General features: G+C 31.8%; 1 protein-coding gene across 2 annotated transcripts; it reads left to right on the top strand.

Moving 5' to 3' along the window:
- The first annotated feature begins 18,084 nt into the window (after nucleotides 1–18,084).
- LOC127716332 (kinesin-like protein KIF3A) lies at nucleotides 18,085–48,760 on the top strand. Of its 2 annotated transcripts, XM_052222499.1 has the most exons (19): nucleotides 18,085–18,209; nucleotides 19,817–19,906; nucleotides 20,703–20,871; nucleotides 23,539–23,683; nucleotides 24,467–24,551; nucleotides 25,032–25,137; nucleotides 25,686–25,825; nucleotides 28,359–28,556; nucleotides 30,770–30,944; nucleotides 31,819–31,923; nucleotides 32,989–33,154; nucleotides 33,888–34,068; nucleotides 37,688–37,798; nucleotides 38,042–38,167; nucleotides 38,857–38,976; nucleotides 39,563–39,702; nucleotides 41,725–41,753; nucleotides 44,707–46,427; nucleotides 47,016–48,760. In XM_052222499.1, exons 1-17 carry the CDS (start codon nucleotides 18,204–18,206, stop codon nucleotides 41,729–41,731), a joined length of 2,070 nt encoding a protein of 689 aa, XP_052078459.1. In that variant the 5' UTR covers nucleotides 18,085–18,203; the 3' UTR covers nucleotides 41,732–41,753; nucleotides 44,707–46,427; nucleotides 47,016–48,760. The 2 variants fall into 2 exon arrangements, with proteins under 2 accessions (XP_052078459.1, XP_052078458.1); XM_052222498.1 differs by lacking the exon at nucleotides 41,725–41,753.
- The last annotated feature ends 10,802 nt before the right edge of the window (nucleotides 48,761–59,562 follow it).

Genomic DNA, 59,562 nt, shown 5'->3' with positions numbered 1-59,562 from the left:
GTCATTATCTCATTTTTATATTTTGAAAAGATATCCAATTGACTATGTTGACCTAAAAATTGGATGAAAATATTGGAACTATAAAATATTTAAATATGTTTATATTAAGGGAGCTACGGGCTAGGATGAAATTTGAAAAAAATAGGCAGGATGAGACACTGGCAAAAAAAAAGTCAGGATGACAATTTAGGTAAAAGAAAGTCAGGATGAACTTAAAAAAAAGGCAGGACCGAATAGAATAAAAAGGTAGGACAGAGATTACAACTATAAAAAAATGCAGGACAAAATTTTTCATCCTAACCCCCCACCCCCCTCAAATTTGTTTGATGTGATTTGTAAACTGATGTTTGTTTTTAAGTCATCTTTTGTGTTGGGACCCATATATTTCCTATAGTTTGTTTTACCCATCTTCTCAGATCCGTAACAGCTATATTGTTGATCACTCATAAGAAGCCCGACGTAATTTTATTTCATATGTAAAATAATATTATATATCAAGTAATTTAAAATGGAATCAAGTATTGTCAATTCTACTGAAAACTAAACATATATTTACAAGAGTTATTCACTGTATTTTTTTACGCTTTTTATATCATAAAGATAATATGATAAGTCCACTTACAGTTAGAATTTAAGTACACGCCAGGCTATAACGTATACGTATGAAGAAGATAAATAAAGGTACCAAGTAAACGCCAGGCTATAACGTATGAAGAAGATAAATATAGGTACCAAGTAAACGCCAGGCTATAATGTATGAAGAAGATAAATATAGGTACCAAGTAAACAAAGATAAATATAGGTACCAAGTAAACGCCTGGCTATAACGTATGAAGAAGATAAATAAAGGTACCAAGTAAACGCCAGGCTATAACGTATGAAGAAGATAAATAAAGGTACCAAGTAAACAAAGATAAATATAGGTACCAAGTAAACGCTAGGCTATAACGTATGAAGAAGATAAATATAGGTACCAAGTAAACGACAGGCTATAACGTATGAAGAAGATAAATATAGGTACCAAGTAAACGCCAGGCTATAACGTATGAAGAAGATAAATAAAGGTACCAAGTAAACAAAGATAAATATAGGTACCAAGTAAACGCCTGGCTATAACGTATGAAGAAGATAAATATAGGTGCCAAGTAAACGCCAGGCTATAATGTATGAAGAAGATAAATATAGGCACCAAGTAAACGCCAGGCTAGAACGTATGAAGAAGATAAATAAAGGTACCAAGTAAACGCCAGGCTATAATGTATGAAGAAGATAAATATAGGTACCAAGTAAACGAAGATAAATATAGGTACCAAGTAAACGCCAGGCTATAACGTATGAAGAAGATAAATAAAGGTACCAAGTAAACAAAGATAAATATAGGTACCAAATAAACGCCTGGCTATAACGTATGAAGAAGATAAATATAGGTGCCAAGTAAACGCCAGGCTATAACGTATGAAGAAGATAAATATAGGTACCAAGTAAACGCCAGGCTATAACGTATGAAGAAGATAAATATAGGTACCAAGTAAACGCCAGGTACCAAGTAAACGACAGGCTATAACGTATGAAGAAGATAAATATAGGTACCAAGTAAACGCCAGGCTATAACGTATGAAGAAGATAAATATAGGTACCAAGTAAACGCCAGGTACCAAGTAAACGACAGGCTATAACGTATGAAGAAGATAAATATAGGTACCAAGTAAACGCCAGGCTATAACGTATGAAGAAGATAAATATAGGTACCAAGTAAACGCCAGGTACCAAGTAAACGACAGGCTATAACGTATGAAGAAGATAAATATAGGTACCAAGTAAACGCCAGGCTATAACGTATGAAGAAGATAAATATAGGTACCAAGTAAACGCCATGGTACCAAGTAAACGCCAGGCTATAACGTATGAAGAAGATAAATATAGGTACCAAGTAAACGCCAGGCTATAACGTATGAAGAAGATAAATATAGGTGCCAAGTAAACGCCAGGCTATAATGTATGAAGAAGATAAATATAGGCACCAAGTAAACGCCAGGCTAGAACGTATGAAGAAGATTAATATAGGTACCAAGTAAACGCCAGGCTAGAACGTATGAAGAAGTTAAATATAGGTACCAAGTAAACGCCAGGCTATAATGTATGAAGAAGATAAATATAGGTACCAAGTAAACAAAGATAAATATAGGTACCAAGTAAACGACAGGCTATAACGTATGAAGAAGATAAATAAAGGTACCAAGTAAACAAGGATAAATATAGGTACCAAGTAAACGCCTGGCTATAATGTATGAAGAAGATAAATATAGGTACCAAGTAAACAAAGATAAATATAGGTACCAAGTAAACGCCTGGCTATAACGTATGAAGAAGATAAATATAGGTGCCAAGTAAACGCCAGGCTATAATGTATGAAGAAGATAAATATAGGTACCAAGTAAACGCCAGGCTATAACGTATGAAGAAGATAAATATAGGTGCCAAGTAAACGCCAGGCTATAACGTATGAAGAAGTTAAATATAGGTACCAAGTAAACGCCAGGCTATAACGTATGAAGAAGTTAAATATAGGTACCAAGTAAACGCCAGGCTATAACGTATGAAGAGAGATAAATATAGGTACCAAGTAAACGCCAGGTACCAAGTAAACGCCAGGCTATAACGTATGAAGAAGATAAATATAGGCACCAAGTAAACGCCAGGCTATAATGTATGAAGAAGATAAATATAGGTACCAAGTAAACGCCAGGTACCAAGTAAACGACAGGCTATAACGTATGAAGAAGATAAATATAGGTGCCAAGTAAACGCCAGGCTATAATGTATGAAGAAGATAAATATAGGTACCAAGTAAACGCCAGGTACCAAGTAAACGCCAGGCTATAACGTATGAAGAAGATAAATATAGGTGCCAAGTAAACGCCAGGCTATAATGTATGAAGAAGATAAATATAGGTACCAAGTAAACGCCAGGCTATAACGTATGAAGAAGATAAATATAGGTGCCAAGTAAACGCCAGGCTATAACGTATGAAGAAGTTAAATATAGGTACCAAGTAAACGCCAGGCTATAACGTATGAAGAAGTTAAATATAGGTACCAAGTAAACGACAGGCTATAACGTATGAAGAGAGATAAATATAGGTACCAAGTAAACGCCAGGTACCAAGTAAACGCCAGGCTATAACGTATGAAGAAGATAAATATAGGCACCAAGTAAACGCCAGGCTATAACGTATGAAGAGAGATAAATATAGGTACTAAGTAAACGCCAGGCTATAACGTATGAAGAGAGATAAATATAGGTACCAAGTAAACGACAGGCTATAACGTATGAAGAAGATAAATATAGGTACCAAGTAAACGCCAGGCTATAACGTATGAAGAGAGATAAATATAGGTACTAAGTAAACGCCAGGCTATAACGTATGAAGAGAGATAAATATAGGTACCAAGTAAACGCCAGGCTATAACGTATGAAGAGAGATAAATATAGGTACCAAGTAAACGACAGGCTATAACGTATGAAGAGAGATAAATATAGGTACCAAGTAAACGCCAGGCTATAACGTATGAAGAAGATAAATATAGGTACTAAGTAAACGCCAGGCTATAACGTATGAAGAGAGATAAATATAGGTACTAAGTAAACGAAGATATATAATAGTTTGATGTGCATGAGATAACTTTTCCATTTCTTCACTTAAACATACCGTAATTTCAGCATATATTCAAAAACAAAGTCATGGATTATTTAAGAAGTTACTTTTATTGTTATTGAGTAAGGTTAATCATCGAGTGTGAGTGAGAATGTTAAGAAGTATTTAGGTAAATCTTCGAGTATAAATTCTACTTTGACTTAATATTTGAATTCATATTATAGTCCGATTAAAACTCGAGTTCTGGATAAGACGACATTTCGAAGGCTTTCTATAAAAAGTTTCTAAATTGGAATGATTCCAATTTCTACTCTAACAACAACGTTGGTTGACAAGAAAAATCATTTGATATTTGCTATAAAGGGTGGTAGCTCAGATATTGTGTACTCTGGCAAGAAAATGAGTATGGTGACTCTAATTTTTTTTTATTTGTTACGAAAGCATATTTTAAGGGCTATCTTCTCATATTTTACTTTTGAATATTTTGTCGTAAAGTTTTCTTTTATTTGAATTCACACACAAACATTTTCCATGGATAATCGATACAAAACCTGAAAAAAGTTTTACACATACTGTAACTTAAAAAAAAACAACTCGGTAACCCATACTTGTTTATATTTTTAATAAAAATAACATGAAATAAACGGTTTGTTCACGTTTTTCCAACATTTGATATTTCGGTATACAGGTAATTAATTTCTTGTTGGAAAAACGTTATTTTTTTTTATTTTTTTTTTTTTTGGCAATAGGGAGTAATAAAATTTATCTGTAAATAGAGTAACAGTGAATCCAGCTAAAATTAATTTTTGAATGATCTAACAGATTGATAGTTGAAAAAATTAAAAATTGAAAAAAATATATATATTTATTTCATTAAAGAGCGCTAATATACAAAACAGTGATTACATGTAACATACGAAGGGTTATGAATGATAACAAAACAGTATCTCAAAATGTATTTTTCATAAATTTAAAAAGATTGATTAAATAGAAAAAAAAGTTTATATTTTATTACATTCTGAGTATTTTCCTTGATACTCAGAAAGCATTTTACAGGGATACTTTATTGGAGCTTGGACAGTTAAGTAAAATTGTAACAGGCAATCTGAAGAATAAAGAATACTTATATGTTGTTAAAAAAGATTACATGTAACAACGAAACTATTTTACAATCGTATAAAAAAGTATCAACAATATAAGAATTGATAAACAAATACACTAAAAATCCAAAAAGTATGCACAGGAAAAATGCTTTATATTACGGGCTCAAATAAACTACATGTAGGCAAAGTATTACATAAATTCTACTGTTTTAAATCAAGACACCCAACCTACCTTAACAATGGAGTGTGTAACTTCTTATTTCACAAATATGAATACCAAACATTTTATAACATCTATAAAAGGTCTGACAACGACATCATAAACATTCAGTTTTAGATTCAAGTCCGTAACCAGTTCAAGTTTAGTTTATTTGAACGATATTTTTTAATTCTGTGTCGAATGTGTTATTTTTATTGACGATAACTGTCTCGTTTGACGATAGCTTGGGTTCTTAATCAAGTAATCCTTCCTCTAGTTTGCTCATCTTTTTATTTGATTTTTTTTCTTGATTATACCCCTATTATATGTACGAAACCGTCACCATGTTGTTCATTTTGAAGGGATATGTAAAAAAAATTTTGAGTGTAACATGCAGGATAAGTATGCAGATCAATAAAAATGAGAATGGAAACGGAGAATGAAGAGACGAGAATTATTTAGTATATATATTATTTTTTAATCTCAAATGTCAAATGTACTCAGAGAAGTTGCGTTCATACGGTGCCCCTTTTTTTACTATTCCAAAAATTTGCTTGAGGGTGTTAGAACCTCAGTTTTAAATAATTTATAAATTTATCACGGGTGGTGGGGGGGGGGGGGGGGGGTCTCAACCCACAAATTTTGGCACAGACTTCCAGCTGGGGTTTGAAAAACACTCCCATTCATATATTGAATCATGCAAAAAATCCTTACCCGTTCATATATTTCATAAGAAAATCACAACCCATTTATATATATTTGCCCACGTTGGGCGCCAATGTAAAAGCCGGTTTTCCTCAGGCTTTTAGTAATAAATAACTAACTTCAATCTAGGGTTCTGTAACTTTTATTCAGACGAAACGAAGTAACTATATGAATATGTAAATACAGCCCTCACATATCGTGCAAGTGGCACATTTCCATATAAACCATTATATAAACAAACACTACATCTTTGGTAAGGTTTAAATATACCTTATATAAGAAAGTTTCCAATCACAGAATTGTTATTTAAGATATTAATTTCTTCAAGTTGTTAAATTGCAGACAGGTAAATATATAGGTGTTGACCACAAGATGTCTTCCCATAAGATCTAGAACAAAGGAATTGAACCGCCAAAAGTACTGACCAATAGAAGAAATGTACGATAGCGCTCAAATCAACCGTGAAAATAAAGTACTAACTACAGTGAAATCAGACTTAACCAAAACTTAACCAAAACATGAGATGAGAATTCGTCCGTCAATAGTCCATGTCAATAAGTTAAAATAGAATAATGCTAATCCTTAATTACAAAATGTAATTAATAAGATAACAATATAACTTTATTCAAGTATATACTAATATCAAGTATATACTAATATCAACTAATATCATACGAAAAAGAGACAGATGGTTCAAAAGAATGAAAAAATCGGGTAATGGAGGAGATAGAGACAAATTTAAAGAACTTAAGCGTCGAACACAGAGAGAAATTAGGAAAGCTTACTGGAATTACATCGACAGTATAGTTTCACCACCAGACCTAATTAAACCTCAAGAAAGACCAAACTGTATGAAAAGGTTCTGGACCTTTATAAAACACAAAAGGTCAGATGGGAGTAAAATACCACCTCTAAAATCAAATGGAACTTTACATTCAGAGCCAACAGAAAAAGCAGACATACTCAATGGCCAATTTCAGAAAGCCTTTTCAGACAAAACCACCATAACAGAAAAAGAATTTCAAGAACAGTGTAACATTTCCGGAAACTTTGAACAAATCTTGGACATCAATATAACAGAAAATGGTGTGAACAAACTACTAAATAACCTTAATCCAAATAAGGCAGCTGGGCCAGACAATATAACACCAAGAGTCTTAAAGGAACTTGCATTACATATAGCACCAATACTGACAACATTATTCCGCTGCTCATATCAGACAAGCGAAGTACCTTGTATTTGGAAATCTGCAAACGTCTGTCCAGTGTATAAGAAAGGGAAGAAATACGATCCGATAAATTATAGGCCTGTCTCTCTCACTTGCATAGCATGTAAACTAATGGAGCACATCATAACTAGCCATATCATGTCTCATGCAGATACTCACAACATCATGTATCCACTTCAACATGGGTTTCAAAGGGGATTATCATGCGAATCACAACTGATTGAATTTATTGATGATGTAACTAAAAACTTAGATCAGGGGAAACAAACAGATTGTCTCATAATGGACTTCTCCAAGGCATTTGATAAGGTTAGTCATAGCCTTCTCATCCACAAACTGAAGCATTATGGGATAACCGGTAAAACAAATGAGTGGATAAACAACTTCCTCAGTGATAGAATACAGTCAGTAGTTGTAGAGGGTGAAACATCGACCTCCATACCTGTAGAGTCCGGCGTACCACAAGGATCCGTCCTGGGACCTAGCCTATTTTTGTTTTATATAAACGATATGCCCCAGGGGATTCAATCAACTGTACGACTGTTTGCTGATGACACTATTGCTTATCTCACCATCTCATCCAATGCAGATGCCGCAAACTTACAAAAGGACCTTGACCAACTGGCTGTATGGGAAACAACATGGCTTATGAAGTTCCATCCAGACAAATGTAATGTACTCACCATCTCCAAGAAGCGAACTCCATCAAAGTACAAGTACACACTACATGGCCATAACCTCGAACATGTAACATCAGCTAAATACCTGGGATGCACTATTTCATCAGATCTTAAATGGGGGAAACACATAAGCTCCATCTGCTCCAAAGCCAACAACACCATTAGCTTCTTAAAAAGGAATGTTAACATCTCAAACAAGTCAATTAAAGAAAAAGCATACATGTCCCTCGTCAGGCCTACTTTAGAATATGCTAGTGCAGTATGGGATCCATACCAACAAAACGACATCCACAGATTGGACATGGTGCAAAGACGGGCAGCAAGGTATGTTACTAACAGATATCACAACACCTCATCTGTTAGTAGCATGCTTGAACATCTTGAATGGTCTACCCTACAAGAACGAAGGAAACATAGCCGCTTAATAATGATGTATAAGCTACAAAACAACTTTGTCAAAATCGATACATCCAGTAAGCTAATACCGAATGAACGCCCTTCCAGAAATAATAACGAAAAGGCACTTAGAATACCATCGTGTAAAACAACTGTACGGAAGGAGTCGTTCTATCCCAGAACAATCAGAGAGTGGAACACCTTGCCCAACTCTTCTGTCTCCGCCCTGAGTCCTGAATCCTTCAAGGCTCAGCTCCGTCATTAGATTAAATGCCATGTTTTTAATTGCACCTGTATATATATTAAATTGCACCCATTCTCTTTTTGTTTAATAAATTTCAAAAATATTTCATGCGCTCACTCCAAAATGTGGCAGAATAGTCAACCAGTTGACGGTGGCCGCTTACCGGAAGAAGAAGAAGAAGTACTAAGAATATAAAAAAATACAAAATACATAAAATAACAGGCTATCACATCATGACATCTTATTTCAATGAGATGTTAACCACATGGGATCTGTGATTCATATTATGAGATAAAAAGATCATACAACAGTTTTACAGACGTCTTAACAGAAGATGAATACGTATGACCCATATAATTTTCTACCCACTGATATATTACCTCCGTGAAATTTCACTACTTTGATATATTTTACATTCCAAAAAAATTACCCATACCAGTCAGTGGTATGCCTGTGTATACCTTTATATGACATAAATCAGAATTGTCATCACAAATGAGTCATGACAACATCTATATCCGAAATATACTGTCATATACATCTGCATCCATTATAAAGAATATTCCTCCTGGACCTATTAGAGCTAACTAAACCGTATGAGTTTTACTCAATGTTGAAGGAGGTCATTACCATATAGTTGTTTACAACATTGTCATTTGGTCTCTAAGTACTTGATCAACATGATCAAACCACATCTCCTTTTTTTTTATGCAGGTCACACACAGGAGTTGACATGCCAATTAGTTGTGGTTTTATGTCTTATGTGACTAAATATGTGCTAAATACATGTATGTGTGTTGGTGGTAGTGCATCACAGTGTAATGTTAAGCGTCTAGTGTATGGGACTGTCCTATGGATGTCTTATGCCGCCGGCTAGCAATATTTTTTGTGAAAAGAAAGCCGAATGAGTAAGTCTTTCCTGCCAGTACATAGCCTCTGCATTACCAAGACTCCAGCAGTAGCCTACCCGTGGTAGCACACAGAAACTGATTGCATAAATCAGGCGAATCTGTTGGGGATCTCGGAGCAGCAAGGGCCCCAGAAATGCAGTGTGTAGGCCCATTGGTATGTGGACATGCTCTAGCACTCATTAACCTTGCCCCAACTATGGGTCAAATAGTCGGCCAGAATGGGTCGCAGCCAAGTTGCAGCAATTTTCCTAAGAGAAGAAAACTCTAAAATCAAAATCAACGGGTAGATCAGACTTTTTAGCCTTGGAAGGCATCTATCTATTGGAAGGAAAACCATAAACAAATAACCCTGGTCCACCAGGTTGGAGGTTGAGCTAGGGGGTAATCTCCCCTACTCGTCAAGCAGCATCTGATTACAGAAACAAGGATTAGAAACCTTGCCCTATGTGCCTCCGGGCATAAAAAGGACTAGATAGGTAGGTACATATACCTAGAATACTTTACAAAAATTATATATTCAATGACTGAACTTTATCAATTTAAATGCAATTGAAATGCATTTCTGAAACAGCCTTTATCAGACACTCTGGAGTATATTTGTAACTATTCACTTTTTTCCTTTGGAGATAATCAAAACAACAAAAAAAAACAAAAAAACGAGAGCTTTTAAATTTTTCGTTTTTGATTTCATAAACAAAAAATGAAAACACTCTTGATTTCAGTCTTTAATATCTCAAAAGAAAAAACGAATGGACACATAGTCATATATACTTTGACCCTGGAGACCAAAAGTTTTTTGTTTTGTTCATAACAAGTGTATAAAATCTGTGCCATACAATCAATGAAATTTTCAATGATACATGTATATACTTTAAGGTTTTTTTTTTTTTTCCACATTTAAGTAAATTGTACAACAAACAACATTTATTCCATTGATTTTTTTTTATATTGATTTTGTCCAATCCTACCTTCTGTTGATACTATATGTGTATGGCTGTCAAGATTACAAAACACAAAAGTCTTTTTTTTCTCCAAAAGATGTTCAGTTTGTATGAAGTTAAGGATTTCCAATGATGTATAAATCATTATTTTCTTCAGGCAAACACCAAGAATATTGCAACATAGACATGGAAAGTTCACAATGGGGAAATAGAAATCATATTTTTTGTTGTAGAGTTTAGTACTTAACTCACCATCGTTGTCAATTTTTAGATGTAAGTCATAAAGCAGACCCAACTGTATCAATGGTATTCTTTAGAAAGTCACATTCTATGATGTCATAAAAAAGGAAAGAAGGAGATGATTACCACTATGACAAATTATTAAATATAAATTTCTATGAATATAAAGAGATGTTAGGTATAACTCAATGAGACAAATAACCAATGACACACAATCACAAAAGACAACTAGTGTGCATTTCATGATGTAGTGTACCGTTGCAAAAACTCTTGTCAAAGGAGATCTAATTTTTAAGTCTCTATTTTCACCCAGCCTGGGATAGAACTCCTGACCTTCTGCACTTGAGAAGAGAGAGCAACCACCATGAAAATGCTTTCTGAAAGATTATGGGAGCTCACAAGAACCTTTTGTAAAGCCGTGGTCAGTTTTTTATTCAACAGTGACAGAAACACTTTTGGATATCGATCAAGACTTTTCATTTGGTCTTTAAATTTCCAAACAGTAAAAACAAATGACAATTTCTCAATATTCACTATCATATATACTTTTTTAATTATACATATTTATGTGTTCAATAATACAAAATCACAGAAAACACAACTATAATATCCGTACCACTGCCATATACAGTCACACATTGTTTTAAAAAATATTCCATGATTGTGCTAATCTTTAATACCTCGGAATCTTGCCCTCATGTCAATCTGAAAAATAATAATTCATTTTAACAAAAACTTCTAATAGAAATCCAATTGCATGCAACTAATCTGATTAAAAAATGGTGTTTTAAAAATCATTTCATAATTTCAAGATATCAAATTAAATCAAATACTATTTAAAATCAAGAAACTGAAATGAAAACTAGTTGTTTAAGAACAAATTCCTGGGGGCTTGAATTTATCTTGTTTATGTTTTCATGTTTTTGGCGACTTTCAGTTTCCCATTCGTGCATTTTCCCATAATATCCTTACATTCTTACGTCATCGTTCCATGACGTCATTTACGGTATTTTGTACTTTTTACACTTTCTGACGTGATGTAAATCATTCATAAAAAGCATATGACATTGAAGAAAGATTGGAACAGCCCAAACAAATCATGACGTTGCCTATCAGCTGACATATGAATATATTAGAATTTTACCACGGAAGTGTACACAAAGCGTTTGAAGAACGTCATATTAGAATTAGTATTATAGTACACACTGTTCATACAAATGTATATGTTTCCTTGCATCATTGACTGGTTCATAGAGCCCTAACCCCAAGTTTGGTGGAAATTGAAAAACAGGTATTATTATTATTATTATGTTTCAACCACATATAAACTATCCATTTTGCACATCCAATGACATATATACTTTTCTTCATTACAGTACTCTACATCTAAGCATCTGTAATTGGGTAATTCTACTATAGGACATGAACAAGTGTGAAGTAAAGAAAAGTTTGTAATTAAATTCTTACATTTTTTGCAAAGTTCTTCAAAAACCATTTATAAGCAAACATCAAATCAAAGCATGCTTTAGTATTATTATGATTAATCCAGTAGAATTTTCCATCAGATTCCCAACACTAATTTAATCTACTTACTATTGATCTTTTACATTGAAAAAATCTGTATCTAAGTTCATGACATTCCATTGGCACTGTAGGATTGTGTGTTCCTAATTTTAGACATTCCCTGGGTGTCCTTTTATCCTAAAAATTACAAAAAGTTTGACACATTCTCTTATTTTAGGTATTTTTAACAAGATTGATTGATGATTGCTTAACACAGCATCAGTGCAAAAAGGCAATATCGAGGCGTAATTTTTTACAAGTACAATGATGGATAACAAAACCAATTGCAAACATAGTTGAGCTGACACAGCAAAATTCTCGTAAAAATGTAAAAGTAAGAAATTAAAAAAAAAAATATTATGCCAGCACCATTTCCTTTGTTCTTTTTAAAATATCTTATATCACCAGAGCATTAAGCTGCCGGAATTTTTAAATATTTTTTAATGTGAATTTCTGATGTTGTACTGTTACACCATTGTTCAAGGTTAGGGAAGGGTTGAGCACTCACAAACATGTTTAACCCCGCCACATTCTTTATGTGCCTGTCCCAAGTCAGGAGCTTGCATGCAGTTCAGTGGTTGTCGTTGGTTCATGAATGTCTCATTTGTTTTCATAAAATTGTTTTGTTATAAATTAGGCCTTTTGTTTTCTCTATTGAATTGTTTCATATTTTTCATGTCAGGGCCTTTTATAGCCAACTATACGGTATGGGTTTTTCTCATTGTTGAAGGTCATACGGTTGCCTATAATTGCTTACATCCACTTCATTTGAACTTTGGTTGATAGTTTTCTCATAGGCAATTATACCACATCTCCTTATTTTTATATTTAACCTATCTTTTGGAAATGCATACAAAAATATCACCAGTTAAAATCTACCATAATCTATACCTTTTGTACACAATCGCTGTATATGAGACAATCTCTTAGTTCATGTCGTAATCTGTCACATGATTTCTTATATTTACCATCATCATCAGCCATTGAAAATTATCTTCCAATCACCTAATAGAACAAATAAAAGGTAGAGGTTATATTTCACATAAAAGGATCATTTAGGCCAATATGTTGCTTCAATTGCAATTGAAGCACTGAATCAAAATAATTTATTTAATGTGAATCAAAATTTATACTTCATGTTGATTTTATATCTCATATAAAATCTTTACTACTTCATCTGATGAGTTCATCATACAAACTTAATTTATCCAAAACAAATTAATTCAAGGATGAATTTGTTTTATTTATTTGTTGAATTTTTTATTTATTGGCAAGGTTAAATTAGTTTGTGAGATCTCAAACATCTGCTTTTTTAATCTTGAGATCAGTAAATTAACAAAAAGAACACACTATAAACCAGTACAGCAAAATGATCTTACCTTAACTCCAAATAAATAGTTTATTAGATACCAAAAACACTCAAGTCCTTGATGATAAGATATATGTTGTGTATTTGCCTTTTAACATACGAGTTGTCTTCATAGACGGTCATTTAATTATTTGTCCAGACTATTTTTTTATACTTTGCTGAGTTGTCATTAAAGACTGTCAACATAGACAGTCTAAGTTGTCTTCATAAGGTCTGACATGTATGAGTTGTTATCAAAGACTGTCACCATAGACAGTCTAAGTTGTCTTCATATGGTCTGACATGTCTGAGTTTTCATTTAAGACTGCCAACAAAGACAGTCTAAGTTGTCTTCATAAGGTCTGAGTTGTCATCAAAGACTGTCAACATAGACAGTCTAAGTTGTCTTCATAAGGTCAAGACTATCAACATAGACAGTCTAAGTTGTCTTCATAAGATCTGAGTTGTCATTAAAGACTGTCAACATAGACAGTCTAAGTTGTCTTCATATGGTCTGACATGTCTGAGTTGTTATCAAAGACTGTCAACATAGACAGTCTAAGTTGTCTTCATATGGTCTGAATTGTCATTAAAGACTGCCAACATAGACAGTCTAAGTTGTCTTCATATGGTCTGACATGTCTGAGTTGTTATCAAAGACTGTCAACATAGACCGTCTAAGTTGTCTTCATATGGTCTGACATGTCTGAGTTGTTATCAAAGACTGTCAACATAGACAGTCTAAGTTGTCTTCATATGGTCTGACATGTCTGAGTTGTTATCAAAGACTGTCAACATAAACAGTCTAAATTGTCTTCATAAGGTCTGAGTTTTGACCGATATCGATTATTCGTAAACCGGAAAGAAAAGAAAACCGATTAGTTGTGTTTTTAAAAGACAGCAAGGAACACAAATAAAAATAACAATGTACAGAAAAAAAAGGTGTCTTGTTTTATGAATATGCAATTACAAATCATATTGTTGATGTACATTCCCATGGCTATTCGTACATGATCGATATGTTTTTTTGTTTAATGTTCAGTGGCAAATGTTTCATTGCTATTCTATAAGAGTTCATTCTGACAACAAATTTCATCCGTTTTATCGAAGTTTCAACCTCAACAAAGTCTTTATATATTGAACCAATTATCATCGATTGAACAATTTTACTAACAAACTTTAAAACTCAATAATTTTCAATTGTATAATCAATTAACAATTGGACAACTTTCAGTTTTGAAAGTTTTCGATCTATAGATATATATACGTTCGTGTACAGTGTAGATGACTAGAAATCTTCATGCTTGAAAAATATACTATGGTCATGGTATTTCTTAAATACCAAATGGGTAGTATGGTATTATCTATTTTCGTTTCTTATAAGAAAGAGTAGTTCATATACAACGTCAATAATGATTCTATGAAGATTTCTATTATCACAGTAATCTACCTTTGTCGGACTAGCTAATGGGGTATCAGACAAGCTAATGGGGTGTCGGACCAATGGGGCGTCGGACTAATGGGGTGTTGGACCAATGGGGTGTCGGACCAATGGGGTGTCGGACTAGTGGGGCGTCAGAATATCGGAGCCCCTTAAGCACTAGATATCTAGAGGTAAGAAAAATTATGACATAATGATCAGTCAGGGGTACTACTTGTACAAGTAATCTTTATTTACTTGAAGAAGTAAATAAAATAAACTTATATAAGTTAATTATAATGTTTGAATAATCTCCCCTTAATTTTCTCAAAAATTTACTTGTATAAGTAAATTTTTTTTACAATCCCACAAAAATTCTCAAGTTTTGAGATATAAAAACATGCCTTTAACAATTTTTCTCAGGTTAGCTCATAAATTTTTATTAGAGTTCAATGTTTCATCTCATTAATTCAACAAAGAAACTGATGGCGCAAAGATCTTAAGTATTTGCGCAAGGTCTTCAAAAATTGCCCTTTGGGGGCTTGTAAATGAGCAGTGTTCTGAAGATAAGGCCAAGTAAATTTAATTAGTAGATTTTCATCCAAATTTTTGAAAAAAATGGGGTGGGTGGGAGGATTTTATTTTTTATTTTTTATTAGATATGAAACGCTCTTGTGACGTGTTCTTCATATATGCAAGTGTAATAATAAGGTTCTATCATGTATATACATGTATAACGAATCAAACATACAAAGAAATGCAAAAACCAAAATTTGAAACAGGATGTTATTAATGAAACGAAATTATCGACAGTTACCGGTAACGAAAATGAACAAAATCCGGAAATCGTAAATTTTTCAAAATAAAAAAAATTGGGGCGGAACGATTTCAGAGGGGCGGGCGGGGATGAAAATCTATCAATTAATTTTAATTGGCCTAACAGACAAATGAGATTTTCATTGTCCATGAAATTACACTTAAATGATTAGTAAAGACATCTGCAAAGGACAGACAATCAAAAATTCTAATAGAGCAAAGAAGTCCTAAGAATTCAAGAAAAGAAGATAGGATGACTTTTTTACTTGTATAAGTAAAATCAAAGCATCGTCGATGTTGTGATCCAGCCATATTTATAGCTAGTCTGATATTCTTTCTGACCATACGTTTTTCAATATTTTTTTCTTTTCATTTCCAATCTTACTGTAAAATTTCTGACTGAAAAACGACTATGTTATTGCCCAAAGGTAGGGAATGGACAAGAATGGAAAGGGAAATCGTCAAATAAGTAATATATTGATTATAACTGGCTTAATAATTTCCAGAAACAGGCCTTAGAAATGCACTTTCTCAACAACAAAAATTAAAAAAATTATTATTTTTTATCTAAATTGGTGTCATTCTTCATGAAGAAAAATACATTTCCTGTATTCAAATTTAAATGTACGAATACCTAATGATGAGATATTTCCAATTACTGTTAGATAGCAATATAATGGGATATAAATGTAGAACAAACAAATAAATTTTATTGCAGGAAATGCTCAAGTAAGAGTTATGCAATTTTGTATATTATTTCAACAAAATTTCTGATAATTGTAACTAATTAATTAGAACTTGATTATTGACTTATGTCAGATGATAATGACACTCATTTTACAAGTGAAATAAAATTTGCTTGCACTTTTTATACATATTCATTTTAATTGTTTGTCTTTTATTTGAATAAAAAACACATCTGATTAATCATTCAGCTAGCTAGTAAAATTAACAGAATATTTTAGTGTAGTGTAGATTAAAATAAATAATTCATTTGTAGGTTTACTACTGAGGTCAAGAATGTGTGTATTCTATGGCACGGAATCAGGATCATAAATATCGATTTAAGTATATCCTAAAATGATTTTAGTATAAACTAGATTACATTTTAGCATACCCTAAATTGATTTTAGCATATACTTAAATAATTTTAGTATATACAAAAAACATTTTAGGGTATCCTAAAGTCAATTCAGTATATACTAAAATCATTTTAGGGTATCCTAAAGTCAATTCAGTATATACTAAAATCATTTTAGGGTATCCTAAAGTCAATTCAGTATATACTAAAATCATTTTAGGATACCCTAAAATCAAGTTAGCATATACTGAAATATTCAGCTTAAATCGATATTTATGACCATGATTCCGCGCCATAGTATGGAGTTAGGTGTGTAATAAATTGTGTCTATTCAATTATGTAACAGGTCACGAGATATTAACTGTGGTCAATTAAGCCTGGGGTCTTTTCCAATTAATACTTACACCTTTGATTGTAATTATTTGAAAATCTTGACAGTTGATAATCATACTGACTATAACTTTGACTATGGAAAGAATTGGAGTAATACCATTTCAAAAAAGTGTGGGAATCAACTTAGATATATTAATACACATGCACAAGATACTAATATGATACTTTCAAAATTCTTATCAACTGATCCAATTGATGTACAAATACTTTTTCAAATTAGTTCATAAATAGTAAATCATTATAAATTTTGATTTACAAAGGAACTATTTGCAAGTGAATATCTAAAATAAAAGGGTTGTTCGACCAATCTTTTCTTAATTTAAGGGCAAATAACATGTCAAAAGTTGGCAGTTGATGATTAAAACTTAGTAGAAAGTTTCTGCAAGTCATAAAAACACATAATTAGTTTCATAATATGTCTTCAACTTAGTATTCTGCATCATCTCCAAAACCAGAGTGATCGCATAGATCCAGCATGGCTGAATCAAAAATCTGAATGTCTTAGGGACATAATTAAGCCCAATTTTTTTTTACCTATACAAGTAAATAAAATACACTTGTATAAGTATCCTACAAATTTACTTATATAAGTATATTAATATTTACTTCTTCAAGTAAATAAAAATTACTTGTACAAGTAGGACCCCTGACTGATGATAAGCACTTCTCAAGCCAAGGAGAACACTGACATGTATGTTATTATGTGCCCTCTATCGGTCAGTGTCCTCTCGCTGTAGAGATCGATAGTGGGTCGGATTTTTACGACTGGATTATTACAGTTATCTAACGGTAAAAATGTTCAAAGACAAGTGCCTAAGCCCGCTAAGGTCAGGTTGGGTACTGGTATAGAAACATATTCCAACTGATTGTATTTGGACAAAACATGATGAATTGAAAATAACTTGGTCTACAAAATTCGTACCTTTCCATAAATTTGAACTTAAATTAGCAGAATAAGATAACTATGCAATGGTCCCGTTATGAGACATGGGCGCTGACATCTTGTTTATCTGTTTCCGCCACAGTCAGTGTAACCAAAATAATTCCAAGGAATAGAAAACCAGTATAATTAGCTCTTCGGTGTCCTCGATATGTTCATATCGGTATTGGATAATTCCAGAGAAACCCTGATTATCTTGTAATTTCAACCAATCAGAAAGAAGAATAACATTCACATCGAATGTAATCAACATTTTTTACTGACAACTGACAGCTAAAATAACTGTTCTTTTTGTCTTTAATTTAGGAAATATATGTAGGACAAATCACAAGAGAAAAATGCCGGTAATAACTGTAATTAGCTCATCATGCTCATTTAGCTGTGTTTTTTTTCAGTATCGTTATATTTTCTAGGGATGAAACTAATACTTATAGACTATAGTATTTCCTGGGATAAACAGATGAAACAAGATGCATTTCAAAATTGGAAAACTTCATGTATTGTGTCAGATCATAGGCACTTATTGTCTCTGTAAAATATATACACCTTCATGTACCTAAACAGCAGTTTCATGTATTAAGATGAGTTGTAGACGCGTCTTACAATTTTAGATGCCCCATTATAGACCTTATCGCTATTTGGGAATCTGCTACACTTGAACTATTGACGTCATACAAAAATCACTTTTCCTTTGTGGCGTCAGACATTTTCTATTGTGAAGTCAAAGTTTTACGGGAACTTTTGACTATAAACATGATAAATAAATTTGAGATGTTTGTCATTTTTACTTACATGTCAACAAAAGAACAATTTAACTTCAGGAATTCGAAGTGTGAGTCTTGTATGCAAGTTCCTTGTAAAGCTTTATGGCTGACAAAATTTTCAAAAGGTAGATAATTATAATCTATACATGTGTGTTATAAATTTTAAACAATAAAGATATTTATTTTAATTAGGAAAATTTGAAACTACAAAGGTACATTTTGTACTTTGGACAATGCACAAGGCACAGGCATACCTTACGCAGTCCGCGATCAAGTTTGAATAATGACGTCTGCCAGAGTCTATAGACTTTGTTATTTATTAAAGCAGTATTGCTCCATATACAGTAAAGTTTTTGGGTAATACTAAATTAATATCTATAGGTTCTCTGCTTCATATTGAGTTTTTGGGAGTTCTCCGGAAATCGTTGTACAGACACTTGACCCTAGGTTTTGTGACACTTAAACTATTGACATCATTTAATAATCTCTTTTGCATTTTGCATCAGACATTTTCTCTTAGTTATGACATCATTATTTTTGGAACGTCTGTGATGATCAGTAATGGCAGACAAATAGTGTTGAGGTGTATACTTATTGCTATTTAGGAATCTGTAACAATTGACCTGAGAATTTGGAACACTTTCAAGAACTGTATTTGATTTCATACAACCATTGACAATCACTTTTCCTTTATTGTGTCAGACCTTTTCTGTTGCCATGTCAAAACTTTACGGGAATAATGGACAAAGAGCCATAATTATATTTAACACATTCTGTCTGCTGGGTTACTATATAGGAGCAGTAAATGTTACACAACAGCATTATTCTTTTTTTTTTTAAATTACCACAAACAACCAGGGAAAGAATTAATGACTCTTGACACAGTAAGACACTCCTCCACATGTATCAACTGAGCCAAAGCTGTATGGTTAGTACAGTGGTAATTTTCAAAAAAAGAACAGTTAAAAGAAGAAAGACTTAAGAAAGTCATTTATACAATATTTCTAGATACTGATATAACCATTCTAACTAGATCCTTTAAAGTTTGTAACTCATGCCATATTGATATCAGCTTTGTAAATCACGCTTGAGTTTTGGATCTGTATAGTTATAGGAGTGAAGACCATATCTACTAGTGGTCCCTAGTCTGTACTAAAATGTATTATTTGATTAATTTTACTTTTTAGGAGAAGCAAGATGATTGTGTTAGAGTATGTGTAAGGTGTCGACCTTTAAATGACACTGAAGTTAAACAGGGATGTGTAATGTGTGTGAAGGTATGGTATTTGGAGTACTTGTACATTGTTGTATTAAGTGTTTGTTTATTCTTATCTCTATTTACTATGTGACAGTATGTGTGGCCCTTTCAATGTTTATTGTGTACATGTAGTGATTGAAATCTAAAAAAATTTAATAATTCTTAGTCATGATAAACTCATAAACATGTACAATGTACATGACTACTACACATAGAAGTTTATTTAACATGTTTAAAACACTTCTATCACTTAGACATGTTAAAAAATTAAAAAGCAGCTATCTAAATTAAGGACAGTTTTATCTATAGCCTATTCATAACAGATGCTGAGATTAATTAAAAAATGATTTCTGTCAGAAATTAACTAAAGATTTAGAATAGAATAGAATATTTTTAGTTCCCAAATTACAGGGCCCATAAAGGGCATAAAAACCAGTTACAATTGATTGACATAATTGATAATTACAACAATAAACATCACAGTGTACATGTATATTTAATATATTAGCATTGGTCAAGAATCAGAGCCTTCAACCATATAAATTATGAATGCATAATTAGATAATAAAATTACATTATATGCATTCGTTATAAAATTATTTACTAGTATCAATATTCAGACCTGATCTCCTTTATTCAAAACACTTGCCAATATATAACAGCCATATTAAGTTTAAAATTTTTATTAGATATAGTTTGGTGCAAATTATGTTTTGAGAAATCCAATGCATGAAAGATTTTATAATGTGAAAGTAAGAATATTTGGAAAGTTAATAATACCAATATGCATAATATCTAACTACATTTCTATTAAGGTTGATGAAGTGAGAGGATCCATTGAAGTGAACATTCCTAACAGCCACCATGGAGAGCCTCCCAAAAAATTCACATTTGATATGGTGTTTGGTCCAAATTCAAAACAAGTGGACTTGTATAATCAAGCAGCCAGACCTATTGTAGACTTTGTATTGGAGGGATACAATGGTAAAATATTTTAGTTGTAATTATAATGAAAAGTATGGTATGTAGAGTTGGTGTATTAGTTTTTGTCTCCCCTTGACAAATTTGCGGATGCAAGACTAAGGCTGGGTCAACAAAAGTTTTTGATAGGTCACTTAAAGGGAACCACTAATGAAAAGTCAATGATATTTGATATACAATTGTAGTAGCGTTATCTCATTTCCATGGAGATTTGTTGACTCCACCCTGTCATTGACTGAAACATTTGCATAGTTTATAAAAATAAGGAGATGTAGCTTTAACCAAACTTAGACCAAAACTTAGTTGGAAAATTCTCCTTTGAAAGATCAAAACCCCTATTGATTAATGGGTCAGTAGGTCAAAGATCAGTGTAATTGTTTTCTATAGATACCCTGTAATACATGTATACATGTAGGTAAAAGTTTTGTTACAGGACAATACATGTATACATGTATCTTTTGAGCCATACATTTGATTTTTACCTATACTTTTTTGGTGGATAATGTGCCTTGGTCTGAAAAAGACCCCTATTGATTTTTAGATCTTTAGGTTAAAGGTCAGTGTTACAGCAGCAATAAATAGACTTGAAATTTAGGCAAATTTTTTGTTCCCCATCATTTTACATTTATTGTCAGCCAACTTTACACACTTCATTGTACTCTATACACAAAAAGCAGTTTAGTCTTCTACAAATCCAGTAATTTGACAAATCCACTTATGCATCCATGATGCTTCTGTAATTTTTATGCATTAAGTGTTACCCTTGACCATCCTTACGTTCATCTTTCTGTCTTTCCATCCGTCTCATTTTTGTTTCCGCACTCTAATTTAAGTTTGCATCATGCAAATCTTATGAAACTCAAGAACCAAAACTTGCAGACAGAGTCAGAGTTAGAGTTCAAATTTGGACAGCGAGTCACTTACCATTCTAGAGGTATGCCCCTTTATAACTTGGAAAATTGCAATTTTTTTTCATTTTTCACTCTAACTTAAGTTTTTCTCATCTCAATTTTATGAAAATAATACTCAAGGCTAAGAACAAAAACTTGCAGACAGAGTTCGAAATTTGGGCAGTGAGATACTTATGGTTCTAGAGTTATGCTCTTTATAACTTGGAAAATTGAAATTTTTTTCGTTTCCACACTCTTAACTTAAGTTTTTCAAATCCAAATTTTATGAAACTCATACACAATGCTAAGAACGAAAACTAGCAATCAGAGTTCGAATTTGGGCAGTGAGTAACTTACCATTCTAGAGTAATGCCCCTTTATAACTTGGAAAATTGCAAATTTTTAGTTTCTGCACTCTAACGAGTTTTTCACATCCAAATTTTATGAAACTCTAACACAATGCTAAGAACCACAACACGTAGACAGAGTTCAAATTTGGGTTGTGAGTCATTTACTGTTCTAGAGTTATGCCTCTTTTTAACCTTTTTTTGAAAATTGCAAAGCTTGAGCAAGGCCATTTGTATCCTCAGACACATTCTTCTTTTATTTTTATGCCCCCGCCGTAGCGGAGGGGGGCACTAAGTTTTACCTTTGTCTGTCTGTACGTACGTACCTACATCCCAAAATTGGTTTCCATTCTCTAACTTTATTTTGCTTCAACCAAATGTTATGAAACTTATACACAATGCTTATTACCACAAAACACAGATCCAGTTTGAATTTTGGTGGTGGCACTTTTACCGTTCTAGAGTTATGCCGCTTTACAAATGGAAAAATTCAGCATGGAAAAATTGCTGAATTTTTCATTTCCGTTCTCTCACTTTATTTTGCCTCAACTAAATGTTATGAAACTTATACACAATGCTTATTACCACACAACACAGGTCAAGTTTGAATTTTGGTGGCATCACTTTTACCGTTCTAGAGTTATGCCGCTTTACAAATGAAAAAAAATTGCTGTATTTTTTGTTTCCGTTCTCTCACTTTATTTTGCTTCAACCAAATGTTATGAAACTTATACACAATGCTTATTACCACAAAACACAGATCAAGGTCAATTTTGGTGACATCACTTTTACCATTCTAGAGTTATGCCCCTTTACAAATGGAAAAATTGCTGAATATTTCGTTTCCGTTCTCTAACTTTAGTTTGCCTCAACCAAATGTTATGAAACTTGTACACAATGCTTATTACCTCAAAACACAGATCATTTTGAATTTTGGTGGCGTCACTTTTACCTTTCTAGAGTTATGCCCTTTAAAAATAGAAAAATTCCTGAAATATTTGTTTCTGTTTTCTAACTTTAGTTTGCCTCAACCAAATGTTATGAAACTTATGCACAATGCTTATTACCACAAAAATCAGATCAAGTACAAATTTGGGGAGCGTCACTTTTACAGTTCTTGAGTTATATCCCTTTATAACGTTATATGCAAGCGGGGGCATCATCTGTGTCCCATGGACACATTCCCCATTTATTTTTATCTATTTTATTAGATATTCTGCATTACACACCTATAGGTCCTAATCAGCAGGTTCTTAATATAAGTAATAAAGAAAGACTAGTAAACTTTTTTTCAGGGCTGCTGTTTCATTTTTTTATATACTTTTATACAGAAACCAAAGCTTAACTAAAGCTATTTGAATTCACCAAATGTGAAAGCTTAACTTATGCTAATTTAACGCAATAAATGTATAGTTACTGGTGATTTATTTTAGGAACTATATTTGCCTATGGTCAGACTGGTACCGGGAAGACTTTCACTATGGAAGGTGTTAGAGCAGTACCAGAATTAAGAGGAATAATACCTAATTCTTTTGCTCATATATTTGGTAAAATTGCAAAAGCAGAGGGAGACACAAGGTAAGTCAAACAATAAGCAAAGCATTTTTGTATATTTTAGAATTAGCTAATTTGTTGTTTATCGAATGTACTCCATCCTGTAATTTTTATATGATAATTTGATTTGGGCTTAGAATTGTTGAAAATTTAAACCGTTTAAAAATACATGCCAGATCTAATTTTTTCAAGTCAAAATCAATGAATTGAATTATGTGTAAAAGAATGGAAGGGATTGGAAAATCAAGGAAAAGTGTGTCTGCAATAACAAATGTTTGATTTACTTTTAAAAAGTATTGACCAATATGAATGACTGAAAGAAGATGTTAGGTATATTTCAAAGAAACAGCAACCCAATAACCAAAAGAAATAAACGAACAACAGCTGATTTGTAGTTAACAGTCTTCAACAATACGCTGGTGTCTATACAACTTGTCAAGGTCTTACTCACATGTGTGGCAAGGAGAACATGAAACTGAATAACTCGTAATTTTCAAATAAAGACCTATGTAACAACCTAAGTTAATATGTAAGGTGTCATTGTGGATGAAATTTGATGGCTGAAAATTATAACAGAATACACTAAATTTTGTCAGGTGTGTTAAAGACATGAAGATGCTGATACTATCATTAACATCACAAAGTAGTCGAGTGAAAGTGGATAAAACCATTTACAAATTATACATTAGATTATACAGTTAAAACTGTCAGTATTATTTTACACCTGGTTCTCAAAGTATTTATCAAAAAGTTCAGATATTTTCTTGATAAACCCATTGAAATATGTTTACGAAAACTTTATTTCAGATTTTTAGTAAGGGTGTCATATTTGGAAATCTACAATGAAGAGGTCAGAGATCTGCTACATAAAGACCAAAATCAGAGATTGGAAGTGAGTATAAAAGATATCTAGTAAAATTAATTTATAGACAAATATAAAGGAATTATGCTAGATGATATACCCAGCATAATGAAATGTAATAATTATCATAGGTCACAAACCTTGACCAATTTAAATCTTATGATAATAAAACAGTAAAAACATAGATATAGTAAGATGTGGTATGAGTGCCAATGAGACAACTCTCCATCAAAGTAACAATTTATAAAAGTAAACCATTATAGGTCAAGGTACGGCCTTCAACACGAAGCATTGGCTCACACTAATGTTCACTTTAAAAACTCATGCATAATAAATTATTTGATTACAAACAAGAATAAAATCTTGTATTGATTAAACCGTGATACTTGTTTATGCATTTGATAAACCATTTATTTTTTGATATCAGTATTGTCTCCCTATAGTTGAGGTTAGACAGCCTCACAAATACAGTATTTAGTTTGTACTTTTTAACATTTTTATTATTTACAGGTAAAAGAGAGACCAGATGTAGGTGTTTATGTCAAAGATTTATCTGCATTTGCTGTAAATAATGCAGATGACATGGACAGAATAATGACATTGGGAAATAAAAATCGTAAGAATTTATGTTAGATTTACCATTGTCATTGTAATGGAGAGAATAAAGTGAACAATTTTGAATGCCGCCTGATTTTTTACTTTCACACACTGTATTTTTTTCTGTGAAAATAGAGATAATTATTTTTAAAGCTTAAGTTTAAACCCAATATAATTTCAATTGCTTATTCTATTTTATATACACAATTTTTACACCTATCCTTCAATAGTAGGGGCATAATGTTCTGGTTTCTAGGTTGGTTAGTCTGCAATCTAATTAAAATGAGTTCCCTGCACTTGCTCCTCATTTGAGAGAGAACTAATTTTAATTAGATTGGTTAGTCTGTCTATCCTTAATCAACTTCAAATGTTGGTTTAAGATAGTCAGGTTGAAGTTTGGTCACATCTTCTTGTAATTAATGCTCATGATCATTATGATGTGAACTTTTTCAAATTATGCCAAATTATATAATGCATTGAAGGTCTGTTCATTAATGATTTCTCTAATGTGCATTTAGATATACGGTTGTCTTTATTTATACATATTATATAAATGACTATTTCTAGGTTCAGTTGGAGCTACCAATATGAATCTTCACAGTTCTAGATCCCATGCTATATTTTCTGTTACTGTGGAATGCAGTGAGAAAGGTCCTGATGGCAAACATCATGTCAGAGCTGGCAAACTTCACTTAGTTGATTTGGCTGTAAGTTAGTGACAATTTCCTAAATAGAATACACCATTCACATACAATATAGAGTTTTAATTTGCTGAAAGCAATCAACAATAGTAAGTCACATGATTCAAGACTTTGAAGTTTCAATCATATTATACTATGCCCCAGATCACATGATATAGGAATCTTATTACTAGTAAGTATGACTTCTCTGACAAACCTTGTTCATACACAACTTACCCTGATATACATATATACTGTTAAGACATCAGAAGAATTGGTAAAAGGATAATTGTTAACCACACAATGTCAGTGACTTTTAAAACATTAAAGATAATCTTACAAAACCTCATTACTATTTCATACCAGGGCTTCCAAAACGGTCATATATTCCGGACTTGACCGAAACTTTCATAAAAAGACCGGCTGCTCTCAGCCTCAAACGGTCAAATAGAATTGGTGTGCCACAATTTGTTATTCAAGGCATTTTCATGAAACGGTCATTTGAATTTTTACCAACTATCGATCGATAAAAATGTCCGTTTGGGGCTTTGGGCATGTCCGTTTGGGCATTTTAGTTTATAATTGTGGCAATCTATTTCACAAAGATATTTCGGTCATAATTGGGTTTAATAAAACAGAAGCAGCATATTTCAGATACTTTGAAGTGTCTCAGTTAGTCTAATCCTCTGGGTACATAAATGTACGGCTTGGTCTTTAGCTTGTGTACATCAATAAAAAGTAGAAAAAACACGTTTTCTTTTATTTAAATAACAACAAGCTGTCAAACAATTATCCCTTCAATAAGTTATATTGAAGCCATAAATCATTCACTGATTACAGGTTTGTTACCTTTGATGAGGTGTCCTTAGCTTATCTTTATCAATAGAATTAATGATGCATAACAATGTACATAAAGGTAATCCGGTAAACGAGGTCAAACATGTAAGCGTGTATGGAACAACATCCTATTTAATTACGCTTTATAGATATTATTTTAAATGAGCATTCAGTTTTAAAAGTATCCTGATATTTAAAAGTTATTCTTCAAATAAGGATATTTATAAATGAATAAGTATGATATATATTATTTTATTTAACACTGTACATCGTGTTAAATACTGGGGTACTCTCAAGGGGAAAATTTACTAAAATATATAGGAAAAACCAATGGACAAATTTCAGTCAATAAATGATTTAACTAAGTTAAATGGTGCCGTGATCACTTCTAAATTATATCAAGAGAACAATGCCTGCTCCGAATTTATTCAGACAATTTCCGATGTTATAGAGAAAGAGGTGATGTCCGACGTAAAGTTAAGTCCCGCCGTGGGAATTATGATCGACTAAGGTGTAGTCTAGGTATTGACGCTTTAGATCAACTTATGAGGATAAGCTTAGTAGGTGTAGATGTTAAAGACTTTGACCCTGTTCCTGCTATCCGCAAATGGCAATCCGTTCGTAACCGCCATGTTTATCAGAACAATGCATTTAGCAAGCTCATGAATGTAAAATCTTTAATTAGACTAAATGAACTCTAATCTTGTGCTGTGATCTGTGCTTCTTTTCAATGTGCTCATTGTAATATTTATTGCGTGTGTTTGTCAGCATTGTGCTCTTCTGACATTTTATTGTTGTTATATGCTTACATAAAATATCATGTTGTTATTCATTAAATTATTTATCAACAGAGTATGTTTTTATTCATTCCTTATTTTCTAAATCAGGTTGGGAAATTGTACAAAGAAAAATGTTATCACTGTTCAGTAGATTTTTCACGGTTTAAAACAATATCCTTCATCGGGCCTCCTCAATGTTATCTATAAATACCGCATCAGTTGTAAAAGTCACGTGGTCAGGTAATCAATACACAAAAAGAAAAGTATCACGTGTATTGATGATCAAGTTGTACTGCAATTAAAGCCAACATCAACAGTTTCAAATAAGATGGCCTTAATTTACAAAGTGTTAAGTACTCACAGAGAGAAGATAGATTATATAAACAGAAACAAAAACATGAGAACAGTCAGGTACTGAAGCTGATTGATGCAATGATGGTTACTGTATTACGATACACAGAAAAATGACACAATACCGAGGATAATATTTTATTTATTTTTAGAATGAAGAAAACAAAACAGTTATAAATAATTTTATTGCATATAACACTACTAATTATTTAGACACATATATCAATTTATGCATCCTCTCAGTTACATTTAAGTATCCAGCTGATCATTGACCGTCAAAAATATTTCTTTGAAAAATGTCCGGCTGTCGTCAGGAAATTTTGGAAGCCCTGTTTCATACTATAATGCTTGACTGGAGAATATTTAAAGATCATTATAGAATATCAGTCTCTACAGATCTAGAGTATATTAAGTTATGCTTTAATCTTCAGCTATAGTAAAGTGAATCTAGAATTTAATCATTTTTAAACAATATTGCAATAAAAGCCAGTAGCCTTTTTCCACAATGCAACTAATTTGTAATAAATTTAATATATAGGTTTTATTGTGAAAAGAGCTTCAGACAGAAACATTAAGTATATTTTCCATTTCAGGGTTCAGAAAGACAAGCTAAAACTGGTGCTACAGGTCAAAGGTTAAAAGAGGCCACAAAAATCAATCTATCTTTGTCAACCCTTGGTAATGTAATATCCTCATTGGTAGATGGTAAAAGTACACATATACCATACAGAAATTCTAAATTGACCAGACTGCTGCAGGATTCATTAGGAGGAAACTCTAAAACTGCTATGGTATGATCATGATTTTTAACAATTATTTTGTAAATTAGGAAATTGGAGTAATTAAAGTACATATAAACATTTCTGCAAATAGAATTATCTGAAGGTAGGCTAATGACTTTTTAAAGTTATGTCAGTCATATTTAGGTAAACAGAAAAGACTTGTCAATTACTTATAGACACAAGTTCTTATGTATAGCATTTCCTATTGATATTTAATGATAAAAATTAGAACATTTCTTCATTTCTTCATGTTCTTTGAAACTCACAAGACAATTTGGGACAAGAAATTTCAGCTCTCTCCTTCACACCAACTTTGTGTGCTATATCTTTACAATTACAATAAGATAGTCTTGATATTGGAAGTCTTTTTGCCTTTACATGTTAATTTCTGGTAATTTCAATAATTTGTTTGCTTGAATAAATGTAAAAATCACCCTGTTGGTAGCTGCTCTGTGCCAGTTTTATTGTGTGTTTAAGTTTTATGCCATATGGTCTAGATGCGTAACTGATAAGGTATGTGTGTACGTAAAAGTGATTTTACCAAACCACAATTTGTGCATGTATCAAGTCATAAAATTGAGAATTGAAATGGGGAATTTGTCAAAGAGAGAACAACCAAAGAGCAGAAAACAAGGTGTCAGGTTATCTGGACCATGTGTTGTTATTTGTTGTTTGTCTTTGTTTGTACGCCTGTTATTTGACAGAACAGTTGGGTCTGATGTTAACTGTCCAATATTTTTGGTGATTCCCATTATCTTTATATTATTTATATCCATGCTTTTTATTGTATAAGTACTTCAAAAATGTAGAAATAAAATATATACCAATGTAGTGATCTTTATAGTCCATTTCTTTCATTAATTAATTTACCGATATGCTGTAATAACATTTCTTTCCAATATTGATCAATCCTATCTCCCATTTTCATATTTACAAAAGCTGTCTTTCCCATTTCATGATTTTACAAGATTTATATGTATTTGGCAGAATTATATATATGATTATAGAGGTTTGACTTTACTTATATAATCCAAAAATATATGTTTTGTGCTTGAACATCATATCATATTTCTATTTTTATTTATCATATTTTTGTCTCGCCTTGACAGAGTCAAAAAGCGAGACATAGGTATGCTGTTTCCAGAGTTGCGGCAGCGTCAACAATGTATTAGTTTATGATTAGGTCTAGTTTATGGTGAACCACAAGTGGTAGGTCAATGATATTTGGTATGCAGTTGTATAAGCCTTTGCTCATTTCATTTCCATGGAGATTATTTTGCCCTGCCCCTTCAGTCATGGTCTATTGACTTTGAAACTTTTGTTTAGTTTACATGTATTAGTTTGTGATTAGGTCAGTTTATGGGGAACCACTAGTGGTAGGTATATGAAAATTGGTATGCAGTTGTATTAGCATTTGCATATCTCATTTCCATGGAAATTATTTGGCCTCACCCCCTTAGTCATGGTCTATTGACTTTGAAAATTTTGTTTAGTTTTCATGTATTAGTTTATGATTAGGTCAGTTCAAGGGGAAGCATTAATGGTAGGCCAATGTTAATTGGTATTCAGTTGTATAAGCAATAGCACATTTCATTTCCATGGAGATTATTTGGCCCCGCTCCTAGTCATGGTCTATTGACTTTGAAACTTTTGCTTAGTTTACATGTATTAGTTTTTGATTAGATCAGTTTAAGATGAACTGCTAATGTTAAGTCAATGATATTTGGTATGCAAATTAATTGGCATTTGCAAGTATCGTTTCCATGGCGATTATATAGCCCCACCCCTCATCATGGTTCATTGACTTTGAAACTTTTAACTTGTTTACAAGTTAATGTTTATGTTTAGGTTTGTTTAAAGGGAACAACTTATAATAAGTCAATGGTATTTGGTATGCAGTTGTATTAGCATTTCCATGGAGATTGTTTAGCCATGTACCTTCAGTCATGGTTCATCGACTTTGAATATTTGCATAACTTACATGTTAAAGTATTGCTATTTTAATTTCAACATTTGCATAAATATTATCAAAATTACAAAAAGGTGAGACATATCTCTGTGATAACAGTTTACTATTTTTAGGAATGTTGTCACCAAAATTTCTCATGCAAGGATAAAGTCATATAAAAAACAATGCCAAATTGAAAACTCACTCTCTCAGAATAAAAATAACATTGATTAATAAAAATGATTATATACATGTAAAAATGATTTTTTTTCAGATAGCCAACATAGGTCCAGCAGATTATAATTTTGACGAATCTATCAGTTCTTTACGATATGCCAATCGTGCCAAGAATATCAAGAACAAAGCTAAAATTAATGAAGATCCTAAAGATGCTTTACTTAGACAATTTCAGAAAGAAATTGAAGAACTTAGAAAACAGCTTGAAGAAGGTAACATTTTTGTTATTTGATCTGTGTCTGTATCCATAGTTTAGCCTAAAATTGCTTCAGTCTGCTTTATTATTATTGTCCAGAAATGTATATCATATTTTAATTTGATAGGTAACTAATGGTCAACATTAAACTTGTTAAAATTCAACCACTTTTCCTATATTTTTTAGTTTATGTAACAAACAAACCTGTCAACCATGTTCTTTTATTAAGGGTTTTTATTTGGGTCCTGGCTAATGTTTGGCAGATACTGTTTAATCTCCATTTTTGGGGTCAATGCAATCGAAACCCTTACACTACTGGCTTATTATCTGAATCTTCCATGTAGTATCACTTCCCTTGACAGGTAAAAAAAAACATAGTGCATAGTGCAGTGAGGTGAACATTCTTTAGATCCTATATCCAGTCAGTGTCATGTAAATAATTAATGATATGTTAAACTCAAAGTTACATAAGATGTGCATGGCGTATGAATCTATCTGCTATAAATATACATTAAAATACAAATGTACCATTATAAACAAAGGAAGATAACTCCCAATTCAAAATATATAATTTGCTTAAATGTCTTCCATTGCTTAATACAATTCAATGTTTTATTTTAAGTTCACATGGCAAAATGAAAGCAATCTTTACCCTTCAGTGCTGATAAGCATTTGATTCTGACTTTTGATTACCTTTAAGATGCTATATTGTTAGTTAGAAAGATGCAAGCTATTTTTGCAAAACATTTTCAAGTTAAAATTATCCATCACACAATTAAAAAAAATGTATAACATCTGAAAAGCCAAATAGAGCCTAAATTTTGTCAAAAATTGCCTAAATTGTATGAAGATTGTCAAATGGACAAAACACTTATCTTTTTCATTTTTAGGATCAGATTATGAGGGTGGATCAGAGTCTGAGTCTGAGGAGGAAGTTGTAGGTGACGATGGAGTTGTAAGACGTAGGAAGAAACAAAGAAGGAAAAAAAAGGAAGGTATAAGAACATTGAAACTGAGTTTTGATTACAGATGATTCAACAGAATATCTGTTAATGGACTTTCTTCTCCAAAGCTTTTTGATTTAGACAAAACATATGAAATGTAGGAGAGATTAAAGTTTACCAAAATAATTTAATTCCTGAAAAATGTATATTTTACTTACTATTAATATTTGGGAACATTGTTGAAGCACATTTTCATGAAACCCTTATCTTCAGATATGAAACTTTAGTGAGCATTGTTTGAAACAAGATTCAAACCCTTCTTTTAAAATTGTTCAAAAACTTTAACTCCAAATGAATAAAAAAAATTCTTGTTGCTCCTCATTTGCTTCATCATATGATAATTATTTTTTAGATATTTAAAAGAACATGCTGCAATTATGATCATATTTGGTCTATTTGTACATTGAAATTTTAAGTTTTGATATAAAATTTCTGTTTATGTTTAAATTAATGTTTAGATACAGTGATAATAAGCATTAAGGAGCCATGACCTCATTGAGTTATGGGATAAAAAAAAATAAACCCTTTTTAGTGTTTTTGGAAAATACATTGATTCCATTTGATTTTAAAATGGTTTTTGAACAGGAAAATTTATTTTAAGCCCATTGCTTGTTGCTAAAAGTTACTTAATAAATTACCACATTGTTATCTATATATGAATACCATTTCAATTATTAATATGTTCTTGCTTTTTGCATGAGCTCAATAATTTCTACTCTGCAATATGTATCAAAGCTTAACTGTTTTGTAAGAAAAAAATATGGAAGAAACATTGAATTTATGCCATATAAAATCTCAGAGAAATATATATTATTTAAAAGACAAAATAGTCTTTGCACATATTTATCAAATAAAAAAAAATATTCACATAATTTTATATTACTTTAATTTATTAACAAAATTAAATCCTTAAAATAAATGAAATTATGTGCTAAACTGATGTATTTTTAGAACCTATTAATTAAATAAAAATCTATATTATTTTAGTTATTCATTACTGTTTCGGTGATGTACCAAACATCTCATCTTATTCATAAATTTGTAATTTATTTACAGGTGGTAGTAAAGGAAACCATATATCAAAAGAAAAGATGTCAGAAATACAGGCCATTATTGAAAAGGATAGAAAGTTACTGGAACAGAAGAAAGACATGGCTGAGGAAGAGAGAAATAAAGTTAAGAATGAACTAGAATCTAGGGAGTCAGAACTTAAAAAATACCAGTAAGTTTTCATTATCTGTTTGGTAAAGTTGTGAATGTTCTCTCCTTAAAGAGTTTGGGGCATTTTTCTTTTAACTAACCAATATATCTTTAATCTTAATGTACTTATTTTAGATCTCCAGTGATCTCCAGTAAAGCATATACTTATTTTAATATATTGATAATGAAAAACATAAAACAAAACTTTTTGATGGAGTAGTCTATTTGTTGAAATGTTTCCAGTATTTTATCCACCTGCCAAAGTAATCACTGATTAGCAGATACATTGTAAGAAAAATCCCAAAATGATATGTATTAGAAAAATCCCAAAATAAATCTCGAAATAAATACATGTAGTAGGGCTATTCCAGAAAAAAAAACAATATGGGGTGGTTGGAAGACACTTTTTTGATGGCCATTACACATACAATTGCTCTTTATTTACTTTGCATATATAACCGCACAATTTGAACCTCATGACCTGTCCCCACCCATACAAAAATAATTAAAGTGCCTTCCAACCCCCCATATATTTTTTTCTGGAATAGCCCTTAGAAATACCTCAAAAAAAATACATATATTAGGAAAATCACGAAATAAATTCATGTATTATGAAAATCACAAAATAAATACATGTATTAGGAAAATCACAAAATAAAAACAGCCAACTGAATAAATTTGACAAGTTGTAGCATGAAGTATATTCATATCAACTAATTCTGAAATATTATTATAATTTACCATTCCTTATTCAGAGAAGAACAAGAACAACTTCATCAGAAACTTGCAGCAATAGAGAAAAAGTTGATTGTTGGTGGTGAAAATCTGTTAGAAAAAGCTGAAGAGCAAGAAAGATTGTTAGAGGAAAGTGCAAAGGAATTACAGGAGAGGAAAGAAAAGGAAGAGGAACTGAGAACAGCTTTAGAGGAGAAGGAGGTATTACATATAGACAACTTTCACTTTCATACATTTTGCTATACATTTCCAATGTCATAATGATTGTGTTATTGCATCACAATCAGAGAAGTTTGTTTTATAACACCATTTATGTTAATTGAACTCTGGTCAACCAATCAATTCATTAAAAGGAACTCGAAATTGGTTTTATAATTCACACTGTAAAGGCACAGTTTTTATACGACCGCAAAAAAATTTTTGTGGTCGTATATTGGTATGACGTTGGCGTCGTCGTTGTCCGGCGTCGTCCAGCGTCGTCCGAAGACACATTGGTTTTCGCACTCTAACTTTAGTTTAAGTGAATGGATCTTTATGAAATTTTACCACAAGGTTCAATACCACAAAAGGAAGGTTGGGATTGATTTTGGGGGTTATGGTAATAACAGTAAAGGAATTAGGGGCCAAAAAGGGGCCAAAAATAAGCATTTTTGTAACTTCCAGACATAACTTGTGTGTTAGTGTATGGATCTCTCTGACATTGTACCACAAGGTTCCATATCACTAAAGGAATGCTGGGATTGATTTTGGGGGTAAATGCCTCCAAATTTTAGGAATTAGGGGCCAAAAAAGGGGCAAAAAACAAGCATTTTTCTAGTTTCATGACAATAACTTGTGTGTAAGTGTATGGATCTTTCTGAAATTGTACTACAAGGTTCCATATCACAAAGGGAAAGCTGGGTTTGAGTTTGGGGGTAATTGCCCTAAACGTTTAGGAATTTGGGGCCAAAAAGGGGCCAAAAAACACATTTTTTTCTATTTTCCAGACAATAACTTGTGTTCAAGTGTATGGATCTCTCTGAAATTGTACTGCAAGGTACCATACCACAAAGGGAAGGCTGGGATTGAGTTTGGGGGTGATGAATCATAATGGGGGTTCAAAAAATTTTGGGGGGGGATTTATTTTTTTTTCCTTTTTTTTCTTTTTTTCCTTTTTTGTTTCTTTTAAAATTTTCCATTTTAAGTTGGTTATTTCTGATTTATATTTAAAATCAAATAATAATGATATGGTAGGAGATACACACCAAACAGGATGTGTAAATTATTATATAATAAGTATTGTGCAATAGCAAGAAATTTTCAATTGCACAGTATTGCACAATAGCAAGAAATCTTCAATTGCACAGTATTGCGCAATAGCAAGAAATCTTCAATTGCACAGTATTGCGCAATAGCAAGAAATATCCAATAGCACAATATTGCGCAATAGCAAGAAATTGTCAATTGTACAGTATTGCGCAATAGCAAGAAATATTTAATAGCACAGGATTGTGCAAAAGAAGATACTTCCTATAAATTGCTTATTTCTTGACCAATTTCAATGGGGTTTTATTCTTGATTTCATGGGATTCTTTAATATGCTGAATATAACCGTGTATTTAGTTTTTGGATTTTGGGCCCCGTTTTTAAATTAGTCCACATTGAGGTCCAAAGGGTCCAAAATTAAACTTTGTTTGATTTCATCAAAAATTGAATTATTGGGTTCTTTGATATGCCGAATCTAACTGTGTATTTAGATTCTTAAATTTTGGTTCCGTTTTCAAATTGGTCTACATTAAGGTCCAAAGGGTCCAAAATTAAACTTAGTTTGATTTTAACAAAAATTGAATTCTTAGGGTTCTTTGATATGCTGAATCTAAACATGTATTAAGATTTTTGATTATGGGCCCAGTTTTCAAGTTGGTCCAAATCGGGGTCCAAAATTAAACTTTGTTTGATTTCAACAAAAATTGAATATATGGGGTTCTTTGATATGCTGAATCTAACCATGTATTTAGATTTTTGATTTTTGGGCCCCGTTATCAACTTTGTCCACATTGAGGTCAAAAGGGTCCAAAATTAAACTTTGTTTGATTTCATCAAAAATTGAATTATTGGGGTTCTTTGATATGCCGAATCTAACCGTGTATTTAGATTCTTAATTTTTGGTTCCGTTTTCAAATTGGTCTACATTAAGGTCCAAAGGGTCCAAAATTAAACTTAGTTTGATTTTAACAAAAATTGAATTCTTAGGGTTCTTTGATATGCTGAATCTAAACATGTATTTAGATTTTTGATTATGGGCCCAGTTTTCAAGTTGGTCCAAATCGGGGTCCAAAAGTAAACTTTGTTTGATTTCAACAAAAATTGAATATATGGGGTTCTTTGATATGCTGAATCTAACCATGTATTTAGATTTTTGATTTTTGGGCCCCGTTATCAACTTTGTCCACATTGAGGTCAAAAGGGTCCAAAATTAAACTTTGTTTGATTTCATCAAAAATTGAATTCTTGGGGTTCTTTTTGATATGCCGAATCTAACTGTGTATTTAGATTCTTAAATTTTGGTTCCGTTTTCAAATTGGTCTACATTAAGGTCCAAAGGGTCCAAAATTAAACTTAGTTTGATTTTAACAAAAATTGAATTCTTAGGGTTCTTTGATATGCTGAATCTAAACATGTATTAAGATTTTTGATTATGGGCCCAGTTTTCAAGTTGGTCCAAATCGGGGTCCAAAATTAAACTTTGTTTGATTTCAACAAAAATTGAATATATGGGGTTCTTTGATATGCTGAATCTAACCATGTATTTAGATTTTTGATTTTTGGGCCCCGTTATCAACTTTGTCCACATTGAGGTCAAAAGGGTCCAAAATTAAACTTTGTTTGATTTCATCAAAAATTGAATTATTGGGGTTCTTTGATATGCCGAATCTAACCGTGTATTTAGATTCTTAATTTTTGGTTCCGTTTTCAAATTGGTCTACATTAAGGTCCAAAGGGTCCAAAATTAAACTTAGTTTGATTTTAACAAAAATTGAATTCTTAGGGTTCTTTGATATGCTGAATCTAAACATGTATTTAGATTTTTGATTATGGGCCCAGTTTTCAAGTTGGTCCAAATCGGGGTCCAAAATTAAACTTTGTTTGATTTCAACAAAAATTGAATATATGGGGTTCTTTGATATGCTGAATCTAACCATGTATTTAGATTTTTGATTTTTGGGCCCCGTTATCAACTTTGTCCACATTGAGGTCAAAAGGGTCCGAAATTAAACTTTGTTTGATTTCATCAAAAATTGAATTCTTGGGGTTCTTTGATATGCTGAATCTAACCATGTATTTAGATTTTGGATATTGGACCATAATAGGTGAATGTCCAATTTAAAATTTTTAAGTTCTTAGACCACATTCAATCTGTGTTAGAAACCTATGCTGTGTCAAATATTTAATCACAATCCAAATCCAAAGCTGTATCAAGCTTGAATGTTGTGTCCATACTTCCCCCAACTGTTCAGGGTTCGACCTCTGCGGTCGTATCAAGCTGCGCCCTGCGGAGCATTTTATTAATTGATATAATTAAAGATGTATATGAATGGTTTGGTGATGAAGTCAGTCAGACAGTATAGATTCACACCATAACTTATAAAATCAATTAGACATTCAGAACATTAATTTTGTTTGCTGTAAATAAGCATTTTATTAACGGTCCATTAGACTTGGACTCTAATGGAGGTTTCGACTGTACTTAATCTTCATATAGCCAGACTTTACCTGATAATTGTGGTACACATGCCACCTCAAATGTTTGCCATATTAAAGAAAATTATTTGTCTTTTAGCAAGAAAGATTAGACATAGAAGAAAAATACTCCAATTTACAAGAAGAAAAAGCTGGAAAAACAAAAAAGTTAAAGAAAGTTTGGACCATGTTAATGCAAGCAAAATCTGAGGTAAGTAGATCTGGTAGGAAGGCAACATTGATAAAAAAAAATACTATCTTAACACCTCATTCTGAGTATTAAAATATATTTTTAATTCTGACCTCCTTAAAATTGAAATATTGAAATTTATTTTTGTCAGCTATTCAATCAATTCAAGTTCAATACACATGATAATGCATCAAATTTATTCTTCATGTAGCAGTTAATGAATAGATGGATAAAAAAAGATTCATCATACAATTTTACTTTTAGATTGCAGATTTACAGCAAGAACATCAGAGAGAAATGGAAGGTTTGTTAGAGAATGTACGACAACTAAGTCGAGAGTTGAAATTACAGATGGTTGTTATAGACAACTTCATACCTCCAGAATATCAGGTACATGATACTGGAATGTCATAGAAAAAGGGTTATTGGAAGTTTGACAAACAGAAGACTGTATAAAGAAATACATTTTCATAGTTATAAATACAAAAGAAATACATAAATACATTGTAAATACCACATTTAGTACATCCCCTGGGATCCTAGAAAATTGGAAAGTTGGAGCATACATCAAATTGACAAAATTTCTAGAATCAAATTAGAGGCATACCATTCCTGGCATTACTAATTTTACTAGCCTATATAACAATGTTTAGTTCAGGAAATTTCTTTCATCAGAGTGAACAATGCTAAACTTTGATGATAAATCACATCACATTTTCCTAAAGCCCACTTTTTTAGTGCCATATGGTGCACTCTCAGAAAAAAATTGGCATTTTGACACATCATGACAGATTCTGGGCATACCTGAAAATTTCATTTTAAATAGCCTCAATACAATTTACTTTATACTTATACATGTATAAGTATTGTTAACAACAAAAAAAGGTCAGTTATATTCTATTTTAGGAAAATAAATTCTTTAGGATTGCCCTTCAAAAACAAAAGGAGTTAGACTAAGGACATGGACATGGACAATGGTATACAGCTTGACAATTTAGTAATTTAAAGTTTGATAGTATGCTTATATTAGACTTGTAAAAAATTATGTTCACAATAAATCAGCATTATTTCTCTCTTAGGAAATGATAGAACAACATGTCCATTGGAATGATGACATCGGAGAATGGCAGCTTAAATGTGTTGCATACACGGGAAACAACATGATGAAAACACAACAAAAAGATCAGGATAAAAATGAGGTGTGTACTACATATATATAAGGGCTTGCACTTTTTCTGAATCATAGGTAGAAGTTACTTTTCTTTTTGAATCTGACAGGGAGAGTTGTTGAAATTTGAGAGTAAAGTGCTTTTCACTCAACGCACTACAGTGTTTGCTTGCTACTTGTAATATTAAGAAAATTTTACACATATCTCCTTATTTATGTACAACTAGTTGTAGAACACAACCTGACGATTTGCATAAAGGTGGCTAATATGTTAACATTGTTTGTTTGTAGAAAATATTAACTATTTTACTTAAATATGGTATTGTGGGTCAGGGTATACTTTGTGAGTTCAGTCACATGACTAGTTAAGATATAACTCTTCGAAATTTTTTATAGACATTAGTCAATTACACTAATTGAATACTAAAAAAATTAATACAGGCTTCTTATTAGAATTTATACTATATTCGCAAAATTGAGGAAGCAAAATTTTCTTTAATCGTAAGATAACAAAGTATGTTAGTTTATTTTTATTAATCTCAAGGCACCTAATTACAAGTTGCTTCATTATTTTAAACATTCAGAAATGTGTTGATTTCTGATATTTTCTTCAACAGTTAAAAGAGCCAGACTTGTCTAATGTATACCTAGCTTATACTGCTGAAGGGGCAGCTGAAGCCATGAAACCAAAAGCAGGCAAATCTGGAAGACCTAAATCTAGTAAACCAAAATCTGCTAGACCTAAAAGTTCCAAAAAGTAAGTAAGAATAGCTGGAATACAAAATCTTTATGGGTATTGGTGTTTTGGTATTAAAAGTGCTAAAAGGGAATAAATACAATTTATCTTTATGCACTTCGTTGTTTAGACAAAAAGCACAGTAGTAGATATTTTAACTTATGGATACAAAGAAAATCTGGTAGAAGCTTCATGCACATTTTTCTTAAAGTTACTGCAACATGGATGTAGGAAACGAAACAACAAGACTTATCTGAAGTTGGCACTTGGGATTATTCAGAAAATTAATCATTTTGTGTTCAGTTTTTAGCTCACATGGGGCCCTTCGTCGTCCGTCGTCTGTCGTCGTAAACTATTTAAAAAATCTTCTCCTCTGAAACTACTGGGCCAAATACTTTCAAACTTTAACTAAATGTTCCTTAGGGTATCTAGTTTATAAATTGTATACGAAGTTTTAATCCATCGACAAACATGGCCGCCATGGCTAAAAATAGAACATAGGGGTCAAATGCAGTTTTTGGCTTATATCTCAAAAACTAAAGCTTTAAGAGCAAATCTGACATGGGGTAAAATTGTTCAATTGGTCAAGATCTATCAGCCCTGAAATTTTCAGACAAATCGAACAACCCATTGTTGGGTTGCTGCCACCGAATTGGTAGTTTTAACAAAATTTTGCAGTTTTTTGTTATTATCTTGAATATTATTATAGATAGATATAAACTGTAAACAGCAATAATGTTCAGCAAAGTAAGATCTACAGAAAAGTTAAATGACCAAATTTGTCAATTGACCCCTTAAGGAGTTATTGCCCTTTAAAGACAATTTTACGCAATGTGTTCATCAAGTTTGCTAACATTTAAAAATCTTCTCTTCTGAAACTATTGTGCCTAATACTTCTTAACTTTGAATGAATGTTCCTTTAGGAATCTTGTTTATGAATTGTATCCGAAATTTTGATCCATCAACAAACATGGCAGCCATGGCTAAAAATAGAACATAGGGGTGAAATGCAGTTTTTGGCTTATATCTCAGAAACTAAAGCATTTAGAGCAAATTTGACATGGGGTGAAAATGTTCAAAAGGTCAAGATCTATCAGCCCTGAAATTTTCAGACACACCGAACAACCTGTTCTTGGGTTGCTGCCACTAAATTGGTTGTTTTAAGGAAATTTTGCAGTTTTTGGTTATTATCTTGAATATTATTGAAGATAAAGATAAACTGTAAACAGCAAAAATGTTCAGCAAAGTAAGATCTACAAAAAAGTTTTATATGACCAAAATTGTCAATTGACCCCTTAAGGAGTTATTGCCCTTTAAGGACAATTTTACACAAGTTGTTTTATGTTTTTTAACTTTAAAAATCTTCTCAAATGAATCTAGTATAAATTTTGTATTTCATTTCCTTGTACGTCAAGAAACATAGACACTATGGCTAAAATGGAACATATGGGTAAAAAGCAAAAATAATCATTGATGAAAGATTTAAGCAAAAAAAATAACAGGTGAGCGATTCAGGCTCTTGAGAGCCTCTTGTTTTATGCCCCCCACCGTAGCGGAGGGGGCATTAAGTTTTACCCTTGTCCGTCTGTATCTCTCTCCGTCTGTACGTCCCAAAATTTGTTTCCATTCTCTAACTTAAGTATGCCTCAACCAAATGTTATGAAACTTATACACAATGCTTATTACCACAAAACACAGATCAAATTTGAATTTTGGTGGCGTCACTTTTACCGTTCTAGAGTTATGACCCTTTACAAATGGAAAAATTACTGAACTTTTTCGTTTCCGTTCTCTAACTTAAGTTTGCCTCATCCAAATGTTATGAAACTTATACACAATGCTTATTACCATAAAACACAGATCAAGTCTGAATTTTGGTGGTGTCACGTTTACCACTCTAGAGTTATGCCCCTTTACAAATGAAAAAATTGCTGAATTTTTCGTTTTTTTCAAGAAAGAAAATAGTCTTGATTTGTAATTTTTTTGAGAGACAGTTTAGCAAGATTTTCAGTATTACATCACAATGTTTGGTTTTGATTACAGATATTGAAAAAAAAATGTTTTGCTTGAAGGTAAACTTAGTGAGCAGATATATATGACTTACATTTTATTGCTTAGTCTAGAATGTTAAAACATATGCTTTTATGAAGTAGAACAGATTGTTATGCTAAAAATGTATGCAAACCTAATCAGCATTTTCATGTTTATGAGTGAGTTATTCACACACACATATATTTATGTATATACATTACACATACAAATGCATACATATACAGATACACATTTAATAGTATTTATATAGCAATATATTGATAGAATACAAGTTGCCTTGATAAGGTCATAGAAAATAATATTTTATTCACCTCAAAATTCACAAATAATAGTCTAGCTAAGAAGCCTTTATTTTATATTCTGGGCAATTTGTTTAAGTAAACTATATAGCTTTCAATTCCGAATGCAATGCTGTATATAAAAGCATGGTGTGATTGAAATAGCATGTTTCCCATTTACTTTTTATTTATTAATGGTTTTAAAATTGTGTGAATTTTCAGGTCCGAATCAGAGTAGGTATTTTATACACTGAGTGATTTGATTGATTTAAACAATTTGTTTTAATAATCACTTTTTATACTGTCAAAATATGTGGTTCTTTTTGGTAAACATGAGAAAAAAATATTACAAGTTATTATTGTGACTTCAAGATAGAAATATATGTGGTATAATTTTCATCTTTTCATCAAAAACTTAAGAGATATCTACAGGTGACCATACAGTTTCTCTCAGGGACAACAAATCATATAGCAGTGGAAGTTATGAAAGATCAGGATTTAGTAAAAATGTATTAAGTTCAAAGCAGGCAACCAAATGCATTATTTGGGTCATACTTGTCCTTTGGGAAATATTGTGATTGGTTGTTTTAATTTGTAGATTCTGTTTACAATACCTTTAATATTAGTAAGATTTAAGAGATAGCTGTATTGTATTTGAAGCTTTGGGGACGTCCATTGGTAGTTATACTGTCTCAAATTGAGTTTACGGTAAACAGATATTTGCAACAGTAAAACTACCGATGGACATCTGCAAAGCTTCAAATACAATACAGTTAATTAATGCAAAATAAACAAATGATTCAATTTTAGTCATTATTTCGGTGTAAAATTTTCATTTAACAAAAATTCTGTGAAATGATTTTATCTTCTTTGGCACCTAAACTAGGTGACGTTCATAGGTATACTTCAGGTGTCATACGTACGCACAAGGCATTTTCTGGCTTCTTGTTCGCCTCAGAATGTAATAAAATTTGAAAAAAAAGAAGATTTCTACCGAATAAAGGCTTGTATAGTCAGCGGTTTTATTCTCAAAAATTGGACCTGCCAGACAGGGGTGCGGACTGTAGAGTACGATAAGCAAGAAATAAGAGAAAAAACTCGATTTCGCAAGGTGGTTAGTTTACGTTCCGCCATGTTTGTTATTGATATTGTAGAGGGCGCTCTTATCATTTTCAAAACTAATAATTTTACCTAATCCATATTAATATATTATTTTTATTCAATATCAAATTAATACCGATAAGTTTAGACCGTAAACCAGTAGACAATGTTTAAACTACAAAACGTAATCAATGTTCGTTCCATTTTGGTGTTTCATACTGACGCATGTGTTTTGTATTAGCCTTAGATCCTTCAAACATTAATGGGATAGAAATATTAAACATTGTTTTACACAAGGATGGAACTGTTCAACTTTCAAAGTTGTATTCTAATGATATCTATTAAGTACAGATTTTCCGTATACTCTCTCCGTTTTTATTTTCTTTTACACATGCTACTCAAACTTTCGGTTTGAACATACACAAGTTTCTAAACTTTTTTGTGTGTGATTTTTACTTATTTTAACAATCGTGAAGTGTTCTAGAATCATTGACAAGCACTTTCAACTTCTTTTTGATGATGGAAAACGGGTTTTTCCTTGAAAATACAGCAAATGACCGCACAAGATTTGAAATTACTGGATTTTCATTTGACGTTTTCAAACAGTTACAAAAAGTTTTTTTAACGGAAATTTCGTGGCGAGAAGGGGGGTGCGGATTATGTACCAGTGCGAACTATACAAGCCCGATTACAGTAGTTAAAAATGTGAGTTTTTTGCTTATTATTGGAGAAATTCCATGTCAATATATTCCAGAATTCAAAATGTTGGCTTCCCTTAGGTACAGTCAGGTAGATAGATAATTTTACGCTGATTGTCATCCAATCAGAACTTTATATACAAAATAATTGTATTAGAATTATTTATTTACTTTGGTGGGAGATAATGCTATGGATCTACTTTAGATATTTTATTTGTTCAAACTTTAAAATGGAGGAATTTGCTGTGAATGTTTGCTAACATCTGCATAAACTTGTCTGTTTGTGATTTTAAACACAAGTTCAGTTCCAATATTCACACTTTTAACTTATGTTTATTTTCAATTTTTTTAATCTCTTTTTTTCTGCAAAAAAACTTTTATTATTGTGCATTTCTTAAGACTGTTTATTTTATTTATTTTTGAAACTTTGAAACAAAATTTTTACATTCTTCTGCCAGGAGAAAAGTTTTGAAGACAAGACTTATTTATTTTGATCATCTGGTGGCAACGGCTAATAATATTAATTTAAAATTTATATTTTGCAAGAAGATAGCAGGATTATCCAAGTCTTGTATGCAAATGCTTAAGGAGATTGGAGGTATATGTCAATGAGATAGCAATTCTAAGACTCTTTTTTGTTTGAATATCTATAATCATTCATGCTGTTGTAGAGAAATCTTTTAATTAGTAGCCTCTTTAATCTTATCCATCATTAAGATTTCCTTCAGTCGATTATGCAGGCATGCAATTTTAAGAATTTATAGTCCGTACAGTGTGATCCTTATGTTTTAAAAACCATGTACAACTTTAATGATTTGATTTTGAAAAAAAGAATTTTAGTTTTCAACATTACACAAAAGTCATGTGAAGTTCATTATATATTTTTATTTTTACAGGAAAAGAGACCAATCCAATCTTGATGAACTGTTACAGTAACTTTACACCTTAGCTGCAGCCATTGTTGTTAAGTTTATTGCATATTTTGGACAGATTGTTTAATTATTTATCAATCACAGGAGGTCAAACTTTATTGAATCATAGAATAATTTGTATTGGTCTTTTCTTTCTTACATTTTAAAAGAATATGTAATGCCATTGACATTACTGAAGGAGGCAGATCATAGCTTTTCCCGAACTTTTCTTGATGTTGATAAGACAGCAAAATTGACTATATACAAGTATTATTGAAAAAAAATGACAACAAGAGAAATAAAAATTTCCCTTGAAATTTCTTGCACCATAAGCTACAATTGAATTTCATATTTTGTCAAAATTTGAACCTACTAACCTCAATTATTCAATATCACAGTGTTTCAACTGGTATCTCTATGAATAATCTCACATGGTTATGTACAGTTTGTTGGCAGGTAACTTTATTTTAAGTTCAGTAAGGTTGTTTCTTTTTACGTTCAGTATTGCACAAGATGTTGCTATATGTGTTGATCTGAATGAGAAATAGTAATAAAAAAAAAAAAAAAAAATAAGTTTCTTCTTTTCAAATAGTCCATGTGAAAATATTCTTTTGGTTTCAGACATGATATGATTCATAATATGTAGTCTTTTTATCTATTGCATGAAATTTTAAAGTGCTTTGAAAGGTTGTGATTTCTAAATGTGATATGTATATGGGAAACGAATTAGTTAAATTATTCAAGTATGTGCGTTTGTGTGCATGTGTGTGAGTGTATTTGAGAGTAATAATATATTTGCAAAACTTGTAATTCATGTACAATGTTGTCCACATGACTGGGAACTGTAACTTATAAACAGGCCTGGCTTCATTTGTGAATATTGATATAGGTGTGCATGGCATTGTTTACATCAATGGTGTTTAGAAAGGCATGTATTTTGTACACATAATACTTCCAAAGAATCATCTTAAATGACTTGAAGCTCATACAGAATTTCCATCAATTTATGTTTTTAAAATCCCAAATTCACCATGTTCAAGGTATATGCAAGACAGATGACAATGCAAATGAATGTCAAAATTTTATGACGTTGATCAATATTTCTTCTGTGTCATATTTAAAGTATATTTTATAGTTTAACATGGGTTTATTTTAAAATGTTTGACAGTACAGTTAAAGGAAAAATTGTGTTTCTCAATTTTGTCAAGCTTACCTAACCTAGCAGTTGAATTCAAATGTTATGTTTTTGTACAACTGTTCTTGAGTTGGATTCAAAGTGCGAGTACAAATTTTCTTGATTGAATTATAGAACTTATTACAGTGATATGATGGTTGATTTTCTGTAAACCTGCACCCAACATTCACCCTCCTCCATTTTACGATTTATATTGATTGCACTGGTTAGACTTAATTTCTTTGTTTCTGTTAGATTTTTCTTTAAAAAAAAACATATAAGTTTCAGAAGATTAAGCTTGTCAAGTGTTTTAGAATTAAATGTTGTTATGTTCTCTTTATTTCAGCTGTAGAGGCTTTATCTCTTCTCTTCAATCATTGAAGACCTGCTGATAACTAAATCCATCCATTTTTTTTATTGTTAGTATATTTTTTTTTATATTTATTCTTTGTATACATTATTTTTTACATTATGATTTACAAACAAAGTCTTTTTACATGTTATTATTGTAATTCTGTAGATTTATTCTAGAGTGGGTGGCGCATATTCGCCACAAAATTCGTTCATTTCCACCTACATCCGACCTACATTCGAATATTTGAAACTTTTTATGTAGGTTTCAGAAAGTTTACTATATGAAAAAAATGTTTGATAAAGGAATTCTCTTCAAAACATTGGTCAAATGTTTAAAAAAAGAACACAAACTCAAGAGGAAATCAAGTTGTTCTTGTACCATGGGGGACACATTTTCGCCGCAATGTATGATATGACCATCCTCGTTATCCCTGTATATTATAAAAACAATTGTTTGCAATTACATGAATTAGCTTGAGAGATCATTCCTATACGATTTTTCTAACAGATATTTACTTTATGACTGCGCATGCGTGCCATATAAATCTTACATAATTGCCAAAATCGTTCAAAAACACCAGCGTATTTCTTTATATGTGCGAATAACATTGGAAATGGGGTAAAGAGGAATATCAACAGTTCGTCTTACAAACAGCGTTTAGCATCTTTTTAGGCAAGTATTGGGTAAAGGTACACGAAATTTACAGAAAAAATAGAAAAAACGGCGAAAATGTGTCCACGGCGAATATGCGCCACCCACTCTAAGCTTTTTGTTTTTCTTCTGTTTGTATAAGATTTCATCCATATGTTATTTTAGTCTGGTGAGAACAAGGCTGATAACTTTCTATATTAGAAGATGGTTGGAGTTCTAGACTTTCTTTTTTGCTATTTTTTTAACCTTTATGATTAAAAGGGGGACAAATATGCTGTGACACATGCATGAATGAAGTTGAGAGTAGTTTAAAGATTTTCAAATCTCATAAATAGTGTAAAAAGACACAAGTCAAGGCAGCAAACAAAAAGTATGATTGATGATTGATTGATTGATTGGTGTTAAATGCCACTTTCAGCACTATTGTGCTATTTCGTGGCGGTCAATTTTTTTTGGTGTAGAAAGCCAGAGTGCTGAGAGAGAACCTCTGACCCTCGGTAGGAAAATTGACAATCCAAGAATGGAGTCTAGCACACCTGCCACATGCATGATTCAAACTCACAACCTCAGTATTAACAGGCTAATGATACAGTACCTCGACTACTTAGACCAATCGGCCATCAAGGTGATTCCCATATACCAGACTGCAATTATTACTTTATTGACAAAATGCTCTGTAATCTCAGAGTTAAAAAATAAAATCTTTATTTCTTTTGTTATTTACTACAAGTGAAATTTGAATTTATAATAATATTAACTAAAAGTCAAAATTGTGTAGATTTTGCACCTCCTTAAGAAAAACTAAATGTTTGTCTACATCTTGTGCGATTTTTAACATAATTTTATAATTGAAGGCTTTTCATAGTTGGTTTATTCCTTATTTACATATTTTATATAACTTGCAATTTCTTGATATAGATGCCCTTCAAATGAAAGCACTTATACTTATATATTTAATGGTTTTTTTTTGTAAAAGAATCTGTTCTATATTCAGAAACTATATTTCAACGATCCCAGGACTATAAAAATTAATTTTCCATATTATTATTTCAACTAAAGATGAAATATAATTTATAATCAGAGTATAATCATACTACTTTTAAAATACCATTGAATGTTCATTATTTGACCAAAAATAGCATAGCTGCCTCTGTGGGTTCTTTGTTGAATGCTCACTGTGAGTGTGGGAGGTTGTGTGATCAATCTCTACCAGGATTGAGCCGAACACTTTGCATTGGCTGCTTTTCTGCCATGCATAAGGTGAAAGTCTGAATATTGTGTCAGACTAGGATGATGTTTACTTGCTGACTTTTACCTTTTGAGTTAGCATGTCAACCTATCATAAAGTTTGATCAAATCATATCTGATTTACATAGTCTTGAATATGCATATAATATTTGATGCAAAATATTAAGCACCCATCAATCAATCATGGGAATGATAAGTAATAAATAATTGGACTATTTATCAGATAATTGATTCTCAATTGTTTCTTTCTAAGAGGTGTCCCAATTAAAACAAACATATAGGAGTCCTTGTTATTTATTGGATTATATTTTTTTTAATTTCAAACTATGAATGAATGTAAATGTAATTTCCTAATACATTGTATAATGGAATTTAGTGTAAAAAAATATTTGTTCTCAATTAAAAAAAATTGTTGCACCTATTGAATGAATAATTTAAGTGCTGAACTCCAAAATGGCTTATGGTTTCATAGTTGCATTTTAGTTTCAGTAATAGAAAAAAAACTGAAAACAAAATTGTGTTTGAAATCACACAATGTTATTGCTAATTGCAAATCTCATTTTGGATGTAATGATGATTTATATTTTTTATAATAAAGCAGTTGTACTTTATTTTTTGTGTATTTATATAATGGAAATGCATAGTAACTTTGGTTTGTGTCAATGGAGGGTTCATACACCCGATGAATAACCTTTTCAACAAAGAAATGCTGAACAGCTTTGTACATTAGTGCATTAATCCTTTCGAAAGGTGAAAGACTTTTTTTTAACCAATTTTCCATGTCAAATGTCAAGCAGGTTTCATGATTCCATGTTAAATCTCAGCCAACAGGATATTGAATTTATAGACTTAATGATTGATTTCATTTGTGTTGGTTTTAAACATGTAAACTACACCTCTTGTCTCAATTCTTTATCAGCAATCTTTGTAGATATTATAATAAAAATTGGTAAACACGGATGTCTGACCATCAGCATTCATTAACGGGGTTAGACTAGTTTTCACCATAATCAGTTTAAAAACTAAAAGTTCATAGAAAAAATGTACAAGTAAACACATGTACAGCTACAACTATTTTGATTGATAATCTTTCATAAAAATAAGGAGATGTGGTATGATTGCCGATGAGACAACTATCCACCAAAGTTCAAAGATCTAAGCAATTACATGCAACCGTACGGCCTTCAAACAATGAGAAAAACCCATACCGTGTAGTCTGCTATAAAAGGCTTAACAAGAAAAATATGAAACAATCTAAATTGAGATATCTAACAGCCTAATTTATAACAAAACAATTTACGAAAAACAAATATGACAGACATGAACCAACGACAACCACTGAACTACAGGCCCCTGACTTGGGACAGGCACATACAGAATGTGGCAGGGTTTAACATGTTTGTGAGCGCTCAACCCTCCGTCTAAGATGAGACAGTGGTGTAACAGAACAACATAAGAAAAAACTAAAAATTATAGAATGTTTCTTAGTCATTAAAACCAACCTCAAAGATATGAGTCTGCATACTTAAGACTTCATTATAAAAGTAATGGAGATGTGATATGATTGCCAATGAAACAACTAGCCACCAGGATCTCCATGCAGAGCAGGATCTGCGCACCTGAGATCACCCCTGGTTTTTGGTGGGGTTGCTCAGTCTTTAGTTTTCTATTTTGTGTTTTGTATACTGTTGTTTGCCTTTTGGTCGTGTTTCGTGTTTTGCCATGGCATTGTCAGTTTGTTTTTGACTTATGAGTTTGACTATCCCTGCGGTATCTTTCTCCTTTCTCCTTTCAAATGATGTAGATGTAAGAAACAACATTTGTTTATGCCTTCTAACTTCATATTTCCAGACAAATTCATTATCCTTCTTAGCAATTCTGAAAATCATGTTTTGTTGCTTTGGGTGTTATCAAAGACGTCTTAATATTTTGACCTAGAGATATCCCTTAAAATATGAAAACAATGACGTCGTCATTCCAATCAAGGGCCAATAATCAATATTCGAGTTAAGAAGGGGATTTGTGTTACTCTTTAGAAGTGATTGACCTTTGGACTGTATTACATCCCAGATAGTTTCATCCAAGTTGTTTTTAAGGTTCGTATATTTTTTACAATAGACATGTCGTGTTTTGAGTTGATAAGCAAACAGCCACCTGTACCTGGTTATTTTTTTCGCCGGATTAATTTCGTAAAGGAATCGAGAATAATATCATTATTACTTATTTGACTATCAGGATGTGATTCAAATACAATCAAAATATCAAAATCATTGATTTTTTTCCCTAGAAAATCAGTTTTGTTTCTAACACTTTTGATATAGACATTACATACTTGGTGTCTAATGTAATGTTGTATGGTGAAATGGTGCATGGGTGCATGGGTGTATGGTGTCAGTGGTTAGTTTCAACCATTCAAGGACTGTTTGACTTGATAAAATCATCCATATTCCGTATTGCTAGTTGAAAATTATCAGCTGACTTAAAAGACCAGCTAATTACTTTGAAAAACATTTACGTTAGCTGATTTAATTGAATGCTCATAAATAGATATGTTGTTCGTCAATCTTGAAAGTCATGTAGTTTTAATCATATTTATCAAGTTGTCGATGCAAAATATCGCTGTTTTATATTTAGAATAACCGTTCGTTGCTCGTGATCAATTTAAGACTAAATACACTGTTCAGTTCTGAAAAAAATACCTTGAGCTTGGTTTAACAGTGAACAAAATTCGTATTAAAATGATGCATTGCGTAAGCACTGAGTTTGCTTGCAACCAATGCAAAGACGATAACAAATTATTTTTCTCAATTTTATTGTTTATTTATTCAAGTTTATTATTGAATCTATACGAACACAAGAAATTCCTTGTAGTAGCTCGGAAACATGCAATAATACCATCAACCAGTACAAATGTCGCTTGTGTTTGCTTGTACTAAAATATTTGCACTTGGTTTATTTTTGAAGAGATACCAAAACATGTCACGTTAATAGACCGTGAAAAGTAATCTTGGTTTTCCAGTATAAAAATTGTGAGCAAAATTTATTTTATATATATACATTTTTCTCAAAATTGAATTTAATGTTGGAGATCGTACAATGGCTTCTAGATCACTTTCGTTTTGCTGTATTAAATGTTTGCTGTAAGAAAAGATAACCCAAGTTTTATTTGATTTTAGTTATTAAAGCTGTTCTATTTTGTAAGAAATATTGCATTAATCACAACTGTCTCGATGGTGTTAAACCTTAAGGTACCTTGCTCGTCTAATGTACGAAAATTTACTGGTTCATTGTACTGCTGACAAAACTTTAAATTTAAAATTAATGTTTTGTTTATTCCGATAGATATGCAGTATTTTAAAATCGAACGATATGCCATGTTTTCCTGCGAAGTATTACCGCTTGAGCTAGCACATTCACACATCTCTCTAGTATGAAGTAGGGTTTAATCCTGTCTCATGAAACTTTTTGTTTTCCTGCCATTACTTCGGATATTGACATTATATATATTAAATGGATTTGTCAGAGATGTTACTATTTGGTGTATGATGTAATGCTGTATGGTGTAATGTTGTATGATGTAATTTGGAGGTATCGTCAGTTTAAAAGCTTCTAAAACTTTAAGATATAAGAGTTCAGCTAGCAAATAGAAAAAAAAAACAAACAAAAAGGCGTCGATTGATAGTCATCTGACTTAAAGACCACCTAATTACTATAAAAAACATTCACGTAAGATGATTAAGTTTAAAACAAAGCAATAAGTTATTGACAAAATACAATGTATAGAACTAATTATAATATCTTATAAAATCTCAATAAGATAGAAGTTTTCAATTCCAAGCAAACCTTTTTAAACCACTGTTCCTTATATTAAAATATCTGGTAATTTTATACGATTTTCATGACATAGACATTACTCAACTGGGTTTGGATGGTTAGAAGTTAAAAAGGCCATATAAAGTTGAAGAGCATTGTTGACCCAAATTCCGAAAGGTTTGGCCAAATACAGCTAAGTAATACATTCCTGGGGTAGGCATTCCTCGGTATTTCGAAACATTCAAAGATTTGTAAACAGTTTGTTTATAATTATGACAATATCAATAATTAATCTTTCCAACAGAGATTTGCTGACTACTATGCTGGTGAGGAAACCTTCACTAGCAGTAGCATCGACCCAGTGGTTGTAGATAAACTTATCATAGATATCGTAGATATCAGGATTAAAATTGTGAACGCCAGACGAGAGTTTTGTCTACAAAAGACTCATCAGTGACGCTCGAATCAAAATAGTTTTAAAGGCAAAAAAAGTACGAATTTGAAGAACATTGAGAGCATAACTTATGACAGAAATATCATAAGAAAAATTACAACTGAAACAAAAGTATAAGGATTAGGTGTGATGACCAAATGAAGTGGAAGATAACAACTATAGGTCATCGTACGGCCAATAAAAAATGAATAAAACCCCATATCGCACAGCAAGTTATAAAAGGCCACGAATAGATAAATGTATTGAATTTAAGCAAGAGAAATTTATGTACAATCGATAAACGAAAACAAATATGATTAACAGCAAAACACGACAACCACTGAATTACAGGCTTCTGACTAGGGACCGGCACATTATTATTACGGATTAAATATGTTTGCGGGCGCCCAATACTCCTAACATGGGACAGTAGTGTAACAGAACAGAACAAACTATAAAAATCATTCGAAAAGGGCTTTACCCATCAGAGCTACAGTGGAGATCACTTCTAACCTCTCATTAGAACTGTCAGAATAATCTGTCATAGAACTGTTCTAAACTGTCCTAGAACAGTTCTGCCTAGAACAGTTCTACCCTACAACTGTTCTAAGTAGAACTGTCAGAATCAGTTCTAGGTAGAACTGTCAGGATCAGTTCTAGGGTAGAACTGTTTTAAACTGTTCTAGGTAGAACTGTCCAAATCAGTTCTAGTCGTAGAACTATCAGCAGAACTGACCAAATCAGTTCTAACCGTAGAACTGTCAGCAGAACTGACTAAATCAGTTCTAACCGTAGAACAGTTCTAAATGACGTCACTGCAGTTAGAGAAATGTTAAAACAGTGCTGTGATGAGAATTTTTAATATATATTATATTCTTTTGACTAATTTATATTTAAGACAAAGAGTTCTTAAAACTGTTTTATGGATAGAACTGACTAAATCAATACTACCCGTAGAACTGACCAAATCAGTTCTAATCGTAGAGCTGTTCTAGTCGTAGAACTGTTCTAGCCGTAGAACTGTTCTAGTCGTAGAACTAACCAAAGATTTGGTCAGTTCTAGGTAGAACTGTCTAATTAGATAAAACTGTTCTAGGGTAGAACTGTCAGGATCAGTTCTAGGTAGAACTGTAAGGATCAGTTCTAGGTAGAACTGTCAGGATCAGTTCTAGGTAGAACTGTCTAAATCAGTTCTAGGTAGAACTGACCAAATCAGTTCTAGGTTAGAACTGTTCTAGCTAGAACTGTCTAAAAGGTGTCAGGATGACAGTTCTACATACTGTCCTAGAACAGTTCTCCTGACAGATTCTGACAGATTTGATGAGAGGTTAGAAGTGATCTCCACTGTATACAAAGCAGATCTGAAAGTACTCGCAGTTACTGAAACCTACATCAAAATATCAAAAATAAAATCATTTATCTGAGATATAAATATCAATCAGTACAACAACCTTATGTTTTAGTTTTCTTTATATTTACTTGAAAAAAGCTTTCTATATGTCTTGATTTGTATACATTATGAACAATGTTCCTGACTAAAACGAGTATTCAGATCAGTCACATTAATGTTGTACTATTGACATTGATGATGACTTGAGGTAAACAATTAAGACAAAGGTATCAAGTGATAGATTGTGCACAGGATATCACGGGGAAATCCTATTTATTGTGACATTTACTTGTATCATGACTGTCACCAGTTTCAGGACACACCACTAGCATATACAAAAATATTATATATATGCGCCATATAATCCAGTATGCAGCAATGAAGTCAAACCCAGAACGTTTTTAAACTAAATTCCATCTGCATCCTAGGAAGTCGTTTTTACTGTTTAACAATTGAAATTGAAGTAATTGAAGATAATTGTTTAGAGACTATCCCTATCATGCCAGTTTACATGAACATTTGATGCACGATATCAATGGTCCGTGTTGAATTCATAATAACTTTTTAGAGTCCGGGAAACTTATATTTTCCATAATTTATTTCTTTTATTTCCACATAAACCTAAAAGTTATGTACATCATATTTTAGATTTTTATAAGGAATAATTTGAAACATAGGCAAACACTATACAAAAGTTTAATACACAACAATCCATTAATTAATTTGAGAACGTAATAAGCAAAAATAATTTCATATAGAGAAGAATATGATTGCAAGATAAAGGTTCTAGGAAATAGTCTAGCTGCATAAGTTTTATGTATACAACATATCGCATCTGTTGTTATGAAAAATAAAGGAGTCCAGGGGTTCCAGGAGTTCCAGTAGTTCGCCATCCTACTTATTTTTTATCTTTATAAAATATAAATTTCTATATCAACAAGATTTCTTTTTAAAAAATTGGGCTATCATATGATTTGGTTTGTTCCAATGATCATTTCCTTCGACAAATTTTGTTCGTGCATCATACAAGTACGTCTATCCAAAATGGATATTCCTCCGAGTGCAGGATTTTCTCGCTGTGTTGAAGACCTATTGGTGGCCTTGGGCTGTTTTCTGCTCTTTGGTTTTGTTGTTGTCTCTTTGACACATTCCCCATTGCCATTCTCAATTTTATTTCTTATTATAAGGACCAAGAAATTGCTTTTCAAACATATTCAAATTACAGAATTAAGAAACATTTTTACAATTTTTGAATGATTTCTATCTATTCTTCTTATCCCGGGTAATTTAAAACCTTTCGTGTAGTTTTTAAAGTTAATCATTTTCGGACCTCCTGATAGTGTGGTTGGGATACAGTGTAACTGTCTCTTTTAAAAATAATGAAGATGTGTTGTCTTGTCCGTAAAGTGTTTAAGCTTTGTATTATTTTGAACTATGTACTGATAGGAGTAAATTATTTAATTTTGATATTATAAGTGTTTTTATTATTGTTATTTTTCAATTTGGGGAGAGTATTCGGTTTGTCCAATTTTTTATTGTATTTTTTATTTCATTTATCTTGGGATCATAGTTTAAGTTTTATTAATTTATAAAGATCCATGGAGAAATTTATCACAAGATATGTAAATCGGTCGGATCACCACCCTAATCCCCACTCTACAAACATAATATCTTGGCTAAACTTTTCTTCCCAATCCAGACAACCTTGATTTTGTTTAAATTTATATGATGGCATAATCAACCTCCATTTCAATCTAAAGTACGGAGAGATGCATCCAAAGATTCTAGTGATTAATCAAGTATAAGAAAGTATCATTTGCATACTGTGAAATGTGATACTCTGAGTCATCTATAGTGAGTCCTTAAATTAGCTTGATAGGTTACCTTAGTTGTATTTGGCAAAACCTTTCGGAATTTTGGGTCCTCAATGCTCTTCAATTTCGTACTTTATTTTTGCCTTTTTAACTTTTTGATTCGAGCGTCACTGAAAAGTCTTTTGTAGACGAATCGCCCGTCTGGTGTACAAAATTTTTAATCCTGGTATCTATGATGAGTTTATTGGTTATTATTTCGTATGAGTATACCAAGTATTTCTGCACGTACTAAAAATATATAGATCTCCTAGTCTACAGCCTCTCTGAATCTCAAAAAAAATTCTGTGAGATAGAAATTTTGTGTAACTGCAGATTGAATTTTAGATTCAATGTTTATAGATGGTTCGAAATTAAAAAAAACTCCAACACGCTGTTAATATATCTCCAAGAAAGAGTCAAATGCCTTTTGAAAATCAATAAGGAGTAGAATACCAAGTTTATCATTTTCTTCTGTATACAATGAAACATTACAAATTAAATGAGTATTTTCACCAATACTAGTATATTTTCCACGAATATATCCCGTTGGGTCATTATTTATACGAAGTGATAAGATACACTTTAATCGCTATGAAAAACGGCTCGACCCAAGTTTATATATTGTGTTTAAAAAACTTATAGGTCACTAGTTTTTCATATATTTTCTTGGTTTATCCCCCTTTGGTATACGAGTAATAATTCCCCTTTCTGAGATACTGAAATAGCACTCATATGATACTCAAGGACCATAAAACAACCTTAATCTATCCATATTTTCTTTTATAGCTCACTGTTGTATCCATCTGATCCCGGATTTTTTTTAATTTTCCATTCTTTTAAAATCTCCCCCTCCAATGTAAACCGTATTTCATAAATTAATTTTGATACGATATTTCGTTATTGAGATTAATATTTTCTATTGTTTCAAATTTTTAATATAAATCTTTATTGTAGGTTTTGGTTTCCGTTAAAATCTGATCTGGATTGTTTATACCTTCATTATCGACAACTCTTGGAATTGTTTTATTTACGAAATTCTTAGTTTCTAAATTGAGAAAATATCTTGAGGATCTTTCTTTTTCTTCCACCCATTTTAGTTTGAATGTACATAATGACCTTGCATTTTGTCTTCAAATTTGTAATTCAGATTTCGTTTTGCTTGAGATTTTCCAGAGACTCTGTTGTTTGTATATTTTCTTCCATTTTTAAATTTTCATTTACCACTGACACCCTTTTCCAATTTATTATTTTCTAACTTTTCATATGATTCAATAGAAATCCCTAATTTCTGTCCATAGTGTTTCTAAGAACAGTTGATCATTCATTGTACATTGAATATCTAAGCAATGCATCTAATCTAGGATGTCTCTATTGTAATCTAAAGAATCATATTGATCTTTAATTTGTTAAATTGTTTCTATGACAGTTTAAATACATTCTATATCATATAATACACTATTATGTAATGTCCATAAACCCTTTCAAATCACCACATTTAAAGTTTAAACTATTGGCGAATGATGAGATCTATAGCTACAAGTTTCAATAATTGCAAACATTTTTTTCTCGCCCTAACGGGTTGTATATTTTGATAGTTACAAGAATACAATGCTTAATTTTACAAACATCTTTGTTTTATTTTGTTCATTTTGTTTGCAAATAAAATGCCGACTCCTGTTTGATTAGAGGCATTCTCCTATTAATAGAGATTCGTTTTTTTCAGTAAAGTGCGTGTCTTGTAGAAAATAAATGTGACATAGTTTTAATTTCAAGTATTTTAACACATTTTTCCGTTTATCGATTTTAAGAATTTAAACTTTGACAGATGTATGAGAAACTTTTAATGAGTCCATGGTCATTTAAATCATTTAGATATAGAATAAACATTCCATTTATTAATTGCATTCCTCTGATTACACTTTGACACAAACAACTGTCTATGAAAACACGAAGCTGTAATATTGTACCTGTAATAACAAGCATGGGGAAAACCATCTATCATTCGGATATATTTTTCCTGCTTTATAAGACCAATGCGATAAAAAAAATTGTTTATCAGCATAATGCATATATCTGATGATAATGATAGGGATTGGGAGTTTTGTTCCTCCTGGATTCTGCCAAGCCGTATTCTGTGTGCATTTGCCAATTGGAAACTATCTACTTTTTGGTTTTCTCTCTTTAAGTTATTTATTATAAGACTGTCAAGTACTTCCCAAATGTTTTCATCATGCTTTTCTTGCATACTATACATTATAACATTACATTTCAGTCATGTTTTTCAAGCAATAATAGTTTTTCTTATAAATTTCCCGTTTTTGTACCTTAAAAAATGTACATTCAGTTTTATAGCTTCCATCCCCCTCTTTGAAATCCATCGTGATCTAGTCTCAATTCTTTTATGTCTTCACCTGTTTTGGAAACCTCTAATTATATTTGTGTCACATCATTTACCTTTATCATGAAGATATATCTGTATTGCGTGTGTAAATATCAATTGTAAGTTTTGACTGACATGTATGATGTACGCAACTTATGAATCAATGTCACAATATCATGATTGGAAATGAACAAAATGTCTATTACATGTAAAAAAAAACAACTTCGAAACCATTGTTCTTTTTATTTTTGCAACCGTTATAACATATCTCAATAACATGCAAGTGGGTATTTGTTAATTTTCCCTAGCTTCCTAAAACAATTCATGGAAGCTGCTATTTCAAGGAAGGCCCGGATAGCTTGGCATATTATGTAAACAGAAATCTAACAAAGCGCTGTGCTAGAAAACAAATTTGAAGACAATTTTTCTATTGCTTATAACAATTAGTATCTAGTCGATACCATTGCTGATGGACCGCTAGTTGCCGAGGATTTCATCAGCTTAGTAGTCACCAAACTCAATTGAAAGATGAATTTTTATCAGTATTGATATGAATCATACATTACATACCTTCTTGAATTCTCCGTTGATAATTTTAGAAATTATCAATAAATTATGGTTCCAATTCCCTCAGGCAAATGTCTGTGGTAACCGAATAACAAATATTAATAATCAAAATGTGAGATGAATGTTTAAAACCTAAATGATCTCTCTCTCTCTCTCTCTGTTCGTCTATTTAAAAAAAAACTCTAAAACCTTACATACTCATTTTTGTTTTCGCTGACCACATATGATTGATGTTATAAAATGAGATCAAAAATTGAAATCAAATCAAAATACTGTAGCTGATGAAAAGTGATACGCCATTTCGTAACACTTTTGTATGTACTTAATTATTTCTTAAATAACATGTGACATGAAATATAAGGAATTTGGTCACATGGATGGTCTTTGAATCAAAACAGAATCATGTCAGCTTCCTGGTTAGGTATTTAACCTTGATCAAATAAATATTCCAGGAAAGGATTAATTATCTACATATCATTGAATTACATAAGTTGAAATCAATATACTTTGGCATTATATATTAACAAACAACAGTAACGATGTATATAGAAATTAACAACAGGTTATACAGGTAAATATATATTTTTCAAAATCATTACTGCTTTTTGATGGACATCTAAGTTGTGGTTAATCTTGTCTTACTTTAAAATTGTATGAATTTGATAACACTTGCTCAATACTATGTATGTACTTGAATAAATACGAACTACATGTAGATATTGAGATTAATTTGCATTCAGTTCAGTTCTTTCTTATTTTTACACAATATTCCAGAGCTTGCATTTCCTATCATGATTTCCTTGATAGAGAATTGCTGCTTAAAAGGAAGCCATTGAACCAAGAGTTCCAATAGGTGAAGTTGAAATCATTCCTTCGACAATTTTATGGACGCCATCACGATTTGGTTGACCGTTATGAAATATCTGTTTCACAGATGGCGCCGGCTATGTTCCAAATGTTGTTACTACAATCCATCT

This window comes from Mytilus californianus, unplaced genomic scaffold (assembly GCF_021869535.1).
Source record: "Mytilus californianus isolate M0D057914Y unplaced genomic scaffold, xbMytCali1.0.p SCAF_9, whole genome shotgun sequence".
NCBI classification, from domain to species: Eukaryota; Metazoa; Mollusca; class Bivalvia; order Mytilida; family Mytilidae; genus Mytilus; species Mytilus californianus.
The sequence above is the reverse complement of the archived record's forward strand: the minus strand, read 5'-3'. Positions and strand labels throughout refer to the sequence as shown.

What these genes read in the sequence shown, in the direction of transcription:
- LOC127716332 (XM_052222498.1), top strand. An exon ending in AAAGCAGAGGGAGACACAAG is followed by an intron (nt 23,684 to 24,466) that starts GTAAGTCAAACA and finishes ACTTTATTTCAG; the next exon opens with ATTTTTAGTAAGGGTGTCAT. An exon ending in AAGATCAGGATAAAAATGAG is followed by an intron (nt 38,977 to 39,562) that starts GTGTGTACTACA and finishes TTTCTTCAACAG; the next exon opens with TTAAAAGAGCCAGACTTGTC.